The sequence below is a fragment of the Lates calcarifer genome, linkage group LG5, assembly GCF_001640805.2.
Source record: "Lates calcarifer isolate ASB-BC8 linkage group LG5, TLL_Latcal_v3, whole genome shotgun sequence".
In the NCBI taxonomy this organism is placed as follows: domain Eukaryota; kingdom Metazoa; phylum Chordata; class Actinopteri; family Centropomidae; genus Lates; species Lates calcarifer.
Window position 1 is genome coordinate 6,976,039 of NC_066837.1, and position 72,089 is coordinate 7,048,127.

The 72,089-nt window shown below is 38.6% G+C and overlaps 1 protein-coding gene and 2 long non-coding RNA genes across 4 annotated transcripts in view; 1 reads left to right on the forward strand and 2 right to left on the reverse strand.

Annotated features, from left to right (window-relative positions):
* Positions 1 to 17,397: 17,397 nt before the first annotated feature.
* Positions 17,398 to 45,173, reverse strand: LOC108893116 (uncharacterized). 2 transcript variants are annotated; one of them, XR_001962610.2, is made up of 4 exons: positions 44,971 to 45,173; positions 43,756 to 43,884; positions 26,310 to 26,451; positions 25,394 to 25,768 (listed from the first exon to the last, which is right to left on the reverse strand). It is a non-coding gene; the product is annotated as an uncharacterized LOC108893116 (long non-coding RNA). The 2 variants fall into 2 exon arrangements; XR_001962613.1 differs by lacking the exons at positions 25,394 to 25,768; positions 26,310 to 26,451 and adding an exon at positions 17,398 to 17,524.
* Positions 45,174 to 51,828: 6,655 nt separating this feature from the next.
* On the reverse strand, positions 51,829 to 64,945 carry LOC108893061 (uncharacterized). The gene is made up of 3 exons (XR_001962603.2): positions 64,808 to 64,945; positions 57,575 to 57,696; positions 51,829 to 53,519 (listed from the first exon to the last, which is right to left on the reverse strand). It is a non-coding gene; the product is annotated as an uncharacterized LOC108893061 (long non-coding RNA).
* Positions 64,946 to 68,606: 3,661 nt separating this feature from the next.
* Positions 68,607 to 72,089, forward strand: part of ednraa (endothelin receptor type Aa) — a 10,634-nt gene continuing 7,151 nt past the window's right edge. Inside the window, exons 1-3 of the mRNA XM_018690932.2 lie at positions 68,607 to 68,902; positions 69,944 to 70,459; positions 72,084 to 72,089. The exon at positions 72,084 to 72,089 is cut by the window's right edge and continues 122 nt beyond it. Coding sequence (XP_018546448.1) covers positions 69,989 to 70,459; positions 72,084 to 72,089 — 477 coding nt within the window. The 5' untranslated portion in view covers positions 68,607 to 68,902; positions 69,944 to 69,988. The remainder of the gene's footprint in view (positions 68,903 to 69,943; positions 70,460 to 72,083) is intronic.

The following is a 72,089-nucleotide window of genomic DNA, read 5'->3' on the forward strand; positions in this document are numbered from 1 at the left end:
CTGTATTCTGCATACATAATCCATGTATAAATATGCCTCACACCAGAGCCCTGTGTGTTATGTGATTTGAGTGGGGGTCAGAGCCACCTGTATTCCTGTGGGTGGGATTGTGGAATTGCAGGAGATTTGATTGGAGCATTATCCCTACACGAGGGCCCTCCAGAACTCCTATCTGTTGTTCCCCCTACTCATTTACTTATCAGTGCACTGCTGTAATATACATAATTCAGACAACTGGGGAATGTCTTTGGGCTCCGAACCACCTGCTGGCTTTTATTAGCTAATTAATGGTGATTTATCAGTGCTGCTAATTTGAGTGGGGCCGCTTGCCTCCAGGAGTCTCAGAACACCCTATGAATTCTGATGGTGATTATGCTTATTTGATGGGCAGTTTGCTAAAACAAAAAGTTCTGTCTTTTCTGCCCCACAGGGATGGAATTTCTGTTCTTACGAAAGACGACCTTGTGTGATTTTTTTTTCTTTCTCATTAAGGTCTCACACACAGTTCATTTTAATACTTAAATTCAAAACAGCTTTTTTTTTAAAAAACCTTTTTACCTGTAGATGTGTGTCCTTGGGAAGGTCTCTTTTGATGCCCTTATGTTTCAAGTATATTTACTGTTCACGGACCACAAATTCAACTAGAGTTTAAGACTGGTATTGGGCAAGGAGAATCCCAATATAAATATGGTCAATTTTCAAGTACCTATGTGTTTAAAAATATTTACAACATTTACTTTACATTTATTACTATTACATTTATTTATTACATTTATTTACAACACATACAATATACAAACAAAGGTGCTACAGTATGTGCTAAGCAGGTAACTGTCAACTGTTTGTTGCTCATGTCAAGCAAAAATAAATGTCAAAAACGAGTTTCTTTGAATATATGATACCATACCACTGACATTACCTTTAACTCTCTTCTAGAAGATAATGTACTACATTTTTATGTCACCTTTTAGCTCTCGTCACAACAGAGTTAAAGTTTGTCTACTGTTATAACAAACACTGTCTCCCAGATATTACATTCATATACACTGCCTTCCCAATAACATTATGGTGGCAACGTAATTACTGAGGGGCTCACGTTCCGAGGCAGCTCTTATTTAATGAATGACGCACTATATTTACTAACAGCAGAGGGGTCACCAGGAGGTGGTTGTGGTAGACGCAGCCCTGTCTCCTGGAAATTACACTGATACCACTTAATTAATGAAGCTGCACACTAGGAGGTGGTTTTGAAGGATGGTGGGTGTAAGATTATCATGCTTAAAATTTTGGTTAAATGTAAATAAACCCTAACTCTAACCCTAAACCCTAACCTTAACCAGGTGCTACAACATAACCATAGCCTAAACATATGATAAAAGTTAAATAATGCTTTAATCAGTACAAGTAGATACATTTACAACACATCCTCATTACAAGTGAAAACGTAATTCAGACGCAGTTACATTTCTAGAAATGTATCTGCAGTTGCAAATTAGTAACAGAATTTCTAGGAGACAGGGTTGTTATATCATCATGCCTGAAGACAAGAATTTCAGGCCCTGTTTATACTTTAACACCTCAGTTGAGCAGTATTGTATGTAAGTTATAACATTTTATAACATGACAAGACTAAGAGTCTACAGTTGTGTCTGTGGACAGTTCTGTGAGGCTGTACTCACCAAAATGCAAGGTGCTGAGGTCTATGATGTTCACCTGCTTAGCTTAATGTAATGGAAAGCTAACATTTGCTAATATCATTAGCATCAAATCAAAAACTAAAGTATTAAAGTGAAGTTTAGACCTGCTGATGGTGCTAGAGATAAAGCCAGGGGCTCACCAAAGTCATTAGGGTTTATCCTCTGGGAACCATGAATGTCTGTACAGAATTTCATCAAATACCTAACCATCCAACAGTTGTTGAGATATTGGTAAAGTGGTGGACCAACTGACCAAGTAAAAGCCTGCTAAAAATTAAGATTTAGAGTGGCCAGTTTGATTGAACATTAAATACAGATGTATATATTGGAAAACATGATTAGTCTTTTTCCTCATGAATGCATCTTTAAATATTAACCCCAGGTTAACTATTCTTTTCTAGAGAGTGCTCCATTTGATTATATTTACCTCTGATTCAAAATATTTAACAAGACCTTGTCATATCAACAAAGATGATATGTGTAAGGCATCAGCTGGCCGATTGATGTTTTCTGCCCTCTGCATGCATATCCTTGGGGAAATACTGTAGACTCTCTCCCTCGCTCCTAAAGCAGGTTAAATCCCAAAAGGCAGGCAGAGGTATAAAACACTATGTCAAGTCATTTTGCATGTCTGAAAGTAGAATGTGGAGGGAGGAAAAAAAACTGGGGTTAAGATATGTCTGCCAGCACATACCTTTTCCTGATCTTTTCATCCCAATTCAAATAAAATTCAAAACAGCAGGTAAATGGTAATATCACACAAGCAAGCAAGGGTGCCTCCAGCAACATGCTCCATTAAAAGTGTTTGCTCAGTGGGAATTGAACTGCAATTCTGAAAACACACTTTAATGTTGAAAACACTCTCTCAATGCATATTTTCGAGACAACATACATGTAAAAGTAAGCCTATTATGTGTCTGTCATATCAGTATCAGTTGTATAAACGTGCTGTATTATATCAAAGCATAATTATACACTGACAGTCAAGCTCAATTTGTAAGCAGAGGTGGATCTTTAGTGTAAAGACCAAATAACTCCTGTTGATAGTATTCATTTGACACAGCTCAGAGAGTCAATTAAGATGCCAGTCAAGATCTCCACATCAAAGGTGGGATATGTCTATGTTATTCCAGCGATGACCCAGAGAGGTCACAGTGTGTGTGTTTGTGTGTCTGTTTCTGTTTGTGTATACACACAATAGACCTCTGGTAGAGACAGGCCACCTCAGCCCCTCTTGGGAGGGAACCTTCAGTATAAAAGCACACTATTCACAGGGACCTAAGCAATTGTACAAGGAGAAAGGGACCAATCTTTCCCCTTTCACCACAACACACACACACACACACACACACACACACACACACACACACAGATATACACGCACTCAAAACTCACTAGATTTGATGGGGGGAATGGAAATAAGCGCCTCTGTGCCCATGAATGCTATCATTTCATTCCTCTACTCTGAATGCTCCAGGGATCTTTGAGAAGGAGTAGGAGCAATAAGTTCACTTTGCTGAATTAATGCTGTAATTCTTTATCAGGAGAGCCTTGGCATTACCTTGAACCGGGCTGGTTTTATGCAAAATGGTTTCAAGCCTAGTTTTTTTTAATGATGGTCCTAATTTGTTGGCTCACTTTAAATTATTAATCTCTTTTATATTCAAGTAGTTATTACATGTCATAACTGTGTATCTATGGGGTGAGATTTAATAGCATCTGCTGGACCTTAGGAAAGGAGCCAGTGTAGAAACGCTATTAAAAATTGATAATTAGCTAAATATTTGCCTTGGCACCTGCTTTGAGCCACTGTGCTAATTGGCATGGGAACAGCTGCAGTGGTCACTGAAGACACACAATGAGACACTCACTGAAACTCACTGACAGAGGCGAACAAATCAATTAGAGAGATGAAACTGTGACATCCAGAGGATATGACTGGTGGCTGTTAACATCTGGATATTGTCTCATTTTTAAAGTTATCAAAAAATGCTGTGAAATTTGAAGTCCTCTCTCTGGAGTTTTATGACATGACTCGTGAATGAAACCATAATATCTTTTTTGGTACCAACAAAGAATTGTAAAGTCAAGTAACCCAAGCTGGTATCAAATGTGTGCTTGGATTAGTACTCATCTTTGGTCAAAAAGATCCTGATTTAAATCATTACTTTGCCAATTGTAGATATAACATTGTGCTTAATGGAAGTTCTTGTACAGCTGCTTGTGCTGAGATTTGAGATGCTTGGCTTCGTTTGTGAAATGGTTTTGGGTTTTGTAGATTTGTATATTTCTTAATAAAAGAAAGTATCAAATTAGATATTGTTTTTGTATCAGTTTCTGACTCAAGATATGTGGCCATGCTAACATCATTGTCATTCAAGAAACAACCTCAAGACTTTCCAAGAATTTTTTATTTTATTTAATTTATCATATGTATGATGTCAAACCCAATCGCTATATTACTTCTTGGATGGTCTGGTGTCCTGCTGCACTTATACACAGAGAATGTTGGGCATCGAAGTTAATTCATGACATGCGACTTCAGATTGAACAACTAGTATGGTGCCATACAAGTCGAAATTTTCCTGACATATTGTGAATTTTTAACTTGAACATGTCATTACATTTTTACATTTTTTTTCTTTCTTTTTTTTGCCATTAATTTCACATAAAATGAATCCCTTTGTCTGGATGATATTCTATTAAATGTTAATTTCATGTTTATTGTTGCATCAGGGCACTGAAGATAAGAACATTCCAAAAGAGAGATGGCAGTCCATGCAAATGTCATACAAAAAGACTGTGGAGATGGTGACCATACATACAACAGAAGAATGACAGAGTCAGCGCCATCCATCCATCAGTCAATCAGTTAGTCAGACATACCACTGAACCATCTGCCAGCCTCCCTCATCCCTCGCTGAACCCCCACAGCCACCAGCCAGGAGGAGGCTCTCTCTCGGGGCCTGATGTGCTAATGTGAACCTTTGTGGTGCTGAGCTAAGTGGATGGATAGGTGGTTGAACAGCATCTGTAGTTTAGCTATGGTGTGATAAAGTGTATAATAAACTGGTAAAATAAATCAGGCATTAATTCATCTCATATTAAGGTGATGTACATAGAGTACTTAATGTACATTTTGAAGTCAAAAAACATATCAGCAAATAATTTCTATGTATTATTATGGTCTTGAATCTGTTATTCATTTGATCTGACAAATAGATTCAGAAAAACTTGGATTTTTTTCTAAATCTGTTCATTAGATTTTTTTTTTTTTGGAAAACCTTTTTCTTTTAAACTTAAAAACAAATCTGAAACCTTGCAACAGTGCACTGCATGGTGCCTTCTGCAAAATTCAATTAGACATAATGTTGCACTGCAATCTATTCATTTGAGGCACCCAGCGAGGCAGCCAGTGGGAGTGTATTGATTGGAATGTGTCATGTGTGGAAGCGAGAGAGGGGTGGCCGCAGTTTTTTGCTTAATGGACTGAAATAAAAGAGGCGGGAATGGGCTTTAATTAGGGAGCAATGGCAGGGGCATCTAGTTTCCCCTCCCAGTAGTTACCCTGCACCCTCTGGCAGAACACACTCATCCACCCATGCATTTTCATATGCAGATATTCACAGACACACTCACGCGATTCCACTACCAATGCATTCACACATACACAAACAAACGTACACACTTGCAGTCTACCACCCATGCGCACCCACACTAACACACACACACTGAGACACACAGGAGGAGGGCAGAGGAGAATGGAGGGGGTGAAGGAGGGAAGGATGAAAAAAAAGAGAGGGAGTGCTGGGCTCCCGGGGTCTCAGCTGCTGCTAGGGTGCTGCCTGCTCCTCGCAATGAGTTGCAACTGTCAGTTTATTTTATCTCAGGCTTTTCATCATCGCACAGAGCCTGGTTGGAGGAAGCCACCTGAGAGTCTTAGGAATTTGTTGGCTACAAGTCATTAGCAAAGACTGCTGAGATGCACCAGGGCCAGAGATGTGCGCAGGGTACTGCTGCAGACAAGTGTGTCCCCTTAACCCTTGATAGGCTGATTGGCACAGCAGCTTTGCTTTGATGGCAGGATAATTACATGCAGCCTAGATGACACAGGGCAGGTCATGGAGGCTTAGCAGTACAAGTAAAGAAAGAGATGATGTGAATGAAGGCATGTGGAGAACATTAAAAAGTGAAAGCAAGTCTTTTTATTATCTTCTCAGTTTGAATCTATTATAACTAGAGGATTGCTCAATCGAACAGGCAGTAGACAAGTCAGCTGAGTTAGAAAATTGAAACCACAATTTGAAGGTAAAACAAAAAGGGGTTGTATCTGAAATATTGGTAATATTCCCTCATTGCACCAAAAAACTACAAATGACTACCTGAAGAACAACAGGTGAATAAGGCACAAGTTGTAATAAAGTATAATCATCTTTCAAAAACAATATCAAAGCAAAGGCAGCTATAGGTAGGCAGTAAAAAGCAGCACTAATGTGTTCTGTGACCGCTGACTGCTTGGATGAGTTTGGATCACTGAACATGTCATTTCCACTACACGTACATGCTGGTACACTGCAGGTACAGTGAAATGTTTGGACATATCAGTGTGACCACTGTGTGCCAAGATATCAGTGGGATATTGTCGTTTTTGTTTTTTGTTTTGTTTTTATGTGTAATATGTGGGATTCCACTGCAGATTTACATTTTCTTATAAAGGGTACCAGCTCATCTCTGATGCCACAATGCCTTGGTCAAAGAGAGCAAAGTCTCTGTAGCTTCTTTTATGCTGACTTGAAAGACTACATGTCCAAGTGGGAACACATTATTAAATATGGATTCTGTTTGGGTCCCACTTCAGTTGCCTCCCCGCTCCTGCCAAACTCCCAACCAGTGTCAATGTCTCCATGTATGAATCCATGTAAGTGGATGTTTTTGTAATGTGAAGGCTCGAGAGTGGAGGGAGGCTTACCTTGGAAAGGCTGTATGATTGCCCAGCAAACACAAACAGTGGTTGTAACCTTGACCACCCAGAATTATTCTTTGGAATGGATGAAGGGTGAAGAGGAGTAAAATGTGAAATTCCAGTGGGTGTCTCTGTGTGTATCTAACCTTGTGAAAACACTGAGACGTGAGTTTGATAGAGTTATTACACATCTGTGCTTCTACCATTTGTGCGGCTGAATCTATTATCATGAGAGAGACAGGGCTAAGCTGAGATTCTGTTGGGACATTTCATCACCTCAGTGTCACGGGTCAGGCAATTGCAGCAGCCACTGTTTGCTTTTCATTACTAAAATACAAACTTAAAGGATGTCTTTTTGTTTTTCTTAACAGAACAGTGTTTACTCTTGCGATGATTAGAGTGTTATTATTTCTACTGTGCCTCTGAAAATGTAATTTTAGAAGCTGAGAAAGTATTTTGGCTTGGTGAGACAGCTTTTGTTCCAACAATATGCTGCCAGTTTATTGTGGTTATAAGCATTCAGGAAAGTAATTAGCCAAGCACATGTTGTGTATATTAAGTACAAGGCGCCTCTGTCTGCTCTCTGGAGTCTTCTTTTTTCCTTTAGGTACAATGGTTCAAAGACAGTGCTGCATTCTACACCATGGTGTATCATCATTTTAACATCAGTCAGAAACTGGTGTATTTCATCACTGAAGCAAGCGGTAAACACATTTCATGTTGAGATCAACATCAGGCCATCAGCACATTCTTACTATTGTTAGCTCAGTGTGCATGTTGCTTTACATTGTTGGAGCCATCTCAATATATTTATCTTTTTGCTACATAAGGAACAAGTGATCGCTGTCAAGGTGTATCCTATATCCATCAGGGAGGGGAAATAAGATGCTGGTTATCACTGCTCGACCTCCCCTGACAACTGTCCAATTATGTATATCACACCCTGGCTACTGTTTGCACTAGAAGTAATCAATAAAGGATGTGGCTGAATGCACATACATTTTGGTGAAACCAAATGCATGAAAACTTAATCATTCGCTCAGGCTGGCGGGGAATCAAATATCGGTAGGGAACAAGTAGGCAGTGGTTCTTCATGAGGGGAGGGACTGATTAGTGATTGTAGCTCCAAGTTTGATGGGGTGTGGGTGGGGAGGGTTTCTCTCCTGACGCGGCAAATGGAATGGGTGACAGGTGGAAACGGGGATGAGAAGGCGGTCCTCCATTTCATGAATAAATGTAAACACAGCACCATGCAATTACTGCGGCTGGTCATCTCTTTTAGGTTGCAGTGGGGGTAAACGTGTGGCTACATCCCTGCAGGTCCAATCTAATGAAAACGCGCAGGTTACTGGGGCGTTTAATTGTATATATGGTAAAGCTAAGAGTGAGGACTGTGGCGGCTTGTTGCGGTTGAAAGCCTAACCCTACAACTGGAAAATTTGATTCAGTTTAAACATAACGTTTCGTTTATTGATCCTCTGTGGAAGGTGAGATCATCACAGGAACACGACCTGAGCAGATGAATTCATTTGAACATGTCATGAGAACACATGGGTCTTGTTGCTCCAGAGAATGACTTGTTACACAGGGATGGAAGCCCAAATATAATTTTAAATGGCAGTGATCAGATAAATACTATGGCTTCCCATTTTTCTAAGAACTTCACAATCTGAGATTCTGTATTTTGTCAGATACATTCAATAGATCACTTATTCTGTTAAAAAAATATGTAAAATTTCTATAAAATCTCAAGAGTGCTGATTCCCAACTCAAATATGATTCAATTATAATGTTTCTTTTTATAGATTCTAAGATTTGTTAGCTGTATTCCCTAAACAGCAATCATAGAAAGTACAATTTGTAATCCCATTTTAAAGAAATCTTACGTGATCATCTGCACACATGTATATCTATTTGGCATTAACACTTATCCACCACAGAAGAGGCAGGTCAAAGCACAGCACAGTTATATCTTTTCTACTACCAAGGTTAATCAATAATTCATGGGTCACAATAGCAGGCAGTGCGTGTCGGGGGGAGGGACACCCTGAGATCCTCTCCCTAAGTAGGATCCCCTCAAAAACAGGAAGAAGAAATCAGAGCCTAAAGCCTCTCCGCGCAGGAAAAAAAAACATCACAATGCATCCCTCACACCCAGCCACAATTTTGGCAAAAGGTATACCATATTCATGATCATCATCACTGACACTACAGCAGCCATTCAGGCATTCCTCAGTGAGGCGATAACCTTTTCTTTCCCCTCTTTCCCTGCGCTGGTCTCTGAGTAGTACTCACACCATCACTTAGAGCATTAATCAAAAAGCATGTGCCTAATGGCTCCTGACAGGCAGCGCCCATAATGGGCTGCAGTCCAAGCCTGCATCTTCCTCGCGCATCTGGTAACACTAACAGCAGCAGCCTGAGTACAGCTGCCTGCTTGGCCACCACTAGATTGTTAATGACAGTGGGTGATGCGGTCTCACTCACCATAAAACACTTAGGGCCCCAAGATGCTACCACATCATGCATGAAGAAAGCTTTTTGATAGTATGCTAATCTCAGCCATTACTGTGAGATGATTTACAATCACTTAAACAGCACATGAGCCGCTATAGAGACACAGGCTGGCTGGCTGGGATAATAAAGACACTGGCGTGTGTTGATCATTAGAGAGCTCCCTCTCTCTCTCTCTCTCTCTCTCTCTGTGTTTGTGTGTGTGGAAGCATGCACTCTGGATGCAGTGGCATTTGGCTTAATTAGTAAGCGATTTTAACATGAAAGAGACAAAAGGGAGAAAACATGTTGGGCTTTATAGTGGTGCCGTGTTTACCACTAATACCTGTATGTGTGATTACAGTTGCTACAACATAGAATTGTGTGAAATGCAATTTTTTTTTTAAATAGTTATTTTTTAAAAGCTTGACTTGAAGGTCAAACAGGCAACCATTTAATTTGGTTTATCCCTAAAAGAGCACCTGCTATACCTATAAATGCTTTCTGATAAACATCTTTTCTATACTTTGAGATGCAGTGTAATGAAATAGCTACCAGTGCAATCAATTGAAAAAGAAATTAATGGAGATTTGAGATATAGATGTAGTGCTTATATTGGACCTGACAAAAGCCAAACAAACACTAATTAGCCTTCAGTTGCTGAAAATTTTATGATTTGAGATGTTACCTCTGAATGGCTTGTGTGTGATCATTGTTATTAAAATAGCATTATCATATTTACATTGTGAAAGAAGAAGTTATTTTGATCCTTAAAATAAAACAATATTCACAAATTTTATTCTAATTTCTGGAGTGGCCTGTGTTAAAATAAATATACGCTCTCCAATAAATGTGACAACATATCCACTTGACCTGCAGCTTACAGTGTGATGGCTTGTTTTACCAGCATTTCACCAGTGTTTTGCTGTGTTTGACAATTTATGTTACCAAGTGACATGCCATTCAGCAACCTGCTGCCAGTGTGTAACACCTAGTTTTTCGATTGCTTTTCCTACATGTAAAGCTAGGAAATTGCATCAATATTTCATAGAAGGCAGCATTTTCTTGTGCACAGATTCAATGGGCAAGGAGATAAACAGTGTGGTATTAATAATGCAGTGCGGTGACACTGACCTTATTTTGTGCCTTTCAACCTGCGCTGATATTTTGATGCACAGTGCCCCACTACTCTCTAGCACACAGGAGGTTTTCACGCTCTTTGTTCAAAGCCTGGAAAAAAAAGACACTTCCTGTTTGACAGTGGTTACATCACTGTCTAAACCACCTAAAGACATTAACGAAAATGCTGAGGCCACGTGCTATTTTTTTGGATACACTGTGGAAATACATATCTTTATTTTCACAGAAACAATGTGAATGTTAAGTGTCGGTTTGACAACTAGTGTTGACAGCTGAGCAGATGCCTTGAAGGTGAACTGTGAGAGGCTTTGACAGGGGACTAAAAAGGCAGCGCAGCGACCTCTTCTTCACTGCAGTATGAGGAAGATACTAAGCAGCCAACAAAAGCTTGTTAGTTTAAGTTCAGGTCATCTATATAAATAAAGATGTCTGTGAATAAATTTCGTTTTTGAAAGGAGCGATCGAGCATGGCTGAGGCGCACAAGGAATTTTATGTCTTGTATTTAACATGAGCACAATGTCGATGTGGGAAAGACATGAAGCAAAATCAGCAAACATACAACAACTTTGTTGCATGTACATTTTTATAAAAAAATATTCTTGTCGTAATAGATATGATACCAATTGCAAACAGTCCAGACCATCACACATTGAAAGAGTTTTGTCTGATAAAATTATGATTTTGCAAACACCTTCCATACCATGATTTATAGAAGACTGATATTGAGGGACAAAAATCATAGTAATATCATACATCTTATTGATATAAACCGTGTTTCACAACTCTCAGCATTTATTCACTGATGAAGGTACAAACACCAAGGCAATTGTATTATAATGACAAACAAAGAGTTTTCATTTTTTTTCTAGGAACTGTGTGTACTGGAATATTTATGCTTTTGATAACTCACTTACATTTTAACTATATCTTCTATGTTTAAAGTAAATAAAGACATCTAAAAATAAAGCCTCAACTACAATTCAACTATAAATAACCAGGCAGATTATCCTCTTTATCAGACATCAGAAACATTATGAGACAGTGCTGTAAAAGTGTGGCATTAAGAATGTCACTGTAAAACTGAAATTAATCTCTGACAGTATCGGAAAATATTGTGGAACAACTTGAGTCACAGGTCATGCATCACACCAATCTTTTTTTAGCCCCAGAGTTTCCCATTTCCCCCTTTCTGTCCATATTACTTAAATACGATGCCAGTGTTACATAATCAGCCAGAAGACATCCAATTAAAATCTATAATTCATGTGTTAAACATTTTATTTGGCATGTTTTAAAAATAAATAACCTAAAAGTGTTTTTTAAATATCTCTATGACCCCTGAGACTGTGTGTGTGTGCATGCATCTGTGTGTATGTATGCAGCCTGGCCATGAGCTTGTCCTCTCAATCATTACCAGTTTAACAGTGGTCATTTCTCTAAGCAGAAAAGAAAGACTTGTCCCAGTAGAAAGTTGCTTTAGAGACAAACATTTGTGTGTGTGTGTGTGGTGTGTGTGTGTGTGTGTGTGTGTGTGTGTGTGTGTGTGTGTTTGGCCTCTGGTTCACACATTTACAAAGGTGACAAACAATGACTAAGCCCCATCTGCCAGGAGCTTTTACCATGAGTGTTATAACAACCAGTAATAAGTGTAAATAATAAATGGCCCATATCTTACCATGAGGGGGCCTCGGCAGCACTGCTAAACTATTTAAGGTGCCTTGTTGATGGGAGTTATTTTTTGCTGTGGGGTTGTAGAAATTCTCTGGCTTCCCAGTAGAGTTTTGGCCTGACAATAAACAACAGTTTAATACTTTATCTAATCCCTGCCAGGAGGTGAGTCCAACAGCAAGCTCTTGCAGATGTTCACATCCAATAATCTATCCATAATTGATGAAACAGGGAGGTCAGATGTAATGGCTGCTGCCATTCCAGCAACAAATAAATGGTTATTGACAAAACAAGCCAGTGTGGCACTGAGTGGGCTGTGAGATGACAGGCACGGAGCGGAGTGGAAAGGAGAAGCGTGGAGACAAGGCAGGAGGCAGGAGGCAGGAGGCAGGAGAGCGAGGTTGAAATATGGACCACTGCTCCTCAGATGGGCCAGCAGGGGCCAGACAGGGCCCAGAGAGCAGAGATCATCCCCTGGTGGAAAGTGGCAGACACACCCGCGAGGAGCCGTCAGGAGAGCGTAAACATGAGGAGAATGAGAGCGAAGAGGGGGGAGGAACGAGGAGGGGGGTGCTGCGAGCGGCATGGCGAGGTGAGTGCAACTGCATGGAGTGTGCAGTGGGCCAGCTGTCCGCTCTTCTTTCATCTCTGGGCTTTATGTCAGATACAATCTACCTGGCTGTCAAGCCTCTGCAACCATCTCACAGCCCTCTCTCCCTCTTCCTCCCTCTCACCTTCTATAACTAACTGCCCCCACACCCCCTCCCTCGCTCGCTCTCTCCCTCTCTCTCCACCTCTCTGGTGGCTGTACAGAGGCGTCCACCTCTGTGTCCTCTGATTCTCCTGGCTAAATCTCTGAATGGTCTGCAGCATGCTTTATTCTCTGACTTCAAAGTCTCTGTCTTTTCAAACCATCAAGTAAATGCATTTCCCACATACAACTGGAAACCTTACAAAAAGATTACCACAGTGCAATGCAAAATTAATTCATAAAACTGATTACTAAATGCATTTTGTCCCAGGCTAAAGCATAGTATTGTACCTGCACTGTTTTAGAATACTGCACTACTTCCATGGAATATGTTGTGTATTAGTGTATTTTCAAATGCTGTATCCAGAGATAGATAGTAAGAATAAGTAGTAAGCTGAAACAAAGGATTCTGACATGACAGAAAATAAAATTGTTATGTAATGTAATAATAATATTAATAAATATTAATATGAATATTTTTTTGAAGAGTAAATTATGGAGCATTACACCACTTCACATTTTTATTTCCAAGAGCAATTCTTAAAGTAAGTTATACAACTAACGTTTCAACTCTTTAGTTCTTCAAATTAAATCGATGTTAAAATATTCTATATCTGAACCTATATTTAATGTTACTCAGTAGGTTGTTGCTACCACTTACAAGTTTTTAAAAAGTGTGAGGTAGGAGAGTCTGTAATTCTGTTTCAGTAATATGAACAATTACATTTCCAAGTATTAATCTCAAAATGTGTTCCCAATTGTGTTTATATGGAAAAAAACAGTAAAAGGGTAGTTAATGATGGACATGGTGGAATGAAAAACAGTCCTGATGTAACACTGCTGGTTCGCTCTGGCACTTAACTAGAGTTAACTCACTAAACAAAACTGCACTTCTTTTAAGCCTCATTAACTCTTACATGGTAAATGGCTCTGTGTTGCACACAGCACACACGATGAGGGAAAGGCTTCGAAGAATTACTGAGAAAGAGGACAACGTGCTTTTTAGTACTGGAGTTAAAAAAGGCCATTTTTAACTCCAGCAGAGGGGTAGTGACTCTCCCTCGTAGAGTTCCCTTCTCCACCGCTTAATTACTGCATGCGATCATGAATATTTCAGACATATGCTTTCCCACTTTGTCATTGGAGTTCAGAACTAAGAGAAACAAGTTCATATGCATATTAATAGGGGGGTTGCGGGTGGAGGGGGACAGGAGGACTAAGGGTTGCCAGTGTGCTGGTGACAGCAGGAGGAAATGGCACTCATTCCCCAGCAGCTGCTCTTTTTAGATCCCCCTCAGAGGGAACTGCCCGAGGAGGGCCTCCGCCACAAAGGGGATAAAGGAGATGAGGGCTCTTGATGGAAAACAGGCAAACAACCACTGGGACCCCTTCCTACCCCCCTTCAAACACTAATGCGAGTGCGCACTCGCACACACGCACACACAGAAACCCTTGGCCCACACTTAGCCGACCCCCAGGAGTTGTCAGGACCTCTTTAGCATTTTCCGCGGTGGCTGCTAAACTGTGCATCAGCACCAGGCTAACGGGACTGTTCTAATGACAGACTGAGACTGAGGAGAGATTTTTTCCTAGCTATGTATAATGACAAATGGGATGCAGTCCTGAGGGAGGGGGAATGAGCTGAGGCCCTGGAAGCATCTGAGGCCCCTATCGGTTGAAGAGGGGCGTACTATTAAAATGACAATATAAATGTAAATCCTAAGTAATAATTCTTAAAAATGGTTGACGCGACCCTCCACCGGATCACGTGCGTCACTGCACTAACATGGTCTAGGGGCAGCATTAAACATTGTCTAATTGAATTTATGGACCTTTAAAATACCACTTAGCACCCAGTAGAGCATAATGATATGCTTTATTTAACATATCTAAACAAAGACGATTACAGCATTGTGCAGGTTTAATGGTGCACAAAGTGCTCTCCTTCCACTTGATAAAGGGGCCTATTTGCACATGTGAATGTGTTGTTACCAAACCCTCTGCAAATAAAAGCCTCCTGTTCAGAATTATTTGTGCATTATCGATACAACACCTTCCCACAAAACACTACTGAGAATACAACATAAAAAAGCTATTTATTTATACTTAAAATACATCACTTTTTAAATGACCATTTTTGCAAAAAGTTGATATTTTCTGCAGCTAGGACATCTCTTGATTAATTTGAACTCTGTCAAGTCTGCATAGAGATATCAAGAACTTTCAATGGCAAGTTCAAAGGGAGCACTAATTAGATTGACCTTTCCTGTCATAATTAGCATGCCCAGTCAACCTCCCACAATTAACCAGCAAGAACAAAAGAGGTAACACTCACGCTGTGTTTCTGGATAGAAAACATTCTTTTAATTGATGTTTTCAAACAATACATGACACTGTGTTTTGTTCCACATTCCCCTCATTTGCACAATTCTTAACACGGATGCAGATCTAAAATACACACGCAGAAGTACTCAAGTTGGGCAAGTGTTAAAATGTAAGACAGGAGCACAAAGACAAGACATGCAGGGTAAGGCAATTAGAGCCCTGGCAGCTATATCACTTCTTCTAACATGTCAGAGGTACTAAATGTGATTTATAGTGGGAGTTCCTGCTGGGCACTCTAAAAGGGGAAAGAATTGAGAGGCGTTCAAGAATCCAAGGCGGAGGACTTAATATTACTATCTAAACAAATGCTTTTTTGCTTCTTTTTTGTTGCTTTTTTGAGGAGCAAAAAAGTAAATTCAACATAGCCAAAGACAAGAAAACACAGATAACATAATCATCACTAATACATTCTGCTGGGATACAAATATTTGTAGTGTCTTACAAGCGCAAAGCCCATTACTTAGGGTACTCAAAGTATTATTAACCATTTGTCTGCAGCCAGGGTAAGCCAATGACAGCCTATGGACAGGATTAGAGTACAAGTCTAATGCTTCTATCTGCAAACACATCAGAATAACTGCCACAGCTACAATAAACCCTTGTGATCTGGTTCTGATCTTGTTCCACTTTCCCATCAGTCACCATCATAGCCCCTATAATTCCCTTTCTTAGTGCCAAGATTTTCTGTCTTTTTTCCCCTTAGATAGAAGGCACAAAGAGAACAGGACGGAGAGGGGTGGCTTTTGTTTTGGTACCTCTGTGTCTTCCCCCACTCTTTCTCTTTCTCTTCCCTTCCCTCTGTGGGGCTCTGGTGTGATTATTACACTTTCAGTGGAGGATTTAACCACGGGCCAGTTGGGCCATCGCCTCGGGGAGGCCCCCATTTCAATGCGTGTGTGCTACTTTTTCCCCCAGTTTATTGCCTTGCCTTTTATTCTGCCAGGCAGTCCCACTGACATCAGGGGGCTCTTAGAATAACTTGCCCGAGGCAAGCAGATCCCTGAACCTTAAATCAGCCACCGTATACTGGTATAGATTCCAGATCTGAAAATGAGCTAGTGCTAATAGATAAAGATAACTCATATAATGTTAAGGTTGAAAGGATTTTTTTATTGTTCTAATATTTGCGTGGTCTGTCAACTAAGGAAGTGCTCATGTGCTCACCTTTAACAACCTTTATCTAAGACTATAAAACATATTTGGATTTCAGAAACGGGCTGTGACACTTTTATATTTGATTTCAACTCTGTGTTCTGTACATGCTGTTCTCAGCAGTGAGTGCTCTGGACTTACCTTACATACCATTAAGCTATCACATTTATCAGCACTATATATCTAATACACATAACTGCAATTAGTTTAGTAACTGTACATCTGTATTGCATAAGCTTCGCTCCTCCTCACACACTCCTCTCTTTATGTTCCTTTTTTCTGTAACCTTTCCACAAGTCTCCTCTCTAACATCTTTTGAAGGTGCAGATCATGGAGAGAAAAACCTATCATGGTGTGAATAACAGCTTAAATTGATTGGTGACAGTTTTTTAGTCTGCTAATTGGTCTATATGAAAGTTTAGGCATAATTAGCTGTTGGTTGAGTCAACAGGGACCCTATTTTGTATTGATGGTCTTGGCCTCTCTCTCCTCTGGTCAGTATAGACCGTGTGTGGATCAATGTGACAAGTCAAGTACAGGTCAACCTTATGTGGAAAATTCAGACCGTCTATGATGAAATGAAAGAGGATCAATATTCTTTTGTGCTGTGTGAATAAACAGCACTTATATCCATAATTGTCAAGCTGATGAGAAATGAATAATAATAATAATAATAATAATAATAATAATAATAATGCACTGAGATACGACCTTCAAGTGCTGAATAATGCAACCCCTATACCAGAGCCTTGTTTCATTGCAATAACCAAATCTTTATGAAGCAGAGAGGCTTTAAAAATGAAATTCTTTATATCATATACTCAGAATTTTATGACCTAAAATTTTATATAAACTAGTGTGAAAAGTGCAGTGCTTTACATTAGAGTAGCAGTGGTTCCCAACTTTTATGTCTTTTGAAACCTCAAAATTAAGCAGTACAAAGCATATAAAGAAGTGTAAAAACTTGTGACTTTTTATCATAAGCCGCATGGGTTAATGAGCTATAAGTAACTAAGCCAGTAACAAAATTTCATCAAATAAAAGGTACAAGATGTAATAGGAAGAAAAGGGAAGAAAAATCCTGTTAATGATTTGGTGACCACTAAGGTTTTCTTGTGACCCCTTCAAAGATTTCATGATACCAAGGTTGGAAACCACTGTATGAGAGTTGCATATTGTATAACCTACCAGTATTTCATGAGGGATGACAGCAGGTTTTCAGAAGGTAAAGTGGCCACATTCTCATCCTTTATCCAAAATATCTATGACCACACCTGGAATAAACACATATGGGCAGACAGTCTCAGACGTCACCTTTAGTTAAACACATTAGTTCTGCTGATATAAAAATACACTCTTTATAAGAAAAGGTAGATGCATGATCAATTAAGGAAAAAAAACATCTTGGCAAAAATGCAAACCAAGACATGATTAATTCAAGCTACTGAGTAAACACTTAATAATTTCTTAATGTAAGACTGTCAAAAGACCTGATTTGTTGCAGGCTGATATGTACATAATTAAGACCAACTGTAATTCCTGTCTTGCATGTGTGTGCACCTGCATGTGTGTATGTGCTTAGGTGTATAAATGACAGCTCGAAGAGCCCATGTAGTGGGTAAATACTGCAGAAGGCCAGTCTCAGGAGTGAGCACTGTGGATCTGTGATCTCTGATCTGTGCGGGAACTCAGCAGGACACTACCACTGACTCTACTATCATATCAGCCGTAGACATAAACTCACATTTGCTGGCCTCCCCTGTCTCCTGCTGCAAGAGGTTTAGCAAGTCTAAAATTGATGGCTCACCCCTCCTAGCAGAGGTGTATCAGGAGTCAGAGCTCTAATAAGAAGTAATTGTGGCCCTGCTTTACCCTGGCACCCTACAAGGGATAGAGGTCAGCAGAACAGCTGGAACCTAGAGATTGTTAAAAACAAACATGGTTGCTTGGGATTTATTTGTACATCAGCTTCAGCATGAAATAAAAGGCATTGCTGATTTCTCGCAAGGCTTTAAGAGGGATCTTCACAGGAAAAGTCAGGCTTTAAATATCTAATTGCAGTTGGAACTAAGCAGTTGAAGCTATCGGTGAAAAGGAATGCATAGTTATAGCTTAGAAACAAGAAAAGTGCTTTAAATTGAAAAGAGCAAACATTGAATCATTGTTAAAACGATGTTAAGTTAAATTCATTAATATTGAAGCCCCAGCTTTGTTGAGACGGTTTTAAGTCAGATCGTATCAGCCTTTAAGATCTGAGTTTAAGATTTTATATGCAGTTTATGCAAGCAAAATGGGCCAGCGCCACATCGAGTTCTCGCCTCACTCTTTATTGAAAGCTTTCTTAAAAACGACTGATAAAAGCCAAGGGCATCTTTAAGAATTGACACACTCTTTAAAACATACATCTCATGAAAAAGACTTAAAGAGGGCCAGTTGCAAATTTAATATAACTTGGGGGATGCAGCAGTGAAATACCATCAGTGTGCAGGCAGCGACTGTTCACAAAGTAACTGCCTGGGTCTGAGAGAATACTACGCTCACATCACATCTAAAAGCCAAACACACTGGCAGACAAAGGCGAGGCAGGCAAGGCTGATGAAGAGTGAGGAGAAAAGGCAGGCTCAATTGAGCTAGAGAGATATACCCCTATTTCACCTTTTTGCATCACTTGCTTTTGTACTATATGTCCATTCAGACGAGCCTTTTATGGCATGAAAGTAAGGGTTTGATGAGTTCATCTAAGTAAATAAGCAAAAAAAAGTGTGAGAAAAAAAGTTTCATGACATGTCTGATTCCTCCAATACCCTCTACAACCCAAAAAACAAAGAAACCTGGACAAAAGAACTCTCAGTATTCAGAACAATACAAGTCAAGGGCTCTCAACACATGAGAAACTTAAGTGTAATTCTGTTCGCTCCTATTTTGATGCACTTTTTTTACCCCATAAATATTTGATGAAATGGGTCCAAACCAAAGCTATATAACACTCCTGCATAACTGATGCTCACACCCGTGAGCCATCAACATTAGGGGCATGATTGAGTGCATTCAAATGAATTCAAACTGCACATTGATTACTTGATGGAATAAATGGGTCCTTCCCACCACATTTGCCTGTCATTCTTCAGTTCTGCTTACATGCAATAGATTCCAGGGAAAGTAACATTTGCCAGACAAAAAGGAGCGAAAGGGACGGACAACCTTGGCAAACACTCGTTTTGATTTCCCATATATTTCAAAATGATGTGTAGATTTGATCTCTGTGGGAAGTTAATTAGGTTCATAGATTGCTCCAGGTATTCTTCAGGTAATTCAGAGTGTCATGATCCCCAGAAAAAAACCCTGAGACCTTACTCTGCTCCAAACACACTGCTGCATTATTGGGAGTAGCTAATTATTTTTACTGTGTCAGGGGTGTGCATTTTTGCCCGGTAGTAACACAGTGAAAAGGAATAATAATTGGAAAATCTAATGAGATGAGGCTAGCAGACATAAAGAACCTAGCCTACATTGTAAAAAGTTAATGCAATTTACAGAAGTTGCTATGATCCTCTGAGGCTGACGTTCAGACCTCAACCTCACAAGAACCTTTTCTCTTTCTTTAAATCATCATTATTAACTGCCATTGACCAGCAAGGAATAACTAATACTTTTTTTCAGTAGTGCCTTTTTCATTTTTACATTCATACTGTCAATCAGGACTATAAAGGCATACAGTATCAGGACAAACAGTGTCACTGACATTGCATTGCTATTAATGGAATACTGCAAAAAACCAAAGCCTCTCTGCAGCAGCTCTGCTCTCAAAAACCGAGGTAGTAGCTTCAGGATGAGCCTTAGGCGACTCCCAGCTGTCAAAGTTGGGAGGATACACAATGAGGCCACTCATTTTCCGCTGAACAAGTTGTTCAGCTCTGAGCAGGTACAGGACCTGCAGGGTGGTTTGCATATTGGCACTGTGAAGGTTGAGAGAAGCAGAACCTCTCATTAAAAGATCAGATATCATTACTTCTTCTAGCACTTCACACCACGCCACTTCCTTCCCATCTCCACTGCAGCTTTTCCTCTGTGGAGCAGCTGTCTTAAGAATAGCAATACCTAACATAAACATGAATAAATAAATTTCTCATCTAATCACTCAGTTGAAAAGATTCATTCACACTCCCACCTTTCAGCCATATTTTATTTAAACAAAGGACATCAATCCTTGAATCGTAAATAAAGGGGCCGTTCCATGCCAGTTGTTTTAAAATGTTAAGCTATAACTAAAACCTTATAATGAAGCTGATCCGCAGAGACCAAGGTCAAAAGTAAAAATCATTTTGGTAATCCGATGTACAACAGTTCCCTCACACGGTGGCATAATTAACTTGAATATATTAATTCTTTAGTACATTGCTTATTGAATTATACATCCTCAATTTGCCTTTGACAATACAGTATATTGAGCAATGGAGGTGAATAAGGAATAGTTGATAAGACCTGTTGGCATATCTCAAGCCTCTGAGCATGAATTATTGTCTGTGTCTCACTGAAGGACATTCTGTTGGGTTCAGGGAAATCATGAACCCCACTTGAATAGGCCTATTTGTCTAAGTAAGCTGTAATTGCTTTCTCAGGACATGCAGAAAGCTTCAGTATTATAAGCTATATCATCAAACCTGAGTATATGAGGCTGCAGGAACTAAACTGACTCCCAGAGATTGACCATGGTATTTGTTCACAAACTTAGACTATGTCTGATATTATATCTGATTATTTATGAGGGTAGTAATTAAATCATAGCCTGACCAATGCTGGATTTTTGAGATTTTCATAAAGTTTGTTAATAACAATATTTTCACGTTTTTAATTGCAACACATAACATAAACATTTCTGGTAAGAAATTTGTTCAGAATTGTGACTAAGTTATGTGCCGAGCACATTTATAGCTGAAAAATGAACTTGTCAGTGCTCTCTAGTGGACAAACTGTGTAACTGCAGCATCATTTCTAAAATATATCAAACATATCTTTGCCTTTTCTGTGCTGCAATCTCTTGTTACCAATATATGATGTTGATACCAAAATACTTGAAATAAGCAAATATAAATCCATGTATCGGCAGTAACATTGATTCTGCACATAAAACAGCAATATCTGCCAATAGCCAGTAAATGTGCTCACTAGTTATCTGAACGCAAATGTGAGTTTGTGAATTGTTTATCAAGAAGATCATAGACCCATCATAGACAAATTATCAGACAAGTCCCAGACAGTGAATACAATTTTTCTGGTATGTTTGTGTTTGGGTGTGTGCATGTTTCAGTCTTTCCAATGCTGCATCAACCAACATGGGCTTTTCTTTCAATAGCTGAAACAAGATATAAATCTTTTTCTCCAGCAAGTGCCCTGTATTTAACCCATACAATCTCTTCTGTTTGAGTGCTAGCTGAATACTAGCTTGACAAAGGCAGCAACACTGTAAAACTTTCCCATTGTCTTGTCAGTCATGCCTGAAGAACTCAGATTCACATCTCTTATTCTCACTTTTTGATCCACAAAAAATGGCAAAGATTCTTTTATATTCAAATGAGAACATTAACATTAGACATCCGGCATCACAAAGTCCCTCTCTGTTAGCATCTCATTTGAATATCTCATATCTTCAAGACACAGCTCAGTTAGAGTCATCTGGGCTTTTGTCCCCAGCACGGGACACCACAGGCAAGTCAGAGAGGTGTCACACATCCAGCCTAGTAATTTGTCATGAAAGAACCCTTTCCTGGGATGAAGGTAACGAGCTGTCAAGGTTATAATGGCTAGCATAAACATAGCTAATTAATTAGAAACCAGGTGAGGCTGGGTAAGGCCTCACTGCTGAGAGAATCCATAATTAGCTAATATGTTACATACACTACTCAGAATATATTGTTAAGAAGGCAAAACAATTACATTGGTGTGAATATCAACAAGGAGAGACTGATAAGGAGTCTCTCAGTGGCACCTGTAACAACCTCAAAGAGAGCATGCATTATAAATACAAAAGCCAAGCCATCCTCTATTAGAGATGAAGACCAAAAGGCACTCAGACAATAACATGTCAGCATCTCTTAAAGTGCACACCAACTCCCTCAGACGTCTCAAAAATGCCAAACAAAATGAAAATGACATGCTCCGGCTCAGAAACTTGGCACTGAGTGAAAACTTTCAACAATGCTTTTCTCAAAGGACTCAGTTGTCTCTTTTTAGACTTTGACAGTAAACTGCAGCTAATCTATCTATACTGTTCACTGGGAGGAGAATAGGCTTTTATTGTGTCAAGCTTGTAACATCATTTTGATATAGTAATTAGTGAATGAAAATAGAGATCAAGCATTGCTGTAGTAGTGAATTTCGCCTAAGCCAAACAAAGACTGGGTGGGAGTTAACACTGAGGTTAAATTTGAAAATTGTATATTAAGATAAACTGGACAGTACCTGCATGTATAGCATGTCTATAGGTTGCTTTAAATTGTGGCATTTAGAGTTAGAGTTGAATCCTATCAGTGTAATTACCACTAATTCTCGTGAAATTTGGGGAAGCTGAAGACACACAGCATACCAATTCCTCTGCCCCAGGCTGTATTTCTAAAATTTGCTTTATTTGATTAATGATGAGCAAAGTTGAAAATTTCTTCATATGACAATGAATGTATATCCTATTTCTTGAGACCATAGATTTAGAAATAGGTCAGTTTGTAGATGAAGGTTGCATATTATAATGTAGTCCACCAAACATTTTAGGTTTAAAAGTCCTTAATCTCTGAGGCCAATGTAGAATGTGAACATGCAAGGTTGGATGATGATGGGAGGACAAGGAACACTGACAGATTACTGACAAACATAACCATTACTATTCCATCAGCCACTTTTAGCTAGCATAGATCTCAAATCTCAAGGCACTTTCGTCATGTAAGGGTAGAGGACCAATGTCCACTGCAGTCAAAATCCTCCAACCCCTTCAACAATAACAAACTAGAGGATCACAAAGGCCCAGAGCTTTAACCCTCTGGCCTGTTTTGCACCTCATGGAGGGCATGAAGGGCAGGTTTTCTTCGTGCCAAGTGCATTATGGTCTAAGTTAGCAAGTATGCAAAAACTGGTACTCCCTAGCTTAGCTGATGACAGAGTAATTAGTTACTTAACATAAAAGGAATTCCATCAACAAAAACATTTTGGTGTTAGCTATCATGATGACTGTCAATATATTTCCTGTGGTAAAGAATGGGTCACCAAGTAATCTGACTTTTATTGGTGCAGCAGCTGCCACCAATGTTGAGGGAGACTGTAGACCCAAGAAGAACAGCATCAGTTGTTTCAGTGCCCAAAAACGGCACGTTTACATTCTAGTGACAGAGCCCTCAAGCTGCTGCAGTAATTATGACAGGAGCAAAAGATTAAGTAAGGTGATGTTGTTATACAGTGGCAAAGACTGCGCAGGGAGGAGGCTGGGGTGGATGGGTCAACAAAACATTGGACTTTCACACAGGAGACCACTCTTTCCAGTTTCCAAACAAAAGTCGGCATTGTTTATTTAAGCGTGACCCCGATCAATTTAAGTGTATTATTGACGACCATGATGCCAAGGCTCTCCTAACCTTAGCAAAGTACTTATTTTAACACAATCCATGATTTTCCATGAACCTAACACGATGTTTTTGTGCCTAAACCATAAGCACAGATTTTAACAGATTTATTTTTAAACAATGATTTGTAATGGTTTTGGAAGGCACATAAAAACAGACAAATGTTGCTGTCCTGCCAATAGAGAAAATGCTTCTATGTTGTTGTGGAGGTCTGGGAAAAACTATGTATTCTGTCATTTAATTGAGTGGAGCTAATATTGAGCAGTAAAAGTGCGTTTTACACACAGTATGTTTTCTATTGAAATATGAAGAAAAGAATTCTATGTGATTGTATGTCCAGCGCAGAAAACAATTAAATCTGGATTTCCTCTTTCAGCTGAATGGAAACAATATAATAAACTCAGAAGATTCAGTGTTTAACTCTGGCATCTGAAACATGAGTGGTTAAGATACTTTACACATGTTCTGTGATTTTTTCTTAGCTGACACCACTGGTTAAAATTCAAAAGCACACAAGTGCAAGTGAGCAGCAAAAGCAGGAAGGCCTTGCAGTCAGGAATGTTGAAGGGAAAGCACATTTTGAGGGAGATGTGGCTACTCAGCATAATATTTTGAGCCACAGAAATGCCACAATGCAAAATACTTCATCATATAGATTACTGTGCAAATCAATTCACATTTAGTTTATATAGAACCCTTGAGAAAATGCTATGATTTTCTCAAAATAAAACAAACTACCCTCTGCAGACCTATCTACTAAACAAAGCAAAATAATGAATAGATATTAAGAACTATCTAGAAATGCTGTTAGCTCCTCATAATTCCAAAATGCTCCACATTTAACTGAGTAGCCCAGGATTCTTTCATGTGTTCAGCTCCATGTCTTACACGACCATAAACTGGGTGTCTCATTTTGTTGATATCTCTGAGGACATGTTACACCACATCCACCACTAGTCTTTGTATTACAGGGGAGCAAACTTTCTAGTTCAGTCCAAAGAATGGTATGGTCCACTCTGACAGTGGAGACTCGTGTACCTGCCAGCAGACAAATGGAGTGTGTTTCTCACCATGCACAAGTCCTGGGGGCTTACTGTTCTGTTACACTGGACACATAAACCAGTTGCCAGATATAACTATTCAAGTTTCAATAAAATGCTGGCCTTTTTACTGACAACATATTTATTAGGCTAGTGATGTTAGGTATATTTCTATAAAAATGAGAGAAATGCAATTCCTCTGATTAACATATTCAAAACACAAACACACTTAATTTAAGTCCTTTCTGACACATACTGATTAAGTTTGTTTTTAAAATATACTTAAGGACAGCGTAACACATATATTCAGTATATCTGTATGAAAACTGTTCAGTGGCCCTGACATCATATCATTGCACTAAAAAGCTTCTGTATGTTTTTTTTTCTTTTTCAATTTTATATTTTTTATAAATGTTCTCATTATCTACAAGACTATAGATTTGTCCTAAGTATAATCTACCTCTGTAAAATAACTGCAGATTTTAGATATTGCCCATTACAGATTTTATTTTGAAAATAAAAGCAGTCATATCATTCAACAAGTTATCACTTAAGAGTATTTTATCAGAGAGGCTCAGCAGCTTCAGTGTAAGTTTTAAGAGCATTGACTTTAATTTCCCTTAGCACTGCAGATGCCATGGATGAAACCATTTCCATTTCTCTGCCCTCAGGCTCCTAATGGTGCTGCTGTGGTTCCTGCTGCTGAGGGGTAGCTGCCACCACCCCCCTCATTTACCTGCTTGGTGGTGTGGCCCAAGCCTCGGTCAGGAAGTGCTGAAGCTGATCCAGCTTATTGGGCTGGCTCCTCCAGGGGCTTCTGCCACCATATGGCTGACCCAGGCCCTGCAGCCTCCCCAGGGGTAACTCGCGTCTGGATCAGAGTAACGATTCTAACTATACGGCTCTCCACGTTACCCCTCTACCCCCAGCATGACTATACAGATGTTGTTTCAGCAAATTCCTGAAAACATGAGCTATAGCAGAGAGATGAAAAAGAAGCAGGGTTACATGCAAAGAGGTTAATTTGGATGCACCAACCTTTCTACATGCCTTATTTCCCAGCTGATATCTGATATGGGAGATATTAGTAAGTGAGGTTTTCTTTTTCTGTACTTGGATGCAAAAACACAGCACTTGTAATAACTGGCAAATGGACAGAATGCTCTACCTGTGGCCGTATTTACCACAATACTCACATCACCATGTGGGAGATGCAATTTCCAGGCTGTTTCACTTTTCAAGGCAGTGCCCTGACATTTCAAATGTGCTTTCAGCAGTGGTTTCAATGGTCCTGCACCAATATTTGCATGCCTTTTGTCCCCAAAAGCAACAAAAGAGGATAGAGAAGAGATAGAAGGGAAAAAAGTCAACAGTTTTTACACCAGCCAAAGCTGTATCTAAATGTGTCTTACATCTCTGCACCCTGCTAGGCCTCCCATCTCTCTCATCCCTCGTTCCTCTCGCCTCCTGGAGGGCAGAATGATTGAGGGGCGCTACCCCTGCCTTTTATCCTGCAAGCGAAGGTCTGCCTCTCTCCATAGTCAAAAACATCAACTGTAGAGGTGTAGTAAAGACAAGGAAAGCATAGGGGAGGGACGTCAAGTGTCACATATTCCCCTAAAGCACAATGAGCAACACACAGGTTACATGCAAGGATATGGAGAGTCATTATTTGCAGGCCTAAAGGGATGTAGATGTTGCATGGGCCAGATGGTATATCAACAAGAGGCAAAAAAGGCCAACCTATTAGAATCCTCTGTAGTATAGTGCTTTGCTATCAAAGACTTACAAAGGCCTTGTTGTGGCTACCTTGTTATCTAATTTGTGTTTATTTATGTGCCATGTGCGCTGGTTGCCTGTGGGAATATGAAGATGTCATTTACATGTTTGAGTACACCAGGGCTGCTTATATAGTGTAGGCAGTATGTGTTTGAACATGTGTTGCATAAAGAATGATTCAGTAACTTAGGGACAATTAATTCTTTGGATGTTTATGTACAAAAATATCATTAAACTTATATTAACTAATTTGAATCAATAAAGCCACTCATTTTGGCTATCTGACCTTTACATAGTGATATTTTTGCCTCTTATTTGATTGAGTAGGTTGGTCAGTATGAAGAATAGTGTAACAGCATGGAAGTATCAAAAAGCAAGAGTTCTGAATTGAAGCAATGTACATTTACATATATAGCATGCATGGCTTAATTTCTCAATAAGTAAAATAAATTCATGATAACAATATGCTTAATATATAGCACTCAATGGCAAGAGGGGCAAATCATGGGAAGCCAACTAATATTCCAACAAGGCAGAACCACTCCAGAGTCAGTATATCAGACAATAAGACATGAATACAATTACAGCCCAAATGTACCAGTGCAGAGACAAAAACAGACTCAAGACAGTTAAAAGCTCTCACAGAACAAAGGAGACAGCGCATAGAGGAACATCAGGTTTCAGTTATTGCTGGGTTATTGCTGGCTTTGGAGGCAAAAAGCAATTATCAGTGAGAACATCAGTAAAAGCATGGAGCTGTTGACATAAAAATGTCCACTTCAGTATTGCTTTGCAGCTCATTCCAGTTGCTGGGAACAGTAAATTGTAATGAGGAGAGCCTGATGGAGGCGTTAGCTCAGGGGACTGTTAACTGACGGGCAAATCGGGTATTATAACTGACAGATGAGATTTGTAGCATGCTTAGGTTTGTAATATAATCTCTGCTGTCATCAAATGACACTATCAGGAGCGGTTTTCAATGTATAGGAAAATCACTTTGTGTACTCATAATATAGTTGCTAGAACATTTACACTGAAGAGTTTTATTTTATGAGTATCTGAACTCAGCTAATGTCTGTCTGTAAAGTTAGTCTGGGTAATTATGAGTGAAGCAACCCAAGAAGTTACCACCACTTTTTGTTTTTTGGAGTGACAAGCCTTTTATTTTACTTTCTATGCTGAAAACTGTGAATTCTTGTGAGCATCCATATTTGTTTCACAGTTCAGAATCACTGTCATGTCATGTAAATGTATGCAATAAATAAACATTTTCATTTCATCTCTTAAGAAATGTGATAAAATTGTGTTCATGATCTATATGTATATTTGATCATTTAATAATTCAATCCAAAGATATCTATGCAGAAATCATAAAAAAAGGTCTTAGATTGAGTTAATAGGTTTAACAAATACAATAAAAAGTCAAGGAACATATAGAAAAAGTTAAATTACTCTCTAATTACCAATATTTTTGTCACTGTGGCCTCTGGTTCTAGAATAGTTAAAGAGATGGTGATGATTGTTATGTTTGCAGTTACAACAGTGCCATGCTGCAGGCAGGACCAGCACTGAGCAGTGTTTATATGGTTTGCAGGGACACCTATTGGCTAACTGTGAACACTACACTGTGCATCACAGATGCACACAAGATGAAATTGTCCCACCAATCAAGAGTGCATTGCTTCTAATTTGTGTAGTTCATTACCGTTGAATAACAAACAAGATTTGGCATACGTAATGGATAACAATTAAAGTGCAAGGCATACTCGTATCTCCTTTCCTTAAAACCAGAAGAAAATAAAGGGGGCAAGAGTTTTCCGACTTTTAATGCACAGCGCAGTCACATACTGAGCAGTCAAGTCAGCCTGTTAGGAATAAAAAAGCAGCGCTTCCTTAGGACATACTAATGAATCATGTATAAAAGATAATCATTATTGGTTTATAAACGCAACCGTCTCACAAGCCACAAGCACACAGTTCAGTCCCAGGATATGCAACAACTAGTAATATTGTAATTAAAACTAGAAACATGGCTGAAATTCTCAGACATCAAATAACACAATATTACAACATCTCTCAACTGCATGAAAAGCATAAGTATCGGCAAACCTCTACATTGTCTGTCTAAAATGTCCAAGAACACATGGATGAATTTTAGCCTTTTTTAATGGAAACTTGAGAATCATATTGTTTTGTTTTGTTTATTTAATTCATTACAGATGCACTTTTTGATTTTTAAGGATACTTTTATGAAATATCAAAAATTAACTGAGCCTAAATCTTAGTTTCTAAATTAGTAAGCAGTGTTCGGATCATTCCTGTGTAGTGTGGGACCAGCAGTTACTGTGTTTTGTTTGTGCCACATTACTTTATCCTCATCTTTCTGGATTTATATAAAATGGTGGAGAATGGAGTGGAGAAATCATAAGTAAAACAAAAGAAAAGCAGGAAAAATGTTAAAACTAAAATATTTCCCTTTAATGTTGCACTCACTTAGCTTCTGCTTATTTCCAAGGCGCTCAACAGGTGTCGTTTGCTACCGTAAGTCCTACTTAACGGCAAAAAGACTTTCCTGTTTCAGTTTCACCTTTTATGGACCAGCTACCTTTGAAAGAGTGAGTGTATACAATAAATAGAATAATTCATGATTTTGTCATTAAAAATGAAAAGTTTCTTTTCCTCATACTTGGGATGTGTTTTGAAATTATACATAATGGACCATAGATGTTCAGAAGTTTTCCAAACCTCCTCTAGCTACATTGGGAGACGTACATGAATCCCCCCTTACGTTTCACAGGAGAGGGGTACCAAGGCTTTAATTATGTGCAGAGCTCGGATCATTAGCATGGATGGGGGTGCAGTATGGAGCGTCCTCGTCTCCAGTCAAGGCACTGTGCTCTAAGTCGACCACCCCCTCCTCTCTCCTCCCTCTCTTCTCATGTAACAAACGAGCCCTGGCCTTGTTACCGAGGCACAGGTTAACAAGCACCAGCACAGTAAGTTCATGCTGATGAGCCGTAAATACATGTAGGATAATATCGGATAAGACATGTTACAGCCAATTAAATAAAATGACAGTTGTATCTAAATGAATTTGAAATACAGGTAATGTAAATTATTTGATTGAATTTGATTGATTGAAATAAATCCTAAACTTCAACGTTTTTGTGAAATCACACAGTCTGAACCTGGAATGCAATTCAAAATTTAGATTCTTGAGGAAAGTATGCAAAACATTTCCCAGTACCTGTCTTTTCATGACCTTATGTGATCAATCCACTTAATCTCACAAAAGACACCCTGCTCTATACGGCTGCGCTGCTGGAAACAATCCGAGTATTACTGTGACACAGATACATGTAACGCTCACGCACATTTATCCCAACCCAGTTCTAAACTTTCTCAATTATTCATTAATATGAAATTGTGTTTGTCTCAAGTGGAACAGTGTGATTTCCTCCTGTGACTTACAGGCATTGTTTGGCCCCTCTCCAGGGCCACTGTCACTCCTTTGCCAATTTCTACGTTGACACATATTGTTCAGGAATCCATTTCCCTCCTGATAGTTAGGAGAGCCCTGATTTGTCCTAATCCTGAGACCATTTGTAATACAGAAGACTGGGATAAATAATAAATTGTGTATGACAGAGTCAAAGGAACAAAAAAATGGAACTCGCGAACAAATGGTTTGCTTTATGGTTGGGAAAGAAAATCTTTCTTTACGGCCGCATTATCAAATCATGATATGTATATTCATTGTTGAAATGAATAATAATAAGTGGAATGTGGGAGAAATATGTAGAACAAAAATAACTGTGAGGCTGCTATCTGCTGTGACGGCTTCATAATTGTGTCGCTCTGAGGGTGCTCACTGTGAAGATGTATAATTTTGTATATTGTGGAAAATCATGGGGCTTGTGGTTACAACTACATCTCAGTCATACTCTGTGGACACTGTGTGCAATTTTAATGTTGGAACTATTAAGAAATAAATGTCAATACACATCAAAATATTAATCAGCAATATTACCAATATTTTATGACACAGGATTAAGGTTTTAATCATCTTTTAATTTGTGTTGCTGCTGTCACTTAGGAGCACTTATGATTAAGAATAGATGTGATACAAAAGGTATTTCATGAAAGAGCCACTAAATAAAAAATTAAAAGGACTAAAACTCTGAAAGTGGAACTTAGTTGAGCTTCTTTTATATATGTTTAAATATTAAATTCAAAACGCTATTTCACTGATGTGATTTAAGTTAGTGTGCAAGAGTGTGTAAATAAAATAACTTAACATATGGAAGTATAGACCCTTTGCATCAGAATGATGCTAAGGTGTTTATTATCTTATAGCAACTACGTGAATAAAATCTAATTTAATAGAATAATTAATACAGACATATTGTTTGGACCAGAAATTTAATTTGGTGATTTTTTGTAAAATACAGTAATTCAGACACTGAATAGATTTTCTCTCTTCCACGTGAAAATGTTAAATCAATTATAATCCTGTAGCTAATTTAGTGTGATACCTTGCTTGCAAATGGTCAAAAAGTATCAGATTAATAAAGTGACCGCTTTCAGAATTTCCCAGTGGTATTTTTTTTTCCATGAATGCTGCATGCCGAGTATGAATTCATACATAATTTGGAAACACTCCATCGTGTGATCTTCTATAAGCACTGTTCATTCAAATCCTGCAAAAGGCTACTGAATAACTTTAATAAAAGATCAGTGATGCAAAAGACTCTCTCATAAAACAACACTCATCCATTTTAATGCTCCATTTCAATTTCCTTTGTAATTGAGATTCATTTTGCAGAAACTAAATTAGTTTGAATAGTATAATTTGTAAATATATGTTAATTAAGCCCTTTTCTTCATCTCGTTTGTTAAGAGAGAGCAGAGCCAAATGAAATTCAAACTTACCTGTAAGGCAGACTCAGGACCTGTCTATGAATTAAGGCAAATAAAAACACTCCTGCACAGTTTACTTTTTTGCATACTCAGTTGTTTTTAGTTAGGCGAGGGTCTTAATTGCATTGTCGTTAGTGCGTCTAATAATCGCCACGGGACATTTGGGTTTATGAACCTATGCAGGCTTCTACTGTGTGTAAAACCTGCAGAAGGAAAACCACAGGAAAAGGATGCCCACCACTGCTCCTTAATTTAAGGAGAGATTAATAAAGTAGTTGCTAGACTTGCAGTTTGTTCTCCCTAAGGGTTGTATTAATAATCTTAGAGATACAAGGTTCATCTGTGGAGATCTGCCCTTGTGAAAGACCGACAAAACTTAAAAGGCTTGTCTTAAAAGATCACTGATGTGCTGCTGTTACTTGTCGTCCATAATTTACTGTTAGTTTCATGCAGATTAAATGTTAAAAGAGAGTCTGTCTTTACAGTATAAAATACTGTACCGTCTGTCTGGGGGACTAAACTGCTAACAAAATGGCCTGTAGATGAGAGACCAGGAAGGAAGTGATGTTAAGGCAATCTAGTTCTATATAAAGATGTATAGTAAAGCACGGTGGGTGAGGAAGGATAAAAAAGAGAAGAAGCAAATACGACAGCTTCAAACTGAGACACCCTGTGGCTTTCGCCACAAGCAATGCTAATTTTAAAATGGAGCACAACACAATGAGGAGAAGTGTTTGCGTACTTTAACTTCAGATTACTTGAAAACACTGATAAATAGCTCCAAACAGTACACAACTATCATGATTTTAAAGTATTATTATTTCTCAAGCAAGTATGTGGTTTTAGCTCAATGCACTTCCTCAGTCATCACAAAGCTTCCCAACTGAGACCACTGTTTTTCTACATCCTGCCAAAGTTCATAGTCTATTGTCTGGGCAAATATGGCAGTATTAAGCACTGACACTAACATCCACATAACAGAAAGAGAGCAACTGTTGAACAGACTTGCTGATAACTGGAGCTGATATTAAGGGATGACTCCGATACCCAAATCTGGCCTTGTTTCAATGGGGCATTGTTAAAAAATTATGTCGAGCCTTTGAATCCTCAAAAATGTGCTACAGATCTGACAAAATATATTTGAATAATAGCCTGGTCTGGACTTAGCACAAAAATAAACAGGCTGTGGAGAAATTCTTATATCTAAATAACTAATGGTGTTTAAGTCATTAGCTGATGAGAAACTGAAATTAAATTAACTACTAACAATTTTGAATATCAATGCATTAACCCCTGAAGTATTTTATCAAGAGAAAGGTTGGACAGTTATTAAAGCCAATGATTTTCTCTCATACATTATTGTAAAGTACCTTGTTTGACTTTTAACTTATAAGACTAAATTATCAGTCTACTATACATAAGACTATATTATTATATATAATAATAATTTAGAGTTGCATCTGATAATTTCAAGAAATCAAATGAAAGGTGGTGGGATTGTTCCTAAATGTGTACGCCCACTGCAATAAAAGAGTTTTGCTAATCTTCTGTCGCTGAATACTAAAATCATACCACTAAAAAGTGGCCTCTTCTGATCAGTTCACCATAAAAATCTTAATCTGTCAAAGTAAATGTCATAAAATGTCATGATCATCAAATGTCATCATGTAAAACACTGATTTAAAAAAAAAAAACACACAAATACACAGTTAATGAGATGTACACAGATGACAGGGAGCATAATCATATTCAAGTGTATTCACAGAAACACTCTAGTCCTTGCAGCGTCCAGTCCCATCATCAGTTTAAAATTTATCCATTCTGTTCCCAAAATCAGACGCACAATATTTCTTAAACAGTATTCAGACACTATTCAAATTGCTTGCATTTTAGAAATCAAGCATGGCTCACTTGTGCATTATTCTACCAGTGTTTGCTACTGAAGCACCACCGATTTTCAGAATGTGTACACATGATGAACAAATATATAGTCGTGTACACTGCAATATGTGTGTACTATCAGGCTTGAAATGGTTTCTCACAGATACTGTAAGTCAATATAAAAATTTTATTTTCACATCTTGAAGACATACAGTTTGAATTCTTTATGGAAAATGACCTTTGAATGTTCAGTGAAGAGGGTTTGGCCACCAGAACTTAACACATCTGTTGTTCTCAATTTATACAAAATTTCAAGCAACTTTTATAAAACCATAGGTCAGACTTTCTCACAACCAGATGCAAGCGATGGAATTTAAGAGTTTTTAATATTTTTATAGCACTGATTTCTGCATTTACTTCCTACAGCCTAATTCTCATTTAATTACATCTTTTGATAATCAAATTTTGAGCTGTATTTTTTTGTTATTGTATATTAATTGCTTTTCTTTTTCAATTAGGAGAAAACAAATTACTAATTTCATAAGGACAAGCGTCATCTATTATTCATAGTAATGAAACCATAGCCTTGCATTGCACTCTTGACCACCTGTTGGGACCTCATACTAAATATTTCACAGCTTTTCTCCCTTTTTACCCCTTCTTCTATGGCCCTTTGATGTTTTTGTTCCACATTCCTTCCTCCTTTTTCATCCTCCCTGGAATAGCTGTGGAATAATCCTACAGTTTTCGCCTTTCATGCCTGAAACTTTGCATTGCATTTTAACATTTGTCTGGAGAACATCCCTTTCCTTCTGTGTGAAAGATCATCTTTAATAAAAGTGGAGGGCTGAGAAGAGCTGTAAATCTGTACTAACCACACAGCGCTGAGGTCTCTGGGAGACTGATTAGCATCTGGGAGCCAGTGCATGGCTTCTTAATAATGAGAAGAAGTGCTGGTTGGCTGCCATGTGACTTGCATCGGCCTTGATGCCATTTCCCTGGTCAGACAGGAATTATTATAGCCTACATTTTTTCTGTGTCCATCATGGCAGGCAGCCATTCAAAGAACTTTTCACTTGAAAGGTTTGTTAATTTCTAACAATCTCATCACCAGAATGGAGATGTGACTGCGTCTCCCTTCAGATTTGAGGATGCTCCTGTGTGGCCAGCTTGGGTACAACATGGCCATCACATATCCAAAACATAAAGAAAATGGTTCTATGCTTCCCATCTGAAAATATCAGAAATTATAACAATAATAAGAAGAATTTAATTTAACAAATGGTAAAATTTGGGATCATTCTCATTAAATCTGTCCAAGCTAATTATTGACTTAAGCACTCTCTGTTCATTGTGTTTATTTTTGGCGCATATTAAGTGTACAGCTAAGTAGAGAAACAACAATTCGCTTACAGTGTTTTAGAGCAACAGACATAACCGTAGATTGGTCTTAATCAAGCAGAAAACTGAACTTATTTGTTGAGTTTAACTAGAATTAAAAGTGTAATAATTAATATGTGGTTATTTGTGCTGATAATGTCTCTGCTCCAAATTAATTGTTTCTCTGGTATCTGACCTTTACTTACACAAGTTTAGAGAACTACATAAACCGTCTAAACTAATCATACATTGATAAATATATGATGATCAGAATGTGATATACTTATGTATGTGATATATAATCAAGAGGATGAGTCAGTCATTATTTTAAATCTTGGCATTTTGTCAATTAGACCTATATTTATTCAGTGACCTGACACTTTATCTATATAGAAATCAAAAGCATTAAAAGCCATATCAGCTTAGTGAAAACTGTCCAGCATTCAGTCAGTGTGGAGCTGACAGCAGCCGTCAGTTCATGAAGGCCAGTGTTATTTTCACGTTTTTATGTGTGCCAGACGAGTCCTTATCCTGCCTTCCTCCTCTGATATCACCGGTGGTAAAAAACCACAGCAACATTAAAGATATTAAAAATAAATATATTAACTGCCATTGTAGGAATGCTATGTAAGTATATAACAGCTGTACTGCAGTCTCTACTGCAACAGTTCTTTCACCATCTATTGCAGCATGAGCCAGTTAAACAGTTCTTAAACAATCAAAATGCTCAGCGGGCATATAAATCCAGTTTGTGTGGCCCTGGACAGCAAAAATGGAAAACAGCACAGGCTACTGACAGTAAGCAAAAACTACTGAGAAAAAATATAAAATATAGGCTTTTCAAATATAAAATCACTTCTGGAACTTCCAATTACTTACTCATAAACTCACACATTCGCACTTCATGAAAAGTAATTTAAGGAAAGTAATAGCAGCATCTGTTTAGTAGTACTGATATAAATATGTTGATGTTGTAATTTACATGCAACAAAGGTTAACAAGATGTCTAAGCTAGACATGTCTAAGCTGTGACTTTCGGTTGTCGTCTTATGTCTGCCTGGTGGAACACATAATTAGTGCAACTATCAACACTTGCATAGGCGCAGCAATGGGCCAAAGTGTTGTTTAGATATCAAGTCTAGTTTCACCAATTTACACTCATAACTTCATTGATTGTGGCACTGGAGCTGTGAGCGCTGTAACAATACTCATGAGCGTATGGCAGGACAGCAGCTGAACAAGCTTGAATTTATTTGGCTCCTTCGTTATTTACTAAAGCCTTCAGATACTTAAAAATTAATTTTAAAAAATCAGCAGGTAAAACTCAGCAAACACAGGCAGGCACACAGTTTCAGTGTTTCATGTGACACAATCTGCATGAATATGTGCTTGCAAAAATAAAGCCTGTTTGCTTAGAGAGGGATTTTCTGAAATCGTGGTTATGGCAGATGCCACTTCAACCTGACTTTTGGTTAGTGTCTCCAAAAAACAGTCACCTGTCTAAAACTAATTAATCTGTCAATAAACATCACATATGTAAATCCTGTTAGTAATATTGAAATTTCTAGTTCAAAAACTCAGTACCAATATTTTATCAATGAATGAAATAACACCTCACACATGTATGTATCTTGCCAGTGTAATTCTAACAAACACTTTCTCTTTAAAATCAGCAATTTCAGATCACTGTCTGCTGGAGAATGTTAACATTATTAACTCTTGAGTAGGCCAGAACATATGTCATGGTGTGGCCCATCTGGTTTCAAGTCATGTATTAAAAAAATACTATGCAGATACCGGATAATTTTTGTGATGATGATGACAGTGATTGTGATGCATTGTAACATATCCTTAATGAAATTCTTAAATCTTCTGCCCTGGTGTCAGGTTTGACTCGATGATGCGCTGTATCCATGATTTTTCTTTTTTGTCTATTCCCTGGACAAAAAAGGAAAAGATCTAAACCTTTTCTTTTCGACTGAATTTACATCTTCTCCTCATTTCTCCTGCTTTCTTACCAAGAGAATTCTAATGAAGGGCAGAGTCAGATATCTACAGGGATACAAGAGGACCTGGAGATAGGAGAGAATGCAGCCACTGATGGCAAGAAATTTCCATAAAAGTACAATCAGGTTGGAATTTTAAAAGTGAATGTTTAAGTAGTCTAAGAGTTGGGCTTTGATTCACACTCTGATCAAACCCAAGACATCTCATTCAGAGAATAATGATTTTTTACCCTTAATTTTTCTCTGTTTCTGTCTCATCTGTGAGCTTACAGGTAGAGCAAAGCCCAATGGTATTGTTTTCCCTCCAGTACTTGAGCACAGGAGCCTTTCTTCTGCCGGATTAGACATGGCCAAAAAGAATGGCAAATGTAGATATGCCACGTTATTAGTGGTTGGCTACAGAGTGAAGATTCAGGCCCAATCCACTGAATGCATTTCATGTCCCCTCCAACAATGAATTGTAAGTAAATAAATATGTATTTTCAATATATTTTCATTTGAAATGCGAAGAAACAGTATCCTTTCGTGATATGTTCTATGTGACTGAATAGAAATATCTATTGTTGATGTTTGCAGACATGACACATGGTGGTGAGAAAGAGATGCTCCATGTGAGAAAACAGTTATCTGGACATGGTTTTAACAAGGTGTCCTCCATAACCCTAAATGGCAGATACAAACAGCAAAAGAACATTTTTATTCAAGTACTGGAAGATTTAAATTATCTTAGCATTCCCATTTAGTGGGACCAGCAATTCAAATGGAAATTTCACTCTGTTTTGATCCTTTGTCTCTTTGCAGAGCAAGGCTGTGCACATCAAATGTACAATATGTTTATGAGGCATCAAAGTTCAAGAGACCCAGTCAAAAGTAGGAACACAGTAGCTCAACTAATCCACTAACTACTTTAACAAAACCCTCACAGGATCTGCAGAGAAATGTAACAAAATGTACAAAATTAGAGGCTACTGTTATATAAAATAATTAGACATATTCCACCTTTAAACACAGGAACAGGGAGAATGCTGTTTCATTTTAACATTCAATTATAGTAACTCTGCTTTTTACTCTGAGATGAATGGCTACTTATTTAATGGGTGCTGTCTTGACCAAAACTGTCTGCTAAGAATCCACACTGCAAAGCTTAGTATGCTCAACTATATCAACCCAGTTTTCTCTTAAGTGGTGTTGATAAAGTAAAGGAAACTTTGTTTAAACTAGGTATGAGGTTTATAGTGCACATAGTGTAGGTCTATACATTGTTAGTTTCAAATATGATCTGTCAGACATATGTGTTTTTGCTGCAAGCTATTACTCTTTTATGGCCCCTTTTTGGAGAGAAGGTTCCTGACCAATTATTTTTAGACAGATGCAGGGATGCAGAATAACTAGAAGCATCAGTTTTTTTCCAGATGATGCCTAAGGTAAGGAGAGAATGGCCAGAGGCTACGGCACCCCTCCAGGGACACAGAGGGCTTATAAACTGTGAAACTGACATATCTCATCCATTACTTTTGCTAAGTAAACCTTTAAAAACCTTGACAGTCTTCTACATGCTTTTCCCAACCTGTATAAATTTAGCATTTTATGAATTTGAAGTCATTTTTGAAGTATCGACTGTGTATAATCTTGTGAATAATCACTGATCCAAGGATGAATAAAAGAACTCAAACTTAGAGTACTTCCTCATCTGCCAGCTTTCATATTTCTTTTAACATACCTTATGTTACTTTTATGTAGTACAACTTTCCAAAATCAATACACTGTACACCTCCAGGATTAAATATGTTTTATCATATCAATATACACTTCCTTCACAAGCAAGTATTCACCGATGCCCATCAAAGCCTGGACAGTAAAAGCTAGTTGTAGGGTTACATGGTTGAAGTGAGTCTGTTGATCTGGTGCCATTGGCAGCACATAAAAACTAAAAGAATAAAAAAAGTCACTCTTACTCCCGCCATGCAGGCTCCCTTGATGATAGGCCCTCAAACCAAAAAGCCTTGCAGGGTGCCTCCAGAAATGTTCCTTCAGTCACAGGCAAGCCTGTCACTGGTCCCCTTTGCAAGGTCACCATGTTTGACTGCTGTCACCTCCATTTAGAGGGAGGCAAAGCAACAGACATCTCCCTGTAGCTTCCTCCTAACCTTTCACAGACACTCTGCATGTATGCTGTATATTCACAGCAGATGCACATATACTATTTAACAATACTGAACTGCATCATACTTAATATTTGCCTTCATAAGACAAAAGATACGAAGAGACCAACACGTATGAATTGTTTTGCCAACAGACACTACTGTTGTCTGATAGTTTGTATATTCTTTAATTTCTTAATATTTCATATAAAACTTTAAACCTCACCATGAAACATTTTCAAAATCTCCAGCATTATCTATATATGTTACTACTGACTAATATCACATAACAGAGGCTCAAACCAGCATACAAAAGTTCTTCTATTCAGTTTGTTAACCACTATTGTACACATCTGTCTAATATATCTAATAATTTTTCTCCAGCTCAGGGGATATGTAGGTGTTTCTAACGGCAGCACGGGAAAAGCCAAAGAACCCAATAGCATTAAAAATTATTGTGATTCTGTGTGCGGCACAAAAAAAATGTCTATAGGCGCTTAAAGCTGCATTACTTGATTTTTGTTCATTACAGTGCAGAAGATCTCCAAAAAAAAAAAGCTGCCCTTGCACACACACACGCACACACACACACACAGCTCTGACATATTACATACCTTAAAAAGTTGATATGGCAAATGTAAAAGCATACAGTTATGTCCTTATACATTTTCACTGGTCTGTTCTCTGCTCAGGTCTTTTATCCAGTCTACTGCTGCTATGTAGCTTACTTAGCGAACCTACAAACATTTGGATTTTATGGCCAATTATTGCTCAACTTTCGTCATCAACTACTTAATTTTTGTCTGCTTCTTGATACTGAGTTGTTAGTGAATATCTTTTTTTTCCGATACAAAACAGCTGCCTACTGAACCTTAGAGTAATGAGTAGGCTGTGTAAAAAAAAAAAAACAATGGCCTACAAGAGTCTAAAATTTCCATACCGTAAACCTAAAGAGCTGGTTCATTGCTATGAGCAACTTCTTTCACATAACATGCAGCACCTTTTATACAAATATTGATTAATGAAGTTATAACTAACAGGAGCTAGGGGGGAAAAAACCTTCACTGTGACACGCTGTGTCAACAGTTTGGATTTTCATCTCAAATGCTGGCTCAAGATCAGTCTGCCAGGGTCAATAGGGTAAACAGATTTATAGTTCAAAGTACTATGCAACATCAAAAAAAGATCAATGTTTTTAAGGTCGTTCTTATATCTGGGACTACAGTTGTCATTAGGGCACTATTAATTATTCAGCATACCCCAAGGTATACAAAGAATGTCTTGAGCAAAAACAGGACAATACCATTCCCCAGTAGACAGAAGAAGGACTGAATTTCACTTGCCAGTTGCCTTCATTTGGATGACCATCAATCATTGTTTGGAGGATGAAACAGTCCCCCAGTTTGTCCATTTACATCTGCTGTCCTTTTTTCAGTTTCAGTATTTTCTGTTACAAGCGGTAATAATCAAAATAGAGGCAAACAGATTTCACCAATTCAGATTGACCTCTAGTGCTCACAGAGACTATCTCTAATCAATATTGCTGATCTGGGTGCCTTTAGAAATGCCCTGAGGGCCTAATAGGCGTTATGATGAGCATCTATGTACTGCAACACAATCAGAGAGGACATACATTACAATAGGCGCTTTTTATAGAGCACATCAGGCCTCTGCATATGGTTAATCAAAGCATAATTTACAAACTCTGTCCTGTTTCAAACCTAATGTTGTCAATCTAAGCATTAGACTTTTTCATTGTACAAATAGCAACAAAGGGATAGCAATAAGGCATATTACAACAATTTACAGAACCATAGTATTGCCTCAGAGTCACCTAACTGTAAAAGAAACAGGTCATGAAAGAGCAAGACAGAGCAGCCCTGTTTCTTCACCCTTGTTTTTATGGGAGCAATGAAGCTAACACAGTCTGGTCAGCGGTGTTGATTTAATCATATGATCATTTTGGAGGCTGCAGTTTGAGGCTGCTGTAAAATGACAGAGACTAACGCAGCACCATGAATAATATTTTTGCCAATAACCAGTGACTGAATCTCTTACCTTGCTGAATTGATGCAGATGTGATCAGTACACCCTGACATTACTGCTGAGTGTGGTTACAGGTGAAATGGAGAATACTTGTGACTACAATGAAACATCCTTGTTTAATGTAGTCAGGTGCAATAGATGTGAAACTTTAAAACAGAGGTGGTCAACAAAAAAATGCTTCTCAGCCTGGCTTGCTTGGTAATAAATTAAGTCTTGAGAGTGTACTACTGCAAACTAATGTACCCTTGAAATGGTGTGTGTTGACAACTTCCAGGCTACCTACTGTAACAAGAGACTTGGGGATGGATTATTTGGACAGATAATTCTATATATAATTCCCAAGTCATTTTTTCTTAGCAGTACATCCTGCTAAGATGTACTGTAAAAACACAATTTAATTAGTATGCAACTGAATTCTTTTGGGGAATGACAGGGGAGACATTCCAGAGGTGGTGAGTTTGAACACACAAGGGATGTCTGCAACAATCCCTGGTGTAAACCTGAGCAGACACAGCATAATACTCTTGATTTAATATGAGGATAAGAAAGTCAGTGCATGAAAACTAATTTAATGTAAATACGCCTACAGAAGAATCAGAAATCAGACTGTCATCTTTATATAACCACAATCTTAATCTAGAAACCAACATCTTTAAACATAACAGAAGCAACCAAGGTCTGACTGACATAAATGACCCCATTTTATGGCATGACAAATATCATTTCTGGCCTCTCTTTTTCACTGTTCTTCATTATTTCTAAGAGGGGGAGGTCAAGTTACAGTCTCCACTAATGCTTACATCCACACAGTGATGTGCAGTACAACTTCCTGCCAGTCAACAGAATGAACTTCATTTAGATTTTCCCCTGTGGGTCCTTACAGCACTGGACCAAGGGAACCAATCTACAGATCTGAAAGCATCCCAAGATAAACAAAGTGTTTTTTGTTTGATAAAAATCAATTTGAGCATGAGTGTAATTATAAGTTAAGCATTTATTGGCAAGAGAGGCAAAAAGAAGTAAAAATGATTGCAGTTTGTCATCTTTAGTGTATGTGAGAAGAGAGTCCAACATCGAAACACAGCCTTTCACAAAGCTGGACAGTGTTGTTTGAGTTTCTCTGAGTATGGGCAGCTCCATCAATATTTAGCTTCTCCACCACCTCACCTCTTCTACAGATAAAAGCAAGTGGAGGCCAGAGTACAAGGAGACACCACCTCTCCCAGTGATGCTAATTATCCCTGTTTGCAATCTGGGTAGCTCCCAGGCATTCTGATTGGATTTACTTGAAAAAAATAAATAAATGATCATCATAAAAGTATAATGCCACCTCTCTGACCTTTCCCCATACTCAGGCCATGTTAGCAAAGGTATAGGGGAGCAAACATTGTTAGAATCTTTTGTTCTTATGTTAGATATTTTCTCGCTCTTAAACCATTCTTGATACCTGCCAAGGAGAACCTTCTGTGTGTTCCTCACTGAGACTTTGCCCATTGTTTCTTGTTACCCTCTTTGACTTTGATTACAGTCAACAATAGTAAGATACATTTAAGATAAAGACACGCTGTACATACCGGAGCAGAACTTGGTTGGCAGCTTATGATTACTCATACACCACAGCACTGTGTGTACAGTGAAGCCCTGCTGTATTTAACTCTTACTATTTAAACCTCCAGTAACTGATTCATGGCTACGGGGGAGACGCAGAAACAAGCTATGACCTCAACACTGACATATTGTTGTATCGACACCCATTATGTTGATGTGGTAAACTTGTCAGCAACCATTTGGCTACTACTACACAACATGAGCAACATTGATTTGGAGATGTGTTGTATCCAGTTAAGACCAAAAATCACTCTCCTCTTAGCTCAGTTTTGGTCTCCATCAACTCTTGGAAGATCTAGCTCTGGTAAACACTTCACTGTCCAACAGCTAGTCACTCCTTTTTTCTGTTTGCTGTTTGGTGCTGGTTACAGTACAGTAAGTTTATCTAAGTTTTCTTTAACTGAAAATGATAGTGATGAGAGTGGTGAGTGCCAAAAGTACTAAGTTGCAGGCTATAAAACCAAAACAATAACTTCAAAGTCACTATAAACCACTGTAAAGCTGACTGAACAATAGTCAAGTGATAATCCTCTATGGGTCCATCAACACGAGCAACATCTTTTGACAAGAAGCCATGTTATCCATTGTTAATATAAATATAATATAAATACATACACAATTTAAAGTGATACAGCTCCCAAAATCTATTTTTAAGCATCAAACCCTCAGCCTCTCTTGAAAGGTTACAACCTTTTTGATCACAATCCAACATCGACATATTTTAAGTTTCTTTAAAGTTGGATATACCTACGTAAATCTAAGTCTATGCCTTAAACACAAAACACATCACAGCCTTTTTTCACAGCCGACATTTTGACTTGTCTTAGAAAAAGCACAGGTGTTACTGATAACATCTATATGGGGCTCTGTTCTATTCAAGTGCTGCATTAAGACATGACGTGCAACAGTGAGCCAGCATGTACAATACCAGGACCCTGAAACTGAGGCAGCTAGTAGTAATTCAACCTTAAAAATTGTATTATTTATACCTGCGGTTTTCCTACCATGAAATACCAAAATGTCGACTGTGAAAAAGTCGTATTGCTGCTTGGGAACACAAACTACCAAATAAAATTTCACATGCATTGTGTTAGTACCTCAAAAGCTGATGGAAGGTCACTGTGAGGATCTGTGGGCCACTTCACCAATGGAAAGATAGCCGAACAGGTGACAAATGGCGGGAGACATCCATTGCTCCCAGGGTTCAGGGAGAGGTTCTTGGTCTTCTGAGTAGGGGAACACAAACACACAAATCAGCTATGCAACACATCCTTGAGATCCTGCAGTGATGTCATATAGCACCACACACTGTATTAAAATGCACCAAGTCCATAAACAACAAAGGATGTCTTTTCATTAATCAGTTACTAAGTGGAGCAAGTTTCCATCTATTGACCACCTGAATCATATCAACTCTTAACGAGCCAGAGAAATTCAATAGTAAGATAAGGGTTTAACATATATGTGACATCTACACAGCCTCTACTTAATTACTTACATGCTTTAAAACATTGTTTGCATGTATCCTCGTGAAAACTTTGCTCAGCTTTGGTGATACCTATATCTAGCAACCTGAGGAACAATCCACTGTACACTTCACAAGTAATGAAAAGAAAGAAGATTGTGAAAATATTCCATAAGTCCTGCACTCAAAATCTTAATTACAGAAAAACTATGCTATCTGCAAAATGTAATTGAAATTAGGCTACTCCTTATGCAGAAAAGTGGTCTCTGAACAACATATCTCTAAAAGTCAACTTTCCATGAGTTAAGATAAACATCTCTGTTTTCAGCTCATTGACAGTGCATTTTTCAGCTCATCTCTTATGTGAAAACATAACTAGCAAATACAAATGTGTTTAAGTGAAAAAAAGCAGATATTTCCATCTGTAATGTAGTGGAGTAGTTGTATAAAATAGATACACACAAGCAAGTACAAGTACCTCGAATTAGTTTCTTACTTAAACACAGTAGCTACTTAAGTAAATGTAGCCGAGTAAGCTAATTACATTCCACCACTGCCTTGGGTAACAAACGTACAGTATGCTAACATGCTAACAGGACCGTTAGCTACCTTATTCGATGAAGTAGCCTATCAAATTCAGGACCTCAATTTCATATCGAGAGAAGTTCTGTTTACCATATCTCTAGCATTACTGAGGCAATAACTGGTACAAACTACCATATCTCTGACACAAGACTTGTTTGTTTGCTGCTAACCAAGTAACAGCTATGCCAAAGACACACACTGCTAACTGCAATTAGCTTAAAAAACGCTGTATCAATTTTACACCAGTGAAGCGAGCATTTACCTTTTTTGCGGTACCACACGTCCTGACCGGGTAAGTCCAAGTTATTGGAAAATTATTTCTCTACAGACACACGTGTGACTTTACTGGACTGCCGACAGCTTAACTTGGAGGTCTTATTGTCACCACCCCCTCAAACCCACCTCTACGGGACAGGTGAGCAGTCGTCGTCGTCTTCTTCTTCTTCTTCTTCTTCTTCCTACTTCTTCTTCTTCGATGTTTTTCGGTTGTTGATAACTGACATGGAGTGTGAGTCGGAATTTAATGGTAAGATCTAATTTCGAAACTATACATATTTAACAAATTCAAATGTAAGCACAGGTATGGTGTTTTATCTCATTGACTTAACTAACATTTATAACACTTTATGGCAAAAAGTAACTCTTAAAGATGAAAATATGTCCTACGTTGGGTAAATACCAAATACTGCTGACATAAATCTGTAATTGTCAAATTGGCTAAATTATCAATGGATGTTAATTATCCCATAGGTTTGGTAGACTTAATTTCAGCAACATGCTCAGATCAGTTATACCCTCAATATAGTCAAATACCCTGTTTCTTCATGTGGGGAGCATATTTATTGGGATTTACATGAGCCTTGTATTTCTAATGTCATCTCCAGTAGGTCTGAAAATACATGTAAAATTTTTCATGCAAACTATGAAAGGGAAGACCTCAACTGTTGTCAGGGGGGCAAATCTATCTGGTAAAGATCCAGGTTTGACCCAAAGGCTACTATTAGCTTTATGGACTAATGAAATACTGGTCTGCGCCCTGGATCCACACTATTTACAAAATAAACCTGGGTACAGTTTCACGCCACTGGATCTGGTAATAGGGTACATTCTAGTTTAAATCCAAGAAAATTCAATCAAAATATTATATTGATGATAACAATACCAATGATACCAATAAAAATGGATTAAAACCTATAACAAACAGTTTACAATACACTTGCTCATACAATCAGAAAACAACCACCTCCAAATGTTTTGTGATTTTTCACTGTGTTAAAATAATGTTTTAATTTGCATTGAGCATATTAATATACTAAAGTAATACACAATCCACTGTTCCAACTTTGCTCAAGAGAATAACTAAGTGAAAATTGGTTAATATGATCATGTCATCACTGTATTAAAATCTTATTAGTGTGCAAAAAATATACATAAAATAATGTGAAGTTACAAAACAAATTAAGTCCAATTGCTGCTACATACTTTTGCTAATGTTGTATGTAATATTTAGAACTTCTACAAAATTAATTATGCACTTCTACAAAACATGATGCCTCTGCTGTGCCACTTTCAAGAGAGATGCAAATGCTTTCAAGTAAATAATAATACAGTATATGAAGATGAATACAAGTACTAATGTTTGTTTAGCACAAATACTCTGCTATGTGAATACTCCAGTTGTTTTGATGTGAAACAGAAGTTTAATGGAGTCAAGATTATTAGGGTGCAGTGTGTCTACCTGTTCGTACTTTAGTAACACACCTTCAGATGGGATGACACACAAACAACACTTTGGCAGGGACAGGGGAAAACTTGCCTCAGTGTCTGGGACTGTGCAGTTTGCCCAGGCCACAGGACAGCCCTCTAGAAGCCAGCTTTATCGCCTTGCCTCGCCTGCCTGTCTGTCACTCTCTTTTTCTCTGGCTCAGAGACTCACTTTATTGTCTCTGTCAGTTGTGAGCTGGTGGTTTGCCTCCACTCACTGTCACCCCTCTGTCAGGCCCTGACCGATAAAGCTAGCACCGGCGCCAATCTCCCTTCTTCAGCTCCGTTGGCTGTTCCTGGACTCCATTCCACCACTAATTAGCTCTTCAGAGATTTCTCTTCGTGGAAGCAGGGGGCTGGTGGTGAAGTGTTGGGGGCTTGAGGGGCGGGGTGGGGTGGGGTAAGGGGAAAGGAGGCAGACGGATATAGACGAGTGTGTGTGGAGGAGCGAGTCTTATTGGATATCATGGCTCCAGTGATACTGTACTGATTCTTGAAATGACAGACCTTATGGAGTATAGATAGATAGATGGATAGATGGATGAGTGAATAGATTGATAGACAGAACATTCAGCAAAATATCTCAAGGCTTTGGTCAAATAGGAGGTGATGTGCAGAGGTGTCTCACTAATGTCCTGCCTCTGCCGGGCCAACACGACCACTGCAAGTCCTTAGGTGATTAACATGTTGGCAGGGGTTCCTACATGAAAAGACCCCTGTTTCTTTGTCTTCTGGTGTGTAAATATTGTGCTAGCGGAATATGAAAGTAGTGCAACTATAAGGTACAAAAACATAGGGAAAAAAGATCAAGAGTGGGTCTCACATCAAGGAGGACCCTGAGGATGTCTTTGTTGTCAACTTCAGAAGGGGGAAGAGAGCAGCAGAGGAGGAAACTGGCAGAAGGGGGAAAGATGCCAGAGAGAGCTCAAAGGATTCGGTCTGGGCAAGGTGATCGGTATTCCTCGGCAGTCTGCCTTCTGGCTCAGATCAGTGGGAGTAAGCTGGCAGCCAAGCCAGAGGGCATAACAGCACAAACACACCTTCAGCACTACACTGCTAGAGGCTCGGCTTCACAATCTGGAGGGGCGGGAGTTGGAGGGAGAGACAGAGAGAAGAGCAGGAGAAAATAAATACACTGTAATTATCTTCAAATCATCAACCACTGACATCCATTGTAAATATGTGCATGCGTGTATGTGCACGTGTTCCAGTAAAAGCCATAATGCATCTCCCACTGCTGTGTCAAAACAATAGTTCATCAGATAAGATTCAGCTGTGGGTTATGTGGTGTGAAGTTACTGAGGTCACCAGTCAGGCAGACTCATCCTCAGGCCAGCGATGTCGTATCTACTCACATCATCACCTCACTCTTGGATGAAGTCCAAAAACCCTGGATGTGCAACGAGTGGAGCGACTCTACCCCTCTTCAAGGGCTTCCTAATGCCATGCTGGGACACAAGCCTGACACGCTCCTTGCATTAGACACCTACATGGCCCTCGCTGATGTTCTGTTACAGCTCTGACTAAAGGTCTAAACAGTTACCTGATGGGTGGGCAGAACTGGGCAGGGCGCACCGATGAAGTGTTCACACACACACAAAGTGTTGTGACAGGTACCAGATGTCCTGGCAAAGGCCAGCTGTCTCCACGGACGACCACTTCCAACACACACACGCACGCACGCCCACACACTGGGGCACATGCATGCACATGCACATACACACACACACTGCATTTGGCCCTGATGTAAATTCCATGCAGTGCGTGTCCCAAAGCACCTGTGGTCTGACACACAGTAAGTGGATTGTCCACTCTCCTACCACACTAATGCCCTGCTACACACATTTAGCTTCATACCTGGGCAAAACAAATGTCTCCATATCTTTTGAAGTTTTTTGCCACCTGATGATAAAAAAAAAAAAACAATATTCCCCTTAAGTCAATTACAATTTTTTATTACCTGACATCATACATAACACCCTGAGAAAAACACAGCAGAGCTTTCTTTTGGCAATTCAGAGATGACCCAATCACTTTTAACATAGAAGTCAGTTCTGATTATGCTTAGACTCCTGCAGACACCTACACCTCTTCATGCCCTCAGGTAAGGGCAACTCCATTAAAGTCTGCAGTTTCTTAAACTGACATTTTCATCCACTGTATTTGTCCGCACCAATGTCAAGTCCTTCTTTTTGTGTTATTTCATATTTATTCTTCTGAAATGTGAACTATGTTTTCACTGCATGTCTTATTTGGTGCTCACCAAACTGATGCCCTCCCAGATAATATACTAACATCTTTAATTTATGATTCACAGATATAAATTTTAATTATAAGGATCTGTTCAAGATTTTTATTTTGTCTTGAACTTTTTTCAGAATAAATCAGTTTCACACAACTTATTAATGCATATTTCATTTTAAATCATGATGATTTATGGCAGCCTAAAAAGGTCATTTAAAAAGTCAGTCAGTGGTTGCACCCACCACAGTATTTGTAATGAGATTCATATGTAGAGTTTTAATGATACATTTTAAGTAATGTTATACTAGTATTTTTAAGCCCTCCTAAAACCTGTCAGTCACTGAATAGGTTACGTTCTAAGAGCATATGCCCATTTCAAGGTACCCCAGGTTGATAGGGTGTCTCTTGGTTCTGCATCTAGTCAGTACATTAACCCTGCTAAGCATGCAACACATTGATTATTCTGAATAACAAATGAAATGTTCATTATACTGGGCTCAATTTCAGTGAGAATGCTATCAATACAAAATGATTTTTTAAATATATATAATTCTGTATAGAATTTTAATTTTTATGTTTTGGATTTTGGCCACAAACATTAAACAAACTTGGTTTAAATTCTAAAACTATTTCTAAATCTTCTCTTTCACTATTTATCCCGAATATAATTACATACTCATGCAGTCAGACCTTGAGTTTCTCTTAGACCCAATGTGTAGAGAAGCTAATTTGAGAGATATGACTACATTTTTAATGTGCTAAATCCAATACGCATTTAATGATGAATAATCTTCATTATTATTCTATATCTTAGATAATATAGTGTTGTAATTGATCAATATGATGCCATCTTGAACCTTGAGTAATATCCATGGAGACCTTCAAGAGCATCACTCTTCAAGGCTGCGCTGAAGAAATGACTAAAGTAACATCCGATGTCTCAACTCAAATTGCCATTCCGCTTGTGCTTTATATCCTCATGAACAGATCATAACCAAGTTTGCTCCTTTGGATGGAAAAAAAGAAGAGTCCTTGCTGTTTTAAGGTTTTTAAGTGGAATCTTAATGTGTGTTTTTCCTCTACAGAACAACCCTCATATTTCCTGCCACACAAGGTCAACACATTCACATGGCCAGAGATGGAATTAAATAAATAACTGCAAGAAACAATTAGCAATGCATCAATAGTCAGATCAATAGTGATGTTGGTAATTATCACTTTTGGGATAAGGGAGATGGTCTTTCCTTATTGATGCTCTCTAATTCACGGGTATAACCTCAGGGCCTGCAGAATAAATCAAAACACGTCAAGGTAAACCACATTCCCAATTCCTTTATGACAGATGTGAATGAATATTGCTCTATAATTTTAAATATTTAAACCTGAACTTAGCATGCATGACCATGGTGTTATGGTCATCATGAAGTGTTTTATATTTTGACACCAGCTTTGATTAGGTCTTTGCTGCTTCAAACAGTGAGTGCTGATTTATAGTCATTTAAGGTGGCAAAAGCAAATAAAATAGATTCAACAAATGCAATCAATTTATCATTGATTTAAGAATTTGTTTGAAATAATCAGATAATATGTTTTATGTGACTACAAAATAAAAAATGTGTGATTTTCATTACAAGTAACTAATATCCACTATTCTGTTGTTGAATCCATTTTTTTATATATATATCAGTGGTACTACAATGTTTTTTGTTTTTTTTTAATTGTTTGTTTGTAATTTAGTGCTGTTTATGTAAGATCCCTCACTTAAATAAAATTCCACTCTGGCCCATGAAATGTAACACCTTATTTAATTTTGGGCAATTTATTTCAGGCTGAATGAAGAAGTAGATGCAAAATTAAACAGTCACTTAAGCTACATCTAATTGGTAGTGTGTTTCACAGATATGCATTCCAATTAAACTGTAGCTGTGAAAGGCTAGAAAGCCCTGGAAAGAATTGAATATTTTTGTTCTGTTCATTTACTTTTTAAACTCAGGTCTTTATGCAGCACCAAATTCGTGTACAGTTGCTGCAGTGGTCAAATAGTGAAAGAAAAAAGTCCTCACATTTGAGCAGAGGAACCAAAATTCATTAATTTGTTTATTCATTAGACAGTTAGCAAAATGCTTGTTGATTCATTTTCTAATCGGTATAATATGTAGCTGTTCATTATTGACATATGACTATTTGGAGCAAGTGTCAACTCCTTTGTGTCATTAAGGGTACATCTAGTGCCAAAAGTGGTGAAGTCATGCACACACAATGAAAATATAATTCTCCTTCATTGAACATTGCCTCTGTTGATGTGTCTTGTTGTCCATACAGCACACTCTTCCCTCTTTACCATTCCCTTGTGTTAGCTATATAAGGTGCTGGTGCAATCCCTGACCATCAGCCCTCCCAAGAGAGGCCTTGCTACCATTTATTTTCAGTTAAACCAGAATAAATTGGCTCAGGTTTTCAGCTTTAGGCCTAATTTTAGTTTTGTCCTAGCTTACCTCTGAGCTCTCCCAACAACCAGACTCTCTCCAGACACACAGGAGAACAATGTGAGGCTGTGCACCATCTGAGCCCGGACCCCTCAGGCCCCTGCGGTATCAATAATGCAGGCATGACCACACTGATTGGAGGAGACAACTGGTGTTTAGAAGGAGCAAACCCAAAAGAGTTCTCCGTCTCCACACAAGTTAACTCTGCTCTCTGTTTGCCACTGATTTAGATGTACAACTGCTGGAATGATCGCTCAGCTTTGTGCAAAAGCTCTGCAGCTATGGATGTGCTGCATGCGTGTATGGGCATGGGCATGCGTGTGCACGTGCATACACACACACACACACACACACACACACACACCTAAGTACATGCACACACTCAGCCACCCAGGTGAGGGAAGGCACACACAACACCCAGCCTTGTTGATGGGTCCATTGATTTTTGAAGACCACACTCCTTCTTCCCTTTTTCTTTGATTATTAATTCACAGAAGCAAAAGAGAACTGCCCACTGCTTTTAAATTGTAACTGCTCACTGAAGTACCATCCATGGGAAAGATGTACCCTATGGTGGCTACATATGTGTTTGATACAGGCAATTAATAATGCTCATTCAAGTTCATTCAGTTTTTTATTATTAGAACAGGTAGATTAGCATCATAACTGCCCTGCATTAGTCTCACCATATTGCTCAGCATTACACACAATATAACATTTAAAACCAAAATATAAAATAAAAGATTCATTGGAGGATTCAGGTTTACAGAAATTCCATGTCAATAGGATATATTGGATGTGAAAAGTACTTCCTCAACAGTTTGAAATTTCCCAATTACATAAGTCCAGTAAGATGATGAAATCAAAGTGTAAGTGCTGGGTAATGGCCAAAGGGTAAGAATTGCTGGGTGTTGGGAAATAGTCAAGCTGACCAACTGGGCTCTGAGGAATTATGATTTTTTCCAGCTAAATGGTTTTTGAAACTTATAAATGGTTTCTCATATTGAGAGAATATAGTGTAATATTGTATATCTGGCTTTTTTTAGTTGTTGCTGATATATGGAGGAGAAGACTGTGACTGAAGACTGTGTATGATCTTCTTTTATGATCAAGTGTCCAGTTTTGTAATTTCCAAAATTATTCACTAGAGGGAGCAAATACAAAGCTCTTTGGTCTCCCCACACTCTTAAGGCTAAAATGGACAAAACACACTGTGGATTGTTTGTACTCATTTATTATCAGTCTCAGTCAGTGTATAAAATCAAATACTGCACACAGTGAGAAATGTACAAATTACATTTCAAACTCTGTGTATTATAGGCAGTCAGTTCACATACTTCATACTTTCCTCTAGTGCTATAGTTTCCGTTAGACAAATAGTTCATGCTGAGAGACTGTGACACTTTGAAAACTTTTCATTTTGGATGAAGAACATTCACAAATGGCAGGGGGTGGGGGTAAAAAGGTTGTCTCCATAGCACAGCAACTGAATGTTTGTGCCTCCCAAAGATGATTTCGCAAAGGGAGTGCAGCTCAATACTTCATGCTGGGATCTTTTTGATCAGTTGACTTAGCAGTGTTTGTTTGTCCGATGTTGTGATGCGGCTGATTAGTGAAGATGGATTAATGAATCATAAAAAGACACGTTAGAAGTGTCTTCTCTGAGGGACGCATCCATTCATCTGCGAAGAAGCTCGTAATACATTTTTCACTTTTCTCTGCATAATTAGACATATTGATGAATATTAACAATTAAGTCTTCCAAATGTCTTATTTTATCTGACGCCAGATAAAGACTGCTGCTCTTAGTGAATTAATTCCTAAGATGCTCCTTGCCGCAACATCTAAGATTCACCCAGAAGGCTGTGCTCTGCTTGCTCCATGCTAGTTGCTCTGGGCTCCCTATACGCTCCCCATGTCTGTATCCCTCAACTAGCACCCACCCTTCCACTCTTCCTTTTTTCCTTTTTCCCCCCTCCATGATTTTTTTTCTTTTTGCTTGTTTGATATATTTCTTTCCACCCCAACACCATCATATTCAAAGACTTATACAATATACATGTTCCATCTGGTCAAACTTGGTGAACTTAAATATACCTGTCAAGTGCAACTTTAAAGTTTCCCTCGCAACCTCTACTGGGTCTCGCCCAATCCACCAAGGCTTTAATTAAAAAGCAGCCCCAGTTCCAGGATGTGCTTCTAAATGAGGGAGTTTGCGCTGGCAGACGAGGAGCTGGGGTCTTGCAGTGGGACCCGGCTTGTGGCTTTCATCACTTCCACTCCACAGCTCTGAAGTTCCGGAGAGGCATCTGTCTGACTTGAATTGGAAAGATGGAGAGATGCACAGTGAGAGAAATTTAGAGAGAGGAGAAATTGAAGAAGCAAGACAGTGGTGGTGGTGGGGGGTAAGGGTTGGGGGGGGTGATATCATGTGGGGGCTGATACCCTCCTTTTGTTCTGACTGTGCAAAAGGAAAGCGAAATGTTAAAGGTACTTTTTTCAGCATTAATGCACAGACTTTTGCATGCAAGTGACTGTTTTTCATTTGGTAGAAATTTCAACTAATTTTCAACCCTCTAAATTTCTGTTTAAGGTCAAATATTAACAGTATTTTTTAAAAGATAGTACTCAAAACAATTTATTACATTTATGTCTTAAAATGTTTTTAAAAAACACAAGAGGCAACTGTGAAATAATCAGCACTGTAACGAATTAGTTAAAAGCATTCATAGTGTGCCTTTGTGACAGTTTGTACATTTGTGCAGACTGAAAAGTATTGACAGCAGCTGCTAACAAACATGCAGGATGGTTATATATAAATAATGGAAATGTTTTAATTTTGGAGGCCCATTATAAAAAAAACTACTAAAAGTCTATGGAAACAACTGTTTGTCTTGATCAGGCTTTTTCTGAGCACAGGAAAGTCTGTAAAGATTTACAACCCCACTGCGGGACATTCCTGAAAACCAAGCAACTATGACATCTAGTGGACATATCCTAAAAACACAGTATTGCAGGAAAAAGCTGGAAAAACCTCTGTGCACCCACAAACTACTTGTTGGGACTGGGACTATGAAGCTGTGAGATATTTCATATCCCTCTAGGCAAAGGCACAAAAATAAAATCCCTCAAACAAAATAATAAACAAAAATAGATAAAGAACTTTTTCTGCCAGGTGAGGTAAATTATAAGCTATTCAAAGCACCAAAGCTAAGAAGGTTATTTTGCAGTAATGGAAAACTTCAGCTTCACATGTCTAATGTTGGGGTTGAGGACACCCTTAAAGAGGTTGCAAGATCAGTTTGACGGGAAAGATGAAGAAACACTTCTGCTACTTAAAATCTGTTTTCGGATATTTCTTTCAACTTTGCTATTTTTTTGTGCACTACTACAGGCCTATAAAACAAATTCAGAATAACCTTTGGTTTAGATATTTATACAACTCTAAATTAAAAATGGTATTAAATGTTACAGCGCTATGACTCTAATTTTATCATCAGTTTTATTACTGTTTATAGAAACTGTCCTTTTATACTTTTGAAATCAAAAGGCCCCAAACGTCATCCAGAGCTTGACGATTCCAGGCAAAGAGCCAAAACCCACTGAACCCTGAGAGAGGTTAGAAATTTCTCACGCATGTCTCTAGCTGGTCTCCAAGCATGTTTTTTGCTTAAAGTCTGTGCTGCAGTAGTTTATTGCCAATAACACACTACACCACAAGGGCATTTCCAATAGCTCACAGCATATCTGGGGCTCCGCTGCTATAAGTTCAAGGTCCTACAGGACAGTACTATGTTGGTCTGAAAGGATTACCCTTACACAGCTGCCATATCACTTTAATTTAAACATGATGATAGAAATGACTCTAAATTTACTCTGCGCATTTTTGTCCTTTAACAGGCAGACAAATGGTGGATGTGCTCCAGCTGAATGATGATATATCTGTCTCCCCCATAGTGCCATTATATACATCAGCTGTTCCTCTCTGATGAGGGGCATCAAAGGAGGGATTCAAATGACAAATACCTTAGGCAGTTCTATCTATGCATGGACATATGGAGGGAGTCAGTGCCATTATATAATCAGGCCCAGTTACCTCGCTTTAATTTTCTCCTTTTTTCTTTTTTCTTTTTTTAAAGATTTTCAAGATTGTATACAGGGCAGATAATGGATTGTTGCTTCTGTGCAGTTTACAGAGAGGAACACAAACACATACAGTGTTCAGATGCTACACAATACACACTAGGATTTGACCCTGCGTATTTCCTCTTCTCGAAGGAGGCTTATTGGCAGAAAATTTGTTTCAGATGGCACGGTTTACCCTGCTGTGGTTTTTCTGCTTTTTCTTTTAGCTTTCTTTTAACTCTTCTGATGCAAAATTGTCTTCACAGACAGAGAGATAACCAGCTTCATTGTGCTGAATCATGTTTACTTTATCAAGATTATTAAATCACCAACTTTGACATAACAATACTGCAAATATTTGCTGTCATTTGACAAAGTTAAATCTCTAAATAACAAAATAAACTCATTAAAACCAAATAAAATATTTGCAATGCCAGAGAGGGTCACCACAGAAACTCCTCCCCAGTATTTCGCAGCAGTTATTTTCATGAGATGTTTATGTGATAGCCACTGCATTAATCTTGGAAAGCAAATACAGCTTAGGACGCTCAGGAAGCAGAATGTTGTATATTCAGACCAGCATTCTCTTGCCATTTGATCTTTTATCTTTAATCCTTTTCTCTTTGACTAAACTCAGTCATGCCATCGACACGCCAAGGAACTATTCCAGCCTTCAAGCTTTTACCAATTAAGTGCTACCATATGCAGGGTAGAAGGTACCACTGAAGCTGTCATATGTTTGCAATTATGCACCGCAGAAGCAATCACAAAGGCATTAGGATTTTGTTAACACAAGTGAGAAAACAAAACATTTTATGCAGAGAAAAATTCTGCTAAAACTATTTTACCCTGATTTCAAGGTAAAGTAGTTAGCTATTTTAAATAGTGCCATTTTTTCAACTTTTAGGGTAAAATAGTGGAACCTTTGTGTGCCTGTGGATGATTAGTGATAGATCTTGGCTGACATCTCTTGGACAAAGTGCTAGTTTATCAGTGTCTGCACTCTTCAACCTATGTCAGTCATACTGTGGCAGTCTGTTTTCATTTTTATAAGCTCTGGGGCTCACCATATGTATAATAAATCATAACAGTCACTGGAATCACTCAGTTTTTTTGTCTGACCGGTCAATATACATTCTTTAAACCATGTCTAACTTTGTTTGCTTTTAAGACTAAGACTTTGTGTGTGTGTGTGTGTGTGTGTGTGTGTGTGTGTAGCCCTCCTTTTTTTTTTAATAGATGCCCCTTGTTCCCCATTTGCTGTTTTGTTTAGTTGTTGTTTTGTTTTGTACACAGAGGTTATGTTGATAAAAAGGATTATTTGTACCAAAGTGTAGTTCTGGGACTCTACTTATGAGAGTCTTATATTTTTAAAAATTCACTCTGAGTTGAATTGTTGGTGACTTCATTAGTAGTGTGAATTAAGCTGTATAATATAACTTGTAATAAGTGTGTTTGTAGAAAATGGTTGGATAGCTGATATGCTATTGATTCCAGGACTTGCTTAGATGAAAAACATGTGATTTGAACCAGGGCAATAAAGTAGACTTAATATTGTTGATTTGCAATCACTATAATTTGTAGGGGTTTTTGTTTGTTTGTTTTATTTCTTTGTTCGTTTGACAGGATATAAAATCTTTCATGAGATAGTCTGGCTGTGTATCTGTGTGTAATTCAGCCTAAAAATTAGCCTCTTCTATTTTACCTAATTTATATCAAATATAAACAGTGTTTTGGACAGCACACCTATTTGCCTCTCTCTGTCATAGTGAAGTACTTCCACTTACAATTTCTTTGCAGAGAAATGGTCATAAAGAGAAGAAACAGAAGGAGCACAAGACTTGTAAAGAGCCGACATTTTAACCAAAACCAGCTCTGATTTCATCCAAGTCCAAAACATGCATCCTGTAAACACAGACTAGCGGACTGCCACATACACCAAAACACACTCATGCACATTCTTTCTACTTGTTTCCTTCTACATTCCCTCCTAGATTCACTCCAGACCTTCTCCTGTTCCCATCATTCATATATTCCAGTGGACTACTTGGAAATTAGGAGATAGATGAACGAAAGAAATAACATGTGGTTCAAACAGTCCCTCATGCCATGGTCTACAAAGACAGCTAAGCCAAGTAAGAGAAGCAAAACATGGTTATACATACACACACACACACACACATATATATATATACACACATACACACACAGTGTTTTCCTAGTGTAATTAAATCATCCCATGCTCACCCCATGGGATCTCCCTTGAGGATTTAGGGGCCCACACTGACAGTCCCCGCAGGTCACAGGGGCGGTTGTTTTCCTTGGACATGTTTCATGAGACTGCATGTGTTCTCTCTGGGAATTAGATCCTTTGGAGAAAAAAAAGGCACAGTGATGGAGATCTGGATTCTGGGCATCTGAAAACATTGTTGAGCACAGACTCATCTCTGCCCTGCACCCTAACACCACAAGCAACCCAGGTCTTTGAAGAGGCTCTCAGTAGGTGGCCTTGCATTCACAACATGCTAGAGGTCATCTCAGGTCTTCTCATGTTTGTTATGTTTATGTTTTATTAAGGAACTCCCAATGGTTGTATTCACAAGACATAGTGAGTTTTAGACAAGAGAGCTGCCTGAATTTGTCTTCCTCTTATTCTTGGTGTTTATCACAAGAGGAATGGGTGGAGGGTCGGGCAGGGAGGTTGCTCCTGTTTATGGAAAACTGAGATAAACAGACTCTTTTCACATTCATCCAAAAAGACTGATTATCAATCATTCTATACCCAACTGATACTGTACTGCAAGTCTTTGTTCCCTCAACGGTAATGTTGTAATACGGCCTCCAGCCACTAGTGGCAGAATAAAGTGCAGTGCTGCTAAACAGTCTGTGAGCAAGGAAAAAAGACATATGCCATCTTTGATTGTATTGACCTCAAATGGAAATCATCTATTGGCTTAAGTAATTTCTAAGTTCATCTCTTATAAGTTTGTAGTTTTAAATTCTTCCATTAACTATCTTGATGAGCATTAAATGCTACATGGGAACAATACAGGACAAGTAAATTATGAAATGTAATTGTGTCTGATCCTGTAAAAGTGTCACAGTTATAGATAGAATCTTAAAATCAATCAAGTCAAACACAATGTAAGGCAGCATGCTTAACTTAAATGAACAGTGTGTCAAGAAAAGTCATTTGCATTTAAATATAGAAATGTATATTAAATAACCCACACTTATGACAAAAATGCAAGACCTACAACAGTATTAGAGGACCTCAAATTGAAAATGGACTTAGAACAGTGGACCTCCTGCTATGGTGTAGCTTCAGCTCCCTCCTCAGGTTAGACATATTGATGACTAGCCCATTTGAGTCGAGAGCCAGCAGGCTTGGGTCATTAGCCTGGCTGCTGTGGCTACGACACCAGATGGAGGTGGAGGTATGGCTGTAGGCTGTACTGTGATCCAAGACTTCTAAACATGTAACCCACTCTCCTCTGAGGGTCCCTAACCACAGGAAGCCTCTCATGCTGCTCCATTGATCTCTACCTCATGGCCTCAGTGCACCTTAACATGTTTCACCCGGTTTCACCAATAAATAAATATATGACATCATGTTTTATATGGCAGTAAAGGTGTGGTGAGGTGACTTCCAAAGTATTGATCCACCTTGGCTTCTTGTTGTTTATGATGTCTGTGTTGTTTGTTCAATATGAAAGACTGGAGTCAGTGTATGGATTCTTTTAATGCTGTTAGTTCAACAGGAATAGATATAATCGAATTGTCTTCAATGAGACTATGTAACATGAGAGATTTATGAGGTTAAGAGTTTCTTTGAGAAGTATGACCTCAATTGTAAACCAGACTTATGGACAGCAATTACTTCAGAGGGGCAGTTATTATGTGTCTTCCTTGTCCAAGAACTCCTGGTGTTATAATTAGTTCTTTGTTACAGGCTTTTGAAGTCTTTTTTTTCTTTTTTTTCCCCCAGATATACACAAGTAAAACCAAAAGTATTTTTCCCCAGCAATGTTTTTAATATTGTTTCTCAAGAAACTAACGTTGGAACTCTGTGAACTAAATAAAGAGTAAATGGATCTATTTCAATCCAGATTTCCTGGCACAGCCACGTATAACATTTAAGCCACTAACTGACATTGTTAATGGTCTTTAACATTTCTGATAATCATAGTTTCACACACAGCAGCCCTGTCTGCTGAGGAACATTCAGTGTAAACAAGCACAGGAAATGATGATGATGTTAATAATGCTGATGTCCACTCATAGTTTTCAGCAGGCCTGACTTTGGCTCTCAGCTAGTTTGACATGAACAGAGTTTGTGCCCTTTGCAAATCATCAGTGTTGACACACTGGCTGCCTGACTGTAATCCTTGTGTGACTAGTGATAGATGGAATTGAAAAAACAACTCAAGCTTTTTGAAGTCAGATTGTTTGAAATGACACTGGACCATTGGTGACTATCATAGCATGTTAGCATTTACTTTGGTGGAGGTCTCACAGAAATAAACATGCCACAGTGTCGTCACCAAAATTTCCCCTAAATGCCGTTAAGTCAATGAAACAATCCTACCTTAGAATAGATATGGTGAAATCCTGTTCAGATATAATAGATAGTACATATATTCTCTCAAAGTATTGAATGACATTTCACATAAGAAGGGGTAGAGCTGTGAGCACTTGTACGTCATCAGCCTATACCAATGCAGTGACCTCAACAAGCCTTTCAGAGAACCCAACAAAAAACCCACAGCCTTATAAAAGAGCAGGCCCTGCAGTTAATGACCCATATCTTCAAACGTACAGTAAGTCACATGGTGGCCCTGCCCTGGCAGTGCCCATTTCCTCAGCTCTGATCATCAAACACAGGAAACACAATCAACGTGAAAGGCTGGGTCAGTATTACTCAGACACATTACACAGTCCGACTACATGAGTGATAAGGCAAGAACACAGGAACCAACTCTCAAGTAAGTCCGGTGCCATGGCATGGGAAAAGGGCACATGTATATGTGGGTTCATAATTATACAATTAATTATGCATAGATATGCTTATGATTTGATTTATAATATATTATATTTAATGACAGAAATCAGTCAGAAGGTGATGCAGTGCATCAAGAGGAGACATCTTGGGTTGCCAGATTGTGAGTATAAATTTAACGGAAGGATTCCATCGTCTCTTCAGCTGTTTTAGCCTTTTATACAATCCTTTAGAACAAGCCATCAGATTTTAAGTTAAGTTTGTAAGTAATAAATATTTAAAGTTAGTGAAAGCCAATGCTTTGCAGGCACTTAGGCTTTCATTCAAATGTGAACAATGTAAAAGTTCTTATTTATGCATTATAACCACTTATTTCACAGAGCATTATAAATGATTCAGTAACCTATGAGGCAGTCAGTGAGGAGACAATTAAAACATTAAAACATCTGCCATATTGTAGAGGATCACCAAGTCATATAAATATATAATAAATATCTTAGTTTTGCCCATCAACTGCTTCTGTGCGTTAACATGACCTTTTTAGTGTTTTAGTTTGAAAACAAGCTTCCTGGTTTTAATTGTCTACACAGGTGGGCCTCTAAGTATCCTTTGACCCTCAGGGCTGAATAAGGGCCCCATTACAAAAGTCAAAGGTCAGTTTACTGCTTGAGGCTAATTGATTTGAGGGGTGCTTAAATATGCATATCCCATGAATCACAGCCATCACAGCTAATCAGTGCGATTATCCATGAATTATAACACATGAAGGTATCACTGCGTCGTTAGCATTATGGATTTTGTGTGAAGTGTTTTTTTGTCCTCGTGCATACTCATTAAACTGGAGTATTAAGAAAATGTAACTGTCACTTTGTTAAGTCAGTGTGTGTAAATGGTTACAACGAAATGTCATTTCTCTTAGCATAAACATTTATAAATGATCAGAATTATAAGGTGTTCTGTAGATACACAGACAAATACACATTCAAGGCACATCACATGATATCTCAGCCTCTCATCAGAGACACAATCACTGCCAGATGGTGTCAGTCTTCTCCCCTCTAACCTTTGACACCCCCCTCTCTCTGTCTCTTACTCATACACACAAGAGAGAATGATAAGGTCTGGGGAGTTGCTGCGCAGTGCACTGGAGGAGAATTGAAACTCAGAAGGTCATACAGTATGAGGGGGCAGACGAGGCCACAAAATCCCTGTGGTCTGTTAATCAACACAGAGGATAAACAAAATACAGCCAGAGAAGGTAATGTATCATGCATGAAAGTCTGAAACCACAGTTTGCAACAGTGCAGCTGTTTGGCAACGTGATGACATGAAATGTCAATAAACATTTTGAAACACTGATTGTCATCACAGCACAGTCTGTTCATTCATCTATGATGAATATGTGTTATCTGTGCTATAGTTTGACAACCTTAAATGATAAGGCCGGCAATATTCTACTGTATATTATTCTTATTCTCAATAAATTCCATGAAAAGACCAAAACAAACAATGTTTTACTTTGTCTATCAGTACTTTCTGATTTCTCTGTCCTGTCTGAAGCACTCAAGCCCATTGGTTCCAGCAGATATAAATCTTTAAGAGTGTGCAATACAAAGGCTAAATAAGTTCTTAAAATAGCCAGGTTCTGTAATTATATGCTACCGTATATCAGGTTTTGGCTATACAGTCAATACTAGTTCTATCATTTTTGGTTTTGGTCTTTTCATGGGATTTGTTGAAAACTTAAAACATATAGAATATTGCCAGCCTCATTCCTTTGTAGATTTTGTTATGTGTGGAGAAAAAACCCCCAGAAACAATAACTTCTTTCTTTGCCACACTATAAGCTTGCAAATATACATTATAACTTCAACTGTGTGTGTGCATTGTCTGGCTAGTCTGACAGGTGCAACCCATGTGTCCATGTGTTAAAAACAGACTTTGTTTGAATGAATTGTTATTAATGCATCACAACACAAAAATAGAAGCTTAATTACCCTTGTGTATGGCGGGACTACAGTGGCACTAGTTTTGCCAGTTACTTTTTGCTCATTATCATATTACATTGACTAATGTAGCTGTCATAAGGTAAATCTTCAACCCAAAGCTTACTGGCAGTTAACCACAACAATGTCAGTTCTGCCTCATAAGTTATTTTAGAGGACTTTTGAAGATTCATTACTTTGGGACCCTCTGAAAAATACTATCCTACACCTAGCAGCCCTTTTATTATGTACAACTGTGCAGTCTAATTCAATCCAATACAACTATTCCGCCTTGTTAGTGGTGGTATTCTAGACTGCATTGTATTCAGGGGTGTCCCTCCTGTTTTAAATATATAAATCATATAAACATATGATTGAATTTAGACATTTCCAACATTGTCAACAAAAACTGAACCTTATAGACTTTGTAGAATTTATGGGAGCTGTTGAATTGAATTACATTAGGCTCTACAGGTGTAGAATGCATCGCAAAAATAAATATTTTTCTTAGTGAGACCACATGAACATTTTTCTCGTCTTAAACTAATATTTATAATAGTTTGCATTCATTTTCATTAACTTTTAGGAAAGTAAAGTATTCATTTAAAGGAAAAGCATCCTCTTCAGAATTTCCACATTCTGAGAAGCCTAATGCCCTGCATCAAAACAGAAAAAAACATTGTTCACAATCAAGAGAAATAAGTGCAGGGATAAAGTGTTCTGGAGGGTGGGGGTGGGGAGCAGGCAAGAGGTTGGTGCTTTTGAAATAGCAACTGGATATGATAGACAGTTGGGAACAGATTAGGGGGAAAGCATGCAGAGCATTGGTGGACAGGAGAGCACCGCTCGACAGAAATTTATTAGACAGCAATTAAGGAAGAAAGAAAGCTTTGTGAATCTCTCAGGCTCAGCACTTACCGAGCAGATGGATGCAGTTACATGGTGAAATACATTAAAACTGCCATCTGATATCAGATCTTTATCAGGTAAAAAACTTGAAGCAAACAACATCTGGAAGTTGAACAAGGAAACTCCATCAGTCTCTCTTGACTCAGGTTTGTTATCTTCCATTTTGGCCACTTGATCCTCACAGCTGTATTTACAAGTAGCATGCCACTTTCAAATTGCCCACAGATGTTTTTCAAATGCAGCCTACACAAAGTAAAGACTAGAAAGTGCTGATCACAGCTTCGGTGGCAGTTTATATTTCAAGGAGCCTTACAACACAACAACTTCACACTAATTAGAAGTTTATACAGAATGTACACAAAGATATCTATGTTTAAAAAATACCACAGTGCAGTGCAAGTATCTAATGACCGATTTTTATTTTTCAAAAACAGATGTATTTGCTGGTTTGACAGACATGGAGTTATAATTATGTCCCAGACATTTTGAGCATGCACTCATGGGCTTTCTGATAGGGGAAAGCAAAGTGCGATGGGCTAAGACTCTTGGGTTTATCGCGTTTAGGGTCTGTCTGACAAGAGCCAGACTGTAAGCAGGAATGTGTCTAGGCTGTGTCTAACTGACTCCACTATCAGTTACCCTGTCATCTAAGAGCTCTGTGTTAAGCATATGAACCCTGCAAGTAGTGTATGTTATGGCAACAAATTGGAAAATTAATGGCATGGCAACCGGATGACAGTGTCTCACTTTACACTTATTAATTGATACCATTGTTTGGCTGCTGTACAATGTAACCCTTTATCATCACCATAATGAACTGTTTCCTTCCCACAGTGTTACTTAATTATTCTGCACTTATGTTAATTCTGAAATGAATATGAAAGAATACTCTCAGCATTATGGGAAACATGCTTGCACACTAATTCAGACTTAGATGAAAAGATCAACAATCAATTTCATTTCCTTGATTTAAGTGGAGAGATTGGTCCAGATCTCTTTTAGCCTGGTTTTGTTCCAAGAACAGAAGCATTGGTAAACAGCTGCCGTATCCCCCACCAAAACAGGAAAAAGTACGCCTTCCAATGTTGTGTCTCGTTAGCTTTAAAACTAGCCACTAATACTTTCAAGAGTGGGTTGGGTTTGATCATATGAAAGTCATTGTGCAGTCACTGGACTCAGCTGTTATTGGGCAGTAAACAACTCTAATGAGCAATGTGCTAATGACGCCACAATAAACTGATTACTATTTCCACATGTTGAATACACGTACAAGATACAACGTGGCAACATGGATGACAACCCTGAAGACAACTTTGAAAGATCAAGATAGATCGGTTTTCTCTTGTTTCCAGTGTTAATACTGGGTTGAACACTTAACGCACACAGATGGTACAGATGACACCGACATCAACATCCTCATCTATGTTTTCCAAATGCAACAATAATCCCTTAACAAGAGCACAATACTATTCTCAGAATCCTCTATACTAATAATTATGTTCATGTAAAACTACAGAATCTTTACATGAGCTATATCCAATTTAACAATGCTCTAACAAAACACTAAATGTAAATGCAAAGACTTACCTGCTAACATTGATTTTAAGAAAGCATCATAGTGAAAATCTAAGTGAAATGTTGTATATGTGTCCGTGCATGAGAATACAACAGGCCTCTATTCTGAGTGCAGCAGATGTGAACATTAATCTGCAGTGCAAAAGGTTGGACTGCAGAATGTGACGCATGGTTGACTTGGTACAGCTGGCGATAGTGGATAAAAATGTGGGACTAATTAAAAATACTTGTGGCTTGGCATGGGCTGTCCAACTGATATGAGCTATAATGTGCTGACCTCACAAACTTTTATCACAGCTAAACATTGGCTATTTCAGACAGAGTTTCAGCTCGTAGCTATAGCCACATCAAATTACAGTATACGTGCGAGCTCCTGGACAGTTCTCTCTCCTATGAATAAGAGACTCCAGAGACTCTGGATGGTATTGTATACCAACAAACATTATAGCAATCAGTTAGTAATTAGTAATCAGTTAACACTTTTATTTTTCCTCCTCTTTGTTAGTTTCATGCAAATCCGCCAGAACAGTTCCAGAATTTTCCCAATATGAATGATGTTGCCAATACTGCTAGCCGGCAACATCAATACCCTTGGCATCTAGCAGAAAGTTAACAAATTAAACAGACACCACACTACTGCAATCTCCTACAAATGTTCCTTGTATTCAACATGTTTATGTTTCAAATCGGCAGTTGCCCTCCCTTCATTTATCCCCAGCCTTAACTCCTCCCTGATTTCAGTTTGGTGGGTTGATGCCGGTAAGACTGAGTCATCCTCTGGAAGGAGCCGAGTTTGGGAATTGCGAGGTGTTGTTTGAATGCAGTTCTCAGATATGAATCAGAGAAGATCTAATATCTATACAATGCACATCAAAACGGCTGTCCCTGTTACCCTGGCTCTTCGGATGGGGAATCAAGTGAGATAACTCTCAAAAGACTCATAATGGCAGCAATCAAAATTAACTTAATGTGCTAAATATTATTCTGTTGATGTGCCGTGCTGCTTCCAATTTATGCAATGGATAACTAAAAATTGGATGTATTACTTTAATGTCAATCATAGTCTTTTCTTTTTTACAACACTGAATGAAATGTGAATCTAAGTAACTCAATCAAAATATAGGATCACATAACATCAGAGCTCCAAGTTTCTGCAGATTTATCATAGTAAACTTGTACAACAATAACCTTTTCTGTCAGTTACAATGAAGCAGACACCTTCAGAGAGCTTGAGGCCACAGTGAAGAAAGTTGCAGGAACTTTACAACAACTGTATTCTTCTCGAGAACACAGACTTCTCCACAGGCTCTTTTCATCAGATATCATCATCACTGCTTTGACAAAGTTTCCCTCCTTCTAATTAAAGTAGTCTGTTAATATTATATTGATTAATTTCAGATGAAGTCAAACGTTGGCACTACTCAGGCTATTATGAAAATTCCACCATCACGGTTCACGTTTTCTTTTTTCTCTCAAGCTGTAACTTTTTTGTTTGTCTGAACCATATGTCCCAAATTAATAAAGCCAGGCAGTATACTGAACCCTCCTCACTCTGTCATTGCTTGTCACAGTAGAATTGGCCTCAAACTTATTTTCTCCCCTCCCTCTTTCTCTCTCTCTCTTCCTCTTTCTCCCTGTATCTTTGCCTCTCTGTTCTTTCTGTTTTTGCGCAAGTGTCCCAGTTAAGAAATTGCTTACATCCCACTCAGTCTGGGGCTGGATTGAAATTTCCCATAGGGTATGTACCAATATGCAGAGAGCACACTTCGACAGATGCCATCAGAGAACAAGCATATGAATTACCAGGCAGCCTGCCATCTTTGAGTTCAGACAGAATGGCATTAATACCTGATTACGATCCAAACAACAACACAACAACAACATGAAAGCCAAAGCAACTGGGAGCAGGTAAAGGTTTCATCATTTATATATTAATGGATTTACTAACAAAGGCTCTACTACCCCCTCAAAAGTTAAAATGTCATAGAAGCTGCCAACAGTCAAGGGACTTTTGAAAAAAAAAAAAAACTAGGGGTAAGAAAATCAGATGCCATCAGCAAATCACGTTCCAATAAATTAAATATTCACCACTGCTGACCATAACTAATTCAGAAGCCATGAGATATTCATGACTACAATTAAAGAAAACATGATCCCTTTAATTTTAAATGGCTGTAAATATTGGCATTACCCAATTAAGTCACATTTGACTGTAGGAAAAGTACCTGCAAATGAACCAAACACTGAATCTATATTTTCTGGGAGGAAGCACAGAAGTTTCACTTAAATCAGTTGGCATGGTACTGTTGTGTTACAAATTATGTATAGTGATGAACTGTATATGTATCAGAAAAACGGGAAAGCAATTTTACTGATTGGTGTAGTTTGCATTTTGTACATCATCTCAAGTCTAATCACATTTCCCTTTCTTCATCAGTATACTGTCCCACGTTCCTCTTTCTCCATCATTTTAATCACATACTGTCTGTATAATCAGTAGTAAATATTTGATTGGGCTGTTCTAAAACTTTTGACTGGTAGAGATACGACTATATTCTCATGAATAAAGACATAACATAGGTTGACATCATTACATCTCTTTACATTAATTTTTGTACTTTATGTAGCCAGAATTGAGTTAATGTCTAGAAAAAGGAAATAGTCACACCAGTGTACCCCTCAGTCAAAAACTGAACAGACAATGATGTTTAAGGTACCTATAAAAGTGCCCAATGGGAATAGAAAAGTCCAATATTCTCTACCTCTACTCTAATTTCAGTGGAGGAGGTTTTATTTATCTATTTGTTTGTTTAATTTGTCCAGAAGAGAATTTGGCAGTTTTTAACAAATATGTACTGAATTCTGCCAGACATAGCAGAAATAACATCAGAATTTTTTTTTAATTGAGTGGTTTTCCCCCTTTAAGCAGATGCTGTGTCAGCTCTTTGGCAGGTGGAAAGACAGATCGTGGTGACTTTGATAGCCCTCTTCCTGCTCTTAGCGCACATCATAATAAATGGTCCATTTTGGAATCCATAATGGACACTGATGTAGGAGCACTCTTGTCTCTTGACGTTGAACTGTCTCCTTTCCTCACTGAAGCATTTAGTCATCTCACAGAGTATTGTCTGTTTGGGATCTGTTGGGATTTTTTTTTTTTTTTAATTGGGTTTTTCAGGTTTTTGTTATTTTGTAATTGTACAGTATGCCTGGTAATTGAAAGACTTGACCACATTTTCCCCAACTTATCATTTACTGGACAGTAATTATCCACCGTTTACAGCTAATGAGAAGCTTTATTACAACACTGCAGCTAAAGTTCACGTGTAGCAGTGGTTTGACCACCCACACTCTGGTTAGTCTGTAAAAGTTAAGACTGGCTGATGGTTAGCTTCCACTTCCTCTCTCAGTTTCCCCTTCTCAAATAAAAGAAACATAACATCACAACATGGGCACTGACTGCCTCATGCCTTCCTCCTCTCTAATCTAATCTCTGCTGCCTTTCGTGTGAGGAAACAGTTGCATGTAATGTATACAAGACATAATGTGAGTTGGAGAGGGACTGAAAGAGATGGTAGGAGGGCTTTAAGGAAAGAGGCAGATTGGAGGGGCGTTGGGTTCCCAGATGCCCCTGCCCCTGTGTGTATGTATGAATGTGTGTGTGTGTGTATATGCACTGCTGTGCCTTGGAGATGACTGTCAGCAGGCGGTGCCTCTGAGAGAGAGGAGAGAGGGGGGTGATGTTTCCAAAGGGGGCCCAGTCTGTTACCAAAGGGAGGTGGAGATTTACTATCCCACCCAGTCAAAGTGTCTCACTGGTGCTCTGACACACACAAACACATGCAGAGATACACACAACCTCTCTCTCTCACACACACACACACAGGCACACACACTCAGACATACTGCAAACTCTCAACAGGAAACTCTGAGCCATAATGCGAAGGCACCTCAGAGCAGACGGGTGCATTGCTCAAACCAAGTGGGATACGGTGCGGCTTTGATAGTGCGTTAATTACTCATGTGATGTGATACAGATGTCTGGGGGCTTCAGCCGAAAGTTTGCCTGACAGTTTCCAAGGGGGCCAGGCAGACATTTTAGAAGCGGTAGGTGAAAACCAAACGTATTTATTATTTATGGATAGATCAGTTTGCGTGCTGTCACAGATCCCAGCAGTGTCATGCTGATGCTAAACTGTGATGCTACTTGAAGGGCTGGCTGCTAAATAGTTCTTTGTGTACTTGGTGACAGCTGGGACTTTGAACAGGAAGAACTCTGGGCTATAAGAGTTGCCTGTACTGTGACATGATGAAAAGGGCTTCACCATCGATCTGACAGTTTGAAACTTTATCTGCTCTTTAGCAGGAGTTTTGTCAAATGGGTTACTCTGATTTTGTCCAGAGAGTTTGTTGTGCTCTTTGTTAAGAGACGGTAAAGGTGAAGATAGCTATGATTTCATAAGAGTAAACTAAATAGAGGACCAAGGGATTCAGAGGGGAATCCAAAGTATGAGGTATAAGCATGTATTTTTTGTATAGTCTTCATCTGAGTTTTATTTGAACCTTCATGCTTGCATTGCACATTTTACTGGGAATCAGCCCCGGAGCACTTCTTCCGTGGTTAAAAAAAGCTCTTTGTTTTGTAACCACATGTTTAAACCTTTCTAAATTAGAAACAGAGGGAGAATGCAAAACTGAGGGAATCAGTCAGTTGCAAAGCCACAGACTGGACTTAATGTCAAAACAATACAAGCAGGCATAAAGCCTCGCAACATTATTGACATGAAGACGTAACCGTGTGCTCCATCTTCCAGGAATGTCTGAGAGCAAAAGAGATGCCCAGTGTGCTCTGCTGACGCCTCATCCTTTACTGTCTAACTGTAACTAGTCCTGGCATCTCCCATCTGTGCCACCTTGGTAAAAAACCTTTTTGAAGTCTTGAAGAAGTTGTAAACTTCCTCACAGCATTTGAAAGGGACAGTAAAGCTGTCAAACTTTCATGTAACTGACACATAATATTCCACTTTGGTTAGAGGAGGCAAAATGAAGAGATAGCAATTCAAGTTGCAGGATTTTTTTTCTGAAGTGTGTTGTCTGAAAAATAACCAAATCTTCCTCTTGTTCCTTTTTTTTATCTTCTCTCACCAGTGATATATTGGGACAGTATTTCAATCAGTGAAATCAAAGCACCCAATGTGTTCCATAATGGATACCCCAGCTGTGCATGTGTTGGTGCTAATGGCCTGTATGACAGCCAGCGGAATGTGCCAGATAAACAGTGCTGAAGCGGAGAAGGGCTCTCTCGTCCAGTCTACAGGTCTCTACAGCACCATCAGTCCAAGCACAGGGCCCAGCGTCCACCTGGGGGCCTCAGGGGCTGATGCACAAGCTGTGGTGTCTGGTTCTTCAAATGAAACTGTCGTAAAGAGGCTGATACCACCTCCAATGTGCTTGCAAATGACTTCTATTAATGACTATTTTAAGTACATCAACACTACAATTTCAGTTATAGTGTTTGTGGTTGGCCTGGTTGGCAACGCCACTCTCCTGAGGATTATATACCGAAATAAGTGCATGAGGAACGGCCCCAATGCCCTGATTGCCAGCCTGGCTCTGGGTGACCTTATCTACATTTTCGTTGATATACCCATCACTGCATACAAGGTAAAGTTTTCACTTCCATTTTTCCAAGTTTTAACCTTATTATAATAGCCATGTTGCTGAGATACTGGCCTCTGCGTTGATATGATGAAATGCAGCAACAATGGAAGTGACACGCAGAGTTAAAGTGGAATATTACTGACGGGAATACGGGGTGGGAGGGTGCAAGTAGATGGGAAAGTGTAATCAGTCAGACGCTGTTATCTTCATCTTGTGGACAGATTAGTGATGAGAGGAGCAGGGATATGGCTGTCTTAAATAAACAAAGGAATCAGGCTGCAGTCACACATGCCAGTGGCCTTGTGCTGACCCGGGACATCAGTCACTGACCCTTATCTGGAGGCACTTCTGTCAAAAAAATACTACTCTGATAAATCACGTGAGGAGTTTTTGACTCAGTTGTTCGTTAAGGCCCCATCCATAATTTTTTCAGCCAAATTCATGGAAAGTGTATACACATTCATAATGGAGGAGTTAGAATTATAGATACTGTACAAGTTGTCTAATGAATATCAATGCATTTAGACCTGTCGATCAATTTTAGTTGGTTTATAGTCATAGCTTGTTTCAGTTTTGTCTTTTGATTTTTGTTGACACTACGGATTGTGCCTTTAAAGCATGAAATGTTTGATATTCTAAGGGTTCCTGTCTTGGGTTGATTTATACCAGTAAACAGTGTCATGTCTTGTATTACAATGAAGACTGGTCGGTCAACCAGGTCTTATGCGTGTATCATGGGCTGCCATTTCACAAGAGAAGAATGACAAAGCCACCTGGTTAAAATTATCTTGGGACTTTTGAGGGCACAGTGACTTTGTAGTCTGGGAAACACATGTGCAAAGAGGAAACAAAAATCTTACTGGGGGAACAGTTTACACACAAACAAGGAAAGAGCCACGTCGAAACCACACCGAAGGCCCCCCGTTCACTTCCTCAGGGCTATGACAGTGTTTCCAAAAATAATCATCTACTTATACTTTAAAAACAATGGTGTGAGCTCCTCTTCTCTACTCCTGGGAAACTTAAACTGCACAAGTAAACATAAGAAGGCCAGGAAGTACCAGGAAGTTCTTCCTCTGGGTCCAGCATAGACAAACATATTCAACACAGGTTGTGTCCTTGGAGGGAAAATTGCCAAGACCACTGTGATGACAAAACAAAGAACCTCTGGTCACATGGCCTTGACTTATTTTACCAAAGGAAACAATGTCATAGGATTTTGTAGAAGTGTCTCTTACATACTAGCGACAACAAAGCAACTTATTATCAAAGTTCAGTTGCAAGTTTTGAGAGGTCTTACGTTTGCAGGAAATGTGAAAGTTCAGCAAAAGTTGTTCAAAGTTTCTATCGGGTGATTGGTTCCATATGGTCCGTGTCAGACTAAACTCGTGGTGACGTTAAGATGACGTTGAGAAGTCTTTGATGTGCCTCAATCTGCAGTAACATTGCCTTACATAGATCGTAACCATGGTCAACATTAATTCAGTAACAAAAGTGAGATTAATAGTCAGCTCCATAGAGACTTGTGAAGACTTATTATTTGTGATCACTGTTGGATAATACTAAATGATACTATTAAGTTCCTTTGAGATTTGTGTTCATGAAAATCATGTGTTTTTTCCACCAGCTCCTG